General features: G+C 37.8%; 3 protein-coding genes and 1 long non-coding RNA gene across 8 annotated transcripts in view; 2 read left to right on the plus strand and 2 right to left on the minus strand.

The window, feature by feature from the left end:
• Positions 1–13,121, minus strand: part of bmal2 (basic helix-loop-helix ARNT like 2) — a 25,523-nt gene extending 12,402 nt beyond the window's left edge. The window contains exons 1-2 of the mRNA XM_084125226.1: positions 12,994–13,121; positions 708–834 (exon numbers count right to left, since the gene is read on the minus strand). Coding sequence (XP_083981352.1) covers positions 708–834; positions 12,994–13,051 — 185 coding nt within the window. The 5' untranslated portion in view covers positions 13,052–13,121. The remainder of the gene's footprint in view (positions 1–707; positions 835–12,993) is intronic.
• Positions 13,122–20,735: 7,614 nt separating this feature from the next.
• On the plus strand, positions 20,736–36,195 carry slc17a8 (solute carrier family 17 member 8; the record flags this gene model as incomplete). Its single annotated transcript, XM_084124614.1, has 12 exons — positions 20,736–20,833; positions 23,626–23,881; positions 26,426–26,544; positions 29,726–29,840; positions 30,314–30,401; positions 32,068–32,154; positions 32,375–32,517; positions 32,619–32,768; positions 32,883–33,015; positions 34,026–34,136; positions 34,382–34,509; positions 35,722–36,195. 12 exons carry the CDS (start codon positions 20,736–20,738, stop codon positions 36,064–36,066), a joined length of 1,773 nt encoding a protein of 590 aa, XP_083980740.1. The 3' UTR covers positions 36,067–36,195.
• LOC311089715 lies at positions 35,118–45,723 on the minus strand. The gene is made up of 3 exons (XR_014607748.1): positions 45,596–45,723; positions 45,409–45,491; positions 35,118–35,972 (listed from the first exon to the last, which is right to left on the minus strand). It is a non-coding gene; the product is annotated as an uncharacterized lncRNA (long non-coding RNA).
• Positions 41,706–56,596, plus strand: nr1h4 (nuclear receptor subfamily 1, group H, member 4). Of its 5 annotated transcripts, none has more exons than XM_084124610.1 (11): positions 41,761–41,958; positions 42,278–42,399; positions 43,291–43,467; positions 45,616–45,993; positions 48,817–48,957; positions 49,488–49,624; positions 50,422–50,520; positions 50,774–50,873; positions 51,257–51,403; positions 55,059–55,172; positions 56,048–56,596. In XM_084124610.1, the coding sequence occupies exons 3-11, from the start codon at positions 43,371–43,373 to the stop codon at positions 56,284–56,286; spliced, it is 1,452 nt and encodes a 483-aa protein (XP_083980736.1). In that variant the 5' UTR covers positions 41,761–41,958; positions 42,278–42,399; positions 43,291–43,370; the 3' UTR covers positions 56,287–56,596. The 5 variants fall into 5 exon arrangements, with proteins under 5 accessions (XP_083980735.1, XP_083980736.1, XP_083980737.1 ...); XM_084124611.1 differs by having other exon boundaries at positions 41,828–41,958; positions 43,294–43,467; XM_084124609.1 differs by lacking the exon at positions 42,278–42,399 and having other exon boundaries at positions 41,706–41,958.
• Positions 56,597–72,089: the final 15,493 nt, after the last annotated feature.

The raw sequence follows: 72,089 nt of genomic DNA on the forward strand, positions 1-72,089 counted from the left end.
AATAACTATACAAAGGAGATAAATAGTTAAATAATAAATAAATACAAATTTTAGGAATAAATTACACTACCATTCAAAGAAAGAATTCTCTTATGCTCATCAAAGCTGCATTTATTTGATCAAAAATACAGCAAAACAGTAATATTGTGAAATACTATTATACATTCAAATAACTTTTTTAATTAAATACTTAAAATGTAATTTATTCCTGTGATGGCAAAGATAAATGCTCAGCATCATTATTAGTCTTCAGGGTCACATGATCCTTCAGAAATCATGCTAATATGCTGATTTTATTATTACAGCTGAAACTGCTTAATTCTTTTGTGAAAACCGTGATGCATTTTTTTCAGGAATCCTTGATGAATAAAAAGTTTAAAAGAACAGCATTTATGATAAATGTCACATTGATACATTTAAAAAAAATCTGTGCTCCTTGCTGGATAAAAGTATTAATTTCTTTCAAAATAAAACAACTTCTGAAAATTTTTAATTAAATCATTATTATTTTTAACTTAATGTTTTATTATTTAAAAAAGGCAATACCATACTGTTATTTACATTGTTAATATACAAAACATTTCATCTTTAATTTTATTTTACTGTGAAAATAACAATATTGTGATATGCAGTTATAGTCATATTTTTGTTAAAGCACCTGCCTCTACTAGTAAAAACAAATAAAACATATTAAAAAATTTTCTTACGGGATGTCCATGCTGCCTTTCCGTTTCCTGGGCAGCTCCATGCCTGAGGCCATGCCGATGACTGAGCTGGGGGTCATCAAACCAGACAGAGAGACGGAGAGGCCCTGGGGTTCCTCTAATGCATCTCCTGCCATTAGTGGGAGGGACTTATTTTAGTAAAGTGACAAAAAGAAACGTGCCAAAACATTGTGAAGTAGGCAGGACTGCAATGTGAAACCACGTGCCACATATTTGAACCAGGGCACCGTGGAATAGATTTCATAACAGATTTTTATGTGAATTCAGAATGAAACTTTTTGTCTGTGTGGTGACCTAAATAATAAACAAGACATTTTTATCTAGTGAAAGCAGTCACAAGAAAAAAAAAAAGATTTTTAGAGTGTAATCTTAAAACCCAGAAACCCAGTTTATACCTGGTTCTTAGAAACAGAGGAAGTTCAGAGAGAACTACTTGCTGTATTGAGGCAGGCCGACCATAAGCACAATACAGATAACCTACTTCACCACCGCTAGAACTTGCATCACTCCTTCCTTTATGCTCATCTATCGGCCCATTTAGACAACGAAACATCAATTAATATACGGTCTTTGGCTTCCTGTACAAACAAGGCTTCAAAACCAGAAGCCTTTATGGCAGTGTATCTAGGTTTATTTACATTATATCCAGTCTGAGGACAAAACACCAGTCAAACACCATACAGTCATTGAGTTCAAACAGATTTAGCTTCTGGGTTTTGGCAAAAAAAAAAAAAAAAAAAAAGATGATTTTTTTTTTTTCACTCAGCAGTATTTAGTTACTCTTTCAAATGAAGGCAATGGAATCTGATGGAAAAAAATCTCTTAACGTCAATAGATACCACTTCAGTTTTGTTTTCTATTTATCAAAAGAAAAAAATTTCCATGGCTAACTGGCCTAGTGTGATTATTAAAAAGCAGAAAAGTGCAATTTAAACAAATATATTCAAAGTTAAAGGGTAAGTACTCCACACAAACTCTAGCAGGTGATAAGATAATAATCTTTATTGTCATTGCACATCAGGTATACAATGAAATTGCAGTGCATAATAAATATATAAACATTAAAAGGAAAAAAAAAGAGTGGCTTGGTTCACGACATGATTTTGCGGAGTTGAAATGCATTGTGAATGCACCAGCTTCTCTTTACTTTTTCTGAACTTTTTTGCCACATTATCACTAAACAAATCAAATAACACAACTGGGGAACCAAAGGGGATGACAACATTTCACAAGAATGGAAAGCATATTAAAAACAACAAACATAAGCCTAAACATTTTCTACCAAACTCAAAGTAAAGAGATGTAAACAGAAATGTTACTACTATATTATAAAATTCAATAATGATAATAAATTGTAATTATCATTATTATTATTATTATGACAATCAATAATAATTACTTTAATTGAAAAAATATATATATAACAACAACTAGCCTAGTCCATGATGAAGTAAAGTTACGATGAGAAAAAACTCACTTCACATGAGGGCGGTTCATTTCAGTTCATATCGCAATCATAGTATTTGTTCAAATAACTGCAGTGTGACTTTTTAAAAAATCAAACTCTGCAGCACGTCCTGCCACCAAGGGACATAATGAAGCTGTATTGGCCATCTGTTATAGCCATTGACCACCAAAATCCATTCACAAACTCCCTGTGAGCAGAGCAACTTATTCACGAACAGGCTTTCACAGTGCAATCTGTTTTTCCCGCCTGCTTCACCTGTTCCTTTAAGCCTCTAAGACCAACAGACACACTCGTCCTCGGGCATGTGTACACGTGTGTACCGTGTGTGTGTTTTCACAGTGCCATCAGGTTCGGGTGACAATGGCACGGGCCAGGCCAAACACAGCTTGTGGCCCTGGCTCCTATATTTAACAGTCCTCTGCAAGCCTTGTGACCTAAATAAACGTTAACAGATCGGCAACAACCTGATTTTTAATTCTGCGCGCTGGAGTGAAGATCTGCGGTGGGATTATTTGGTTTTATGAGGCCGATAGGAAGGCCGTACCCAACAATGAAGAGCTCCGTCTTTCACTGGCTCATGATATTATCTGGACTCCACTGACCTGCATTTAGATGCTAGCGCTCATGACAACTGTGTGATGTCATGATTTGCACAAGAGAAAGGCCATTTCACTGACTCACTATTCACACTGATGTGAAGATTTTCAAGGACCATTCAAACGTGCATACATATGCATGCATATGCGTAGGAATGGAACAATCATATTCCAAAGTAGTAAGTATTCAACCTCAAAACGAAAACATCACTCAACATATTAACCTTACCTGCTTCGTTCTCAGAACAAATGAATTGTGAGTGTAATTATACTCTTTAATACACAGTACACACCCACACTTTTCAAAAGTGCCTCAGTAGTCAAGTCAGTACTAGATAGTCCAACTAAATTACTTGGAAAAACGGTCACTGTGTGAACACTACTTGTCATCACAAAGAAAAATGATCATGTCATAAGGTGAGCTAATTATTCATAACATAAGCCTATACTTTACGCTGAGCTGCATGAGAAACATGTCTGACCTCAATTTTATTTACTTCAACCATCGTGCAAAGAAATGCGACAAAAGTGCATGAAAGTAGGACAGGGAATCGATTTTAGCACACTTTTGGCACCACACCTTGGTAGTATTTTGCGCTTCATCAACCTGAGTTAAAGGAGAACTCCGGTCAATTTTAACATTGAGCTCATTTTTTTGTACATTTGGAGTGCTGTCAGTACAGAGAACAACGACAAAAATCGTGTTGCCTACACCGTGTTATCCTCTTTTTAAAATTTGCACCCTGTTGACTTCAATGGGGCAAGTTTTAAACCTGCTTTTAGCCTCTTAACATCCTTGATGTGTCATTACATGTGTCACACACAGGTCATGTGAGTGATTCCTTCAGAGTGAACGCGGGTGAATCTGACTGCAGTAGATGTGAAAGATATGAATAAAAATGATGTTTATTCGGCCAGCGCTCATACCTGTATTTACATCCTGTTTTCGGTCGAAGTCCACAGTAGTCGATTGTCGAGTTCACGCGCGTGATCATAGGTAACTAAACCTATGCGCGTGAACTCGACAATCGACTACTGTGGACTTCGACCGAAAACAGGATGTAAATACAGGTACAGTGAGGAAAATAAGTATTTGAACACCCTGCTATTTTGCAAGTTCTCCCACTTCGAAATCATGGAGGGGTCTGAAATTGTCATCGTAGGTGCATGTCCACTGTGAGAGACATAATCTAAAAAAAAAAATCCAGAAATCACAATGTATGATTTTTTAACTATTTATTTGTATGATACAGCTGCAAATAAGTATTTGAACACCTGAGAAAATCAATGTTAATATTTGGTACAGTAGCCTTTGTTTGCAATTACAGAGGTCAAACGTTTCCTGTAGTTTTTCACCAGGTTTGCACACACTGCAGGAGGGATTTTGGCCCACTCCTCCACACAGATCTTCTCTAGATCAGTCAGGTTTCTGGGCTGTCGCTGAGAAACATGGAGTTTGAGCTCCCTCCAAAGATTCTCTATTGGGTTAAGGTCTGGAGACTGGCTAGGCCACGCCAGAACCTTGATATGCTTCTTACAGAGCCACTCCTTGGTTATCCTGGCTGTGTGCTTCGGGTCATTGTCATGTTGGAAGACCCAGCCTCGACCCATCTTCAATGCTCTAACTGAGGGAAGGAGGTTGTTCCCCAGAATCTCGCAATACATGGCCCCGGTCATCCTCTCCTTAATACAGTGCAGTCGCCCTGTCCCATGTGCAGAAAAACACCCCCAAAGCATGATGCTACCACTCATCATTCTTCTTCCTCCAAACACGTTTAGTGGAATTATGACCAAAAAGTTCTATTTTGGTCTCATCTGACCACATGACTTTCTCCCATGACTCCTCTGGATCATCCAAATGGTCATTGGCAAACTTAAGACGGGCCTTGACATGTGCTGGTTTAAGCAGGGGAACCTTCCGTGCCATGCATGATTTCAAACCATGACGTCTTAGTGTATTACCAACAGTAACCTTGGAAACGGTGGTCCCAGCTCTTTTCAGGTCATTGACCAGCTCCTCCCGTGTAGTTCTGGGCTGATTTCTCACCTTTCTTAGGATCATTGAGACCCCACGAGGTGAGATCTTGCATGGAGCCCCAGTCCGAGGGAGATTGAGTCATGTTTAGCTTCTTCCATTTTCTAATGATTGCTCCAACAGTGGACCTTTTTTCACCAAGCTGCTTGGCAATTTCCCCGTAGCCCTTTCCAGCCTTGTGGAGGTGTACAATTTTGTCTCTAGTGTCTTTGGACAGCTCTTTGGTCTTGGCCATGTTAGTAGTTGGATTCTTACTGATTGTATGTATTGTGTCTTTATGCAGCTAACGACCTTAAACAGGTGCATCTAATTTAGGATAATAAATGGAGTGGAGGTGGACATTTTAAAGGCAGACTAACAGGTCTTTGAGCTGATAGACAGGTGTTCAAATACTTATTTGCAGCTGTATCATACAAATAAATAGTTAAAAATCATATATTGTGATTTCTGGATTTTTTTTTTAGATTATGTCTCTCACAGTGGACATGCACCTACGATGACAATTTCAGACCCCTCCATGATTTCCAAGTGGGAGAACTTGCAAAATAGCAGGGTGTTCAAATACTTATTTTCCTCACTGTATGTGCGCTGGCTGAATAAACATCATTTTTATTCATATCTTTCACATCTACTGCAGTCAGATTCACCCGTGTTCACTCCGAAGGAATCACTCACATGACCTGTGCACTTGTAATGACACATCAAGGATGTTAAGAGGCTAAAAGCAGGTTTAAAACTTGCCCCATTGAAGTCAACAGGGTGCAAATTTTAAAAAGAGGATAACACGGTGTAGGCAACACGATTTTTGTCGTTGTTCTCTGTACTGACAGCACTCCAAATGTACAAAAAAATGAGCTCAATGTTAAAATTGACCGGAGTTCTCCTTTAAGCATTTAAGTGACTGTTCAGCTAAATGTTTGACAGGTAAACACATGGTTCAATAATAACTACTGTTGACACATTGTCATTTGTTAGCTGATCATAGTGTTTGTGTCCTGCAAAAACTTTAAATATGTCAACATGGTTAAGTTATCTAGCTGGCTGGCATCTTTGAGGTTTTGCGAGTGAAGAATGATTTTGTGATTCGCGGCATGAGCTTAGACAGGTCATAACATCGTGTTATCAGCTCTCTCATCTTTAAGTTGGGTATCACAATAACTTGCGCTGCCAAATTAGCTTTTCATTTTCAATCAATATATCACTCGTGACACAAAAACTTAAGTAGGGTAAGTGTACCCATTAAGCCCATGTACCCTTTAAGCCCACTTTCAACTCTGAAGTCAAATTAAAAAAAGAGAAAATAATATTTTATGCTGCTTATTATTTTAACCAATCCAGTGATTTGTTACTTCCCTGGCATTTTTAATTGCATACCAATCACATTTGGCAATGTTGAGTTAGCCCCACCCATGTGCATGCTGTCTCAGGGGACCTCAGACAAAGACACCCCAAAACTTTGGTGTTTCGGGACCCTTCAGAAATCAACACATTTCAGCAATTTTCAGCCATTTCTTTGGTAACTACATTGATATTATGTCAAATAAGAGATAAATGTATTGTTTTTTGTGTATGAACAAATAGTATTTTATCATTTTATATCATTTTCCTTTAAATGGAAAGATGAGTTTTATTAGCTTGCGTTCAAAGCTAATCTCTAGGTCAAACCATTAGCCTTTCCGAAAGATAGACTGCCAAAGAATTAAGCATGTGAACTGCAAACAATGAATGTTTTGTGATTCATTTTACATTTATTTACAAATAAATGCATCATAAATTGTTTTGTAGAGAAGATTATTTTTATAAATTAACTTTTTTTTAAGATGGGCTTAAATGGTACAGTGCCACAAAACGCATGCAAACTCGAGCCAACACAAGCTAACCTTGAATGAAAAAAACTTAACATTTCTCAGTGTGGGCACAATGAAAATTACTATGATGCTAGTCCACAGTATATTTAAGCTCCATGCATGTATTTGTAAACATATCTTACATTTTTAAAGGAAAACATTGTCTTTTTTCACGATTACTCACTGTGTACCATTTAAGCCCACCTTATGTATTTCAATGAGGAATCCCTCTAATTGCAAACTTTGCTACAATTTTTGAAAGTGTTTAAAGATAACATGTCTTTGTGTGCTTTTACCTAGTAACCTTTTAACCTTACCTTACTTACACACAAATTACACACATTCATTCAAATGAGATAGAGCCCGGTTTGTCCTAAAGTCCTGTATGTATAACCGGGCATAATTCGGGAGCCAAGCTGAGTTAAGGCTTGAGATTCTGGGCATGGAGAGCTCCCAGAGGCACCCTATATTCCCCACAGTCCTGAGCCCCTGGGACCGTCCGGCTCCGAGATACTGCCACTTCCTGTCCAGCTTTGACCGGGCAAAACTTGGGGCCCAAGCCGAGATGGGGCTCTGGACTCAGGGCATGGAGGGGTCACCCAGTGGGCCGCCTATGCCGGGAGTATTGAGCCCTAACTCGGCTTTCTTCCCGAGGTATGGTCACTTCCAGTGGAACTTTGATTGGGCATAACTCCAGAATCAAGCCGACCTAAGGCTGCATACTCCCGGTGTGACCTGAGAGTCCCCAGAAACCCCAGAGTCTGGAGCCCCAACTCAGCTTCCTTCCTGAGATACAACCGGTTAAACTTCCACCTTTGACCAGGCATAACTTGGGAGCTAAGCCGGCTTAAGGCTCCAGACTCCCGGTGTGGGGGGCCCACTAGGAGCCCCCCTTAAGCCCAGAATATGGAGCCCCAACTCGGCTTGGCTCCCGAGATACACCCGGTCTAACTTCCAGCTTGACTCCAGCTACAACTCCAGTCAAGCCAACTTAAGGCTCCAGACCACCGGCCACTAACACCAACCCATCCCACCCAGGGCTCTAATCAAACATTAGCAAAAGGATTTTTTTTAATTCTTCCCTGTCACTGAATAAATATATTGATGTTTTACTTCTTTAAAATCAATAAAAAAAATTATATTTTGTGAATCAAAGATGATGTGGGCTTATTTGGAACACATAATTGGTGCCAAAAGTACCAATTAAGCCCATGCCAGACTTCTGACTTTATTCCTAAATTATCTTAATTTTATATTCTAAAATGTACATCAACTAATTAATACATTTTCAAATGAGAAATTGATCTTGCATTTTAACAAATTATTTTTCTTATAAACTATGTCAATATCTATGAAAAAAACCTAGATTTAGATTTTGGTGGGCTTAATGGGTACACTTACCCTAATCCCAAAAATAAATCACAACAGGGTGATCAGAACCTCGACATGAAACAGAGGGTATGGAACCTCGTTTCCTCCAATGCATTGTTATTTTTCTTCTCATAATTACATGATATAAACTCGCAATTCTGACTTTTTTTCTCAGAGTTGTGTGATATACTGTAAAGTCGCAATTGCGAGTTATAAAGACAGAATTGCAAGATATTAATTTGCAATTCTGAGCAAAAAAACTAATTATTTTAATCTTCATCTTGCAATTCTGAAGTTATATCAAGCAATTCTGACTTTATAACTCGGAAAAAAACTCACTTCACATGAGGTGATCATAGTATTCGTTAAAAAAAACTTTGGTATGACTTTTTTTTTTTACCTGCCACCAAGGGACATAATGAAGCTGTATTTGGCATCTGTTATAGCCATTGACCACCAAAATCCATTCACAAACTCCCTGTGAGCAGAGCAACTTATTCATGAATAGGCTTTCACGGTGCAATCTGTTTTTCCACCTGCTTCACCTGTTGCGTTAAGCCTCTAAGACCAACAGACACAATTGTGAGAAGAAAAGTCAGAATTGAGAGATTAAAAAGTCACTGTGGCTGAGAGGTCTGCTATCAACCTGAATGGATTTATTTTCCGTCAGTGACTGGCTGAATGTAGATTACTCCACTTATTAAATGGCTACTTGCCAAAAACAACTAAATAAATAAATATACACATGGAATATTGATTAAATAAACAGACATCTTGCAATTATTTGTTGTGTGAGGTTTAAGCTTAAAAAGAAAAGCTATGGTTACTGATAAACTGTGAAATTGACAAATGGTTTAATGCCTTATTAAAATTTAACAACAAATGATTGATTATTTAGATGAAAAACCATGTTAATTCTTTCCATGGCTGAATAAAACACTGACACATTCCTGTCACTAAAGCCAAAATGTCGATTACTAATGTCTCGGTTGTTTAAAACCACAAACCAAGCCAGTTGAAGCATCTTGGCAATAAACAGCAGATTTTCTGTATGACTAAAGCAAAACTCAGAAGGCACTGATGTTTATTTCCAGAGTTTTTCATATTAATGTAGTGAAAATGACTTCAACTTTCCCTAATTTTTACTCTAGAAATCGATCTAAAATGTGAGAATCCATAAACATGACAAATTAGTTTAAAAAAGGTATTCAAGTTTAGACATGACCTAGTTTTTCTAACAAATTACAAAAGTGCCTTGCCTCCACAGCTGACAATTTAGAACACTTTATCATTTTGATAATTGGGCAATCAATACAGGGCTATAACCACCACATACATAAGCTAGAGCACTATTTTAAAAAGCATTTACTAATTAAACTAACTCAAAAATCTAACAATAAAAGTATAAAAGTATTATGTAGCTATATAAAAGTATCATTCTTTTTACAAACCGTACATATTTCTAATGGATCACATGTGTTTCAGTCTCACGCTTTTTCATGTTTACCTTAATGTATAAGAAAAATTGTGACTTTTAAATTTTAATGTATTCATTATTATTGCTTCTAATCCTTTTATCTGCCAATTACACTTTGTATTGCATGTTTTAGTTAAGAAAGTTTGATTATATTTTATTAACACACCTAGTCACAAATTTTTGGATTTGTTATAAACTGGATAAACTTGCTTGATGCTGTTACTCTTTTAACAAAAATAATCATCACTATACAAACATGAATAACCAAGAACGTGAAACTAGGCAAGACAATCAGTTAAAATGCTTAACATCTAAATAGCATAATCAACAATCACATGATTTTCTGATGTCTAGACATGTAGGCAACCGGAAACCATCTCTTTGACAGGAGAGGAAGTCGAGTGCAAGCCATAAAACTGACACAAAGAGTTGCGATGAGATCATCTGAAAGACTGACAGCCAAACAATCACTCCTGACTATGATCTCCAGGATTTAAAAACAATGTTGTAAAGAGGTCCTTGAGAACGAGACCATGAAAAGAACTTTAATCAAACGCATACTCAAAATAGCCTCGTCATTCAAATCAGAGAACCTCTTCAAGACCATGACAAAGTGTATATGCAACACTTACAGGGATGACCCACTAATACAACAATCTTAAATGCTCAGCTTAATAATTCTCATTTTAATTTGTACTAAAATACAGTTCCTTATTCCTTAAAGAGAATAGATTATAAATTGCGATAACATTTCTCAAACAAATTTACTGACTAATACAACAAATACTTGCTCTCCATGACTTTCATGCAATAAGGTCCTCTGAGATGTAAAGTCTTCCCTGTAGCTCAGAATCAGGTGTAGCAAGCCATAGTGCAACACATTTCATCTACATCAGACATCTACAGCTAGACATGCAGTGGTCAAAGTGTTGTTTAAACAGTGCAAAAGCACAGTAATACACCCCTGTTCTTCTGACCTACTTTTATGAATACATAAAGACTGTGAACTTCTATTAAAACATTTGATGTTTTATGTCTGTCTGTCTGTGTATATACTGTATACCTCCCATACATATTTATACAGTGAAGGATTTTTTAATTAATCATAAATGAATCCTAAATGTTTCCAAAAACACTCAGTCAGTGTCTGTGTGTTAGTGAATCATGTCTGAATATAACAGTCTCCAGTCAACTCGACAATACATACATGTACATAAACATATGCGTGTGTGTGTGTGTATACAGTATGTATCAGGGGCGTAGTTTGTGGGGGGGTTAGGGGGGAGATAACCCCCCCAATATTTAAATCTATGCATTACAACCCCCCCAATATTTATACCATGATCACATGAAAAATATGCAGAATAATTTTTCAACCCCCCCAATGTTCAAACCAAATCTACACCCTTGGTATGTATATATACACACATGCACACAGACATATGTATAATATAACACAATTTTTTATGTCAGATGCGATTAATCGATTTGACAGCACTAAATATAAAAAATTAAATATAATAAATAATATATTAAATATAATATTATAAATGTAGGACTCTGAAGAATTCAGCTCATTCAATGTGCATTTTTCTAATTTTTCTAATTATTGTTTTTGCAATGCACTTTTAATTAACATTTTATTCTCTTTATTATCTCCAAATATTAATAAATATTGTCATTGAGGTATACCCCACATTAAATCATTAAGAGATGAAGGTATTGATGTCATGCTGTCTTGTTCCTCCATGAATAATTTCCAGAAAATTTGCCAGGGCAAGTGCATTTATTTGTCAGCTAAGTTATAATTTATCAGACGGGCCAGAAAGTAAATAACTGACCTGAAAAAACGCCTATCAGTGAAATGACTGGAAACTATAACTCAAAAGGCCAGTTACCTAAGAGACACACTTTCCAGATAAGACCCTAAATTCCAGTCACGTTTCTCAGTGTTGGGGAAGGGAGGGGGTGTCTGTCACGAGACCAGACAAACCAAACTGGCAGCAGATTTAGGTTACACGTTTAGCAGGAATTATTAGCGCAATTGTCCTATTACATTAAACAGCTTTGTTTCTGATTGTTTATAGGCTAGTTATGCAAAGGCTCACTGATTGTGTTAGGCTGAAAAGAGAAAGCAACGCCTGAAGAAGAGGAGGGCATCACAGCCCAAGCCTGCACGTGCGCTGTGTAAGTGTTTGACCTACATATTACACAACCGACACGTTACAAGGTCACGTTACAAGAAATCAGACTACATCAGGCAGCACGATGACCTCACAATCCGAATGATTCACATTTACGTCACAACAACATGCAGTTTCACTCATTAAAGAGGACACTGAATTCACTAGGGGAAAGGCAGCTGTGCTAGAGAGAGTTTTTGTGGTCTTTTTTGTTTTTGTGAACTCATTTCACTATCAAAACAGTGAATGAAACAGCATTGCAAGTATGAAACCAGCATTATAGCCTAGTTTTCTATTTGTAAGCTAATGGTTGAGAACCGAGAACATATCAATCTTAAAATAAACCAAAACATTTTTGACTACTTTTTGATTGGTTATGACAACGTTTAGAGATGCATGGGGTTTGTGGTAATCAGTAACATATTATAAAAAATAATTGAAGTAATCACATTTTCTGTTTGTTTACCATTTAACTTACTGTTTTCATTTAAACGCATTTATGTCTCAGTTCATAGTCATAATTTTAAATTTAATTTCTCATTACTTTGTACATTTTGTACAAAGAACAAAACATTACTTATTTCTACAAACATTATTCCTCAAAATTAATATAAAAGAATGGCTAAATTTGTTAGGGAACAGGAATAATTAAAACATGTATCAGAATGGCAAACAGAACAGCTACATTACGATTTCCAACCAAATGTAAACACAGTAAATCGTCGATTTGACGTGTTTTTCCGGATAAGATCCGATTCTTTTTTCTTTTTTTTTGATCCTCGGAGTAGGTTTAGGAAAATATAGCCTGTATATAAAAATAGTTGGCCATATGAACGAAACAAAGTTCAACAAAACAAAAAAGAAAAAGTCGCCAGTATCATGTAAATAAATGTATTAAGACGTTTAAATTAGACCACAACTGAACTGACTGAATGCGACGGCAGCCAATCAGCCAAGGCCTCGCAAAATATCTACAGAAAACCATTCTACATTTAAAATACGTGCCTGTCAGTCACATTAAAACCAGAATATATGATTAAACGCGGCGTTAAAGATCCAAATGTGCCTCTGAGAGCAGCTCCTACGCAGCGCTGCTTGTGTTTGCTAGAGTTCGCTCTACTGAACTACTGACCTAGTTTCGCTCGCTGAGAACGCGAGTGTGCAAACCAATCAGCGGGGAACACCGAGATCTCCCCTCTCCTCCGCCCGGCCGGCACACAGCGCAATTACACCCAACTTCATGCGGACCCGTTGAGGGTGGACTAACTTGCATTGTTTCAGGCGGCGTTACCTGTCTTTTCCCCCGTCGCTCCGTCACCGCCGCCAGCCGCTGTATTCCTCGCCGACATGGCTGGAGCCGGTACGCCGCGGCCCAGGACTCCGATGCTGCATGTGGAGAACCGAAGGCGGTGGTTATTTGCAAAGGGGGGAGAGAGAGAAAAAGGAGGGGGGGACGGCGAGGCCTGTATATTGATTCAATTATTTTTCTTTTCAACTAACTGAATTGGGAGGGTGGGCTGAGCGTAAAAACGTGCAAGGAGAGGACACGATGTAAGCAGGACAGTGGTTGAAATCCCGGGAAACGCGGAAGACGACGGCGCACAATCTCCTCCTACCATCATCACACCGCCTTCTCGTGCTGTCCTTACCCTCACGTTACTAACCTAGTAAGTCACGCGATATGTTACGCAAGCCGAGAAAAATGCGGTCACGGATGCGATGGCGGTATGCGGGTCCTGAACGGAACGGGTGCTGCTGGACACTGTCATCTTTTCGATTGCAGCAATGTGATTCGACCATGTCGCATTCAGCTTCTGCACCATCATATTTATATTTAGACCAGAACTGTTTGTTTTATTAAGGCATTACCTGAAAGTACATAAGTAACATATTTAGGCCTGTTGTTTTGATTATTTGTTGGGGTAAGTTTATCAGTAGCCTAGCCTATAAAAAAAATAAAAAAACATTAGTTAGGCTCCCTATTGTATTTGGTTAAGAGTGTCAACATATTTTAAAGCCTTTTATGTCATAAAAGGAGCGATTGTAAGAATATCTTACATCGCCTGTAAATATTCTCATTTGTTTGCAGCAAATTCATATTTTAGAAATCTACTATTCTACTTCAAGTAGCCTAAAGACTTACAAACCACATTGACATTTTAAAATTGAGCATGAATTCTACTGTTTTGTTTTTATTCATTGTGGCAATCAAATTTACCTGTTCAATTTGAGTAGTCATTTGAGTAATCATTGTGTATAATGCTTTCACCGGGAAATATTATTTAATGAAAAAAACATGTCAATCAAACATTTGCTCTTTCATGCTGTTAACTAAATTAATTAAAACGATGATAGCTATATAGGTAATAATATCTTTGAAATAAAAAAGTGAAATGGCATGTTTTTTTAACATGAAACGCCCCTTTATATAACGTTTTTAAATGTCTATTTACATTTCATACATTTTTTTAGAGGAACTATTGTATATTTGAAAATCGTGTGTGTGTGTGTGGTGGTGGTGGTGGTGGTGGTGGTGGTTGGGGGGGGGGGATTCACGTGAAAAAATAAAGACTGTTCTTAATGCGGCATCTGTTCTTATTTCGATTCTAATCATTGTGATCTGAAGAAACTAAATTTAAATGTATCTTATGGAAGTGTCTTTGCATTTTTTTTTAGCTCAATTACAGACGTACAATGCAAAAAGTAGGCTACAAGGCAAATATAAGACTAATTGTAGTAGGATACAGTTCAGAGTAGCCTATGTGAAACAGAATAACAACATCTAAAACCTAAAATGAACACACACACACATACATACAGTGAGGAAAATAAGTATTTGAACACCCTGCTATTTTGCAAGTTCTTCCACTTAGAAATCATGGAGGGGTCTGAAATTGTCATCGTAGGTGCATGTCCACTGTGAGAGACATAATCTAAAAAAAAAATCCAGAAATCACAATGTATGATTTTTTTAACTATTTATTTGTATGATACAGCTGCAAATAAGTATTTGAACACCTGAGAAAATCAATGTTAATATTTGGTACAGTAGCCTTTGTTTGCAATTACAGAGGTCAAACGTTTCCTGTAGTTTTTCACCAGGTTTGCACACACTGCAGGAGGGATTTTGGCCCACTCCTCCACACAGATCTTCTCTAGATCAGTCAGGTTTCTGGGCTGTCGCTGAGAAACACGGAGTTTGAGCTCCCTCCAAAGATTCTCTATTGGGTTTAGGTCTGGAGACTGGCTAGGCCACGCCAGAACCTTGATATGCTTCTTACAGAGCCACTCCTTGGTTATCCTGGCTGTGTGCTTCGGGTCATTGTCATGTTGGAAGACCCAGCCTCGACCCATCTTCAATGCTCTAACTGAGGGAAGGAGGTTGTTCCCCAAAATCTCGCAATACATGGCCCCGGTCATCCTCTCCTTAATACAGTGCAGTCGCCCTGTCCCATGTGCAGAAAAACACCCCCAAAGCATGATGCTACCACCCCCATGCTTCACAGTAGGGATGGTGTTCTTGGGATGGTACTCATCATTCTTCTTCCTCCAAACACGTTTAGTGGAATTATGACCAAAAAGTTCTATTTTGGTCTCATCTGACCACATGACTTTCTCCCATGACTCCTCTGGATCATCCAAATGGTCATTGGCAAACTTAAGACGGGCCTTGACATGTGCTGGTTTAAGCAGGGGAACCTTCCGTGCCATGCATGATTTCAAACCATGACGTCTTAGTGTATTACCAACAGTAACCTTGGAAACGGTGGTCCCAGCTCTTTTCAGGTCATTGACCAGCTCCTCCCGTGTAGTTCTGGGCTGATTTCTCACCTTTCTTAGGATCATTGAGACCCCACGAGGTGAGATCTTGCATGGAGCCCCAGTCCGAGGGAGATTGACAGTCATGTTTAGCTTCTTCCATTTTCTAATGATTGCTCCAACAGTGGACCTTTTTTCACCAAGCTGCTTGGCAATTTCCCCGTAGCCCTTTCCAGCCTTGTGGAGGTGTACAATTTTGTCTCTAGTGTCTTTGGACAGCTCTTTGGTCTTGGCCATGTTAGTAGTTGGATTCTTACTGATTGTATGGGGTGGACAGGTGTCTTTATGCAGCTAACGACCTCAAACAGGTGCATCTAATTTAGGATAATAAATGGAGTGGAGGTGGACATTTTAAAGGCAGACTAACAGGTCTTTGAGGGTCAGAATTCTAGCTGATAGACAGGTGTTCAAATACTTATTTGCAGCTGTATCATACAAATAAATAGTTAAAAAAATCATACATTGTGATTTCTGGATTTTTTTTTTAGATTATGTCTCTCACAGTGGACATGCACCTACGATGACAATTTCAGACCCCTCCATGATTTCTAAGTGGGAGAACTTGCAAAATAGCAGGGTTTTCAAATACTTATTTTCCTCACTGTATATATAGGCTATGTATATATATATATATAACTTTTTGGTCATAATTCCACTAAACGTGTTTGGAGGAAGAAGAATGATGAGTACCATCCCAAGAACACCATCCCTACTGTGAAGCATGGGGGTGGTAGCATCATGCTTTGGGGGTGTTTTTCTGCATATGGGACAGGGCGACTGCACTGTATTAAGGAGAGGATGACCGGGGCCATGTATTGCGAGATTTTGGGGAACAACCTCCTTCCCTCAGTTAGAGCATTGAAGATGGGTCGAGGCTGGGTCTTCCAACATGACAATGACCCGAAGCACACAGCCAGGATAACCAAGGAGTGGCTCTGTAAGAAGCATATCAAGGTTCTGGCGTGGCCTAGCCAGTCTCCAGACCTAAACCCAATAGAGAATCTTTGGAGGGAGCTCAAACTCCGTGTTTCTCAGCGACAGCCCAGAAACCTGACTGATCTAGAGAAGATCTGTGTGGAGGAGTGGGCCAAAATCCCTCCTGCAGTGTGTGCAAACCTGGTGAAAAACTACAGGAAACGTTTGACCTCTGTAATTGCAAACAAAGGCTACTGTACCAAATATTAACATTGATTTTCTCAGGTGTTCAAATACTTATTTGCAGCTGTATCATACAAATTAATAGTTAAAAAATCATATATTGTGATTTCTGGATTATTTTTTTTTTGATTATGTCTCTCACAGTGGACATGCACCTACGATGACAATTTCAGACCCCTCCATGATTTCTAAGTGGGAGAACTTGCAAAATAGCAGGGTGTTCAAATACTTATTTTCCTCACTGTATATAGGCTATATATATATATATATATATATATATATATATATATATATATATATATATATATAGTACAGACCAAAAGTTTGGAAACATCACTATTTTTAATGTTTTTGAAAGAAGTTTCTTCTGCTCATCAAGCCTGCATTTATTTGATCAAAAATACAGAAAAAAAAAATAAGATTGTGATATATTATTACAATTTAAAATAATTGGTTTTCAATTTATTATACTTTAAATTATAATTTATTTCTGTGATGCAAAGCTGAATTTTCAGGATCATTACTCCAGTCTATCACATGATCCTTTAACATGCATTATCAAAGTTGGAAACAGTTCTGCTGCTTAATATTTTTTCATAACCTGTGATACTTTTTTAGGATACTTTGATGAATAAAAAGTAAAAAAAAGAAGAAAATCTTTTGTAACAACAATATACACTACTGGTCAGTAATTTGGGGTCAGTCATTTTTTTTCTTTTTTTGAAATAAATCAATACTTTTATTCTGCAAGGATGTGTTAAATTGATAAAAAGTGATAGTAAAGAAGATTTATATTATTAGAAAATATTTTTTTATTTTGAATAAATGCAGTTCTTTTTAACCTTTTATTCATCAAATATATTAGGTAGCAGAACTGTTTCCAACACTCATAATAAATCAGAATATTAGAATGATTTCTAAAGGATCATGTGATAGACTGGATGTCATGTGACACTGAAGACTGGAGTAATGATCCTGAAAATTCAGCTTTGCATCACAGAAATAAATGATCATTTAAAGTATAATAAATTGAAAACCAATTATTTTAAATTGTACATCTGTTTGTTTGATCAAATAAATGCAGGCTTGATGAGCAGAAGAAACTTCTTTCAAAAACATTAGCAATAGTAATGTTTCCAAACTTTTGGCCTGTACTGTATATATATATATATATATATAAGACACAAATATATTGGGATAATAAGTGCTAATATTAGGGCAGTAACATTCATTTGAAAAGCTTTAACATGTTTATGCTTTTTGTTTTGTGATCTCACGTTTGTAAGGGTTTCAAAGTATATTGTGAGATCAGCAATAATATATATATATATGAGGGTTTATTTTGAGTTATTTTTGTCTTATGATTAAAAAACTGCCAAAACCGTACTACCCTCCCTATTTGCATCTACACGGTTGATTAAGCATATCACCAAATCTGAATGGAAAAATGAACACTAGCGCCAACTAGTGGACAAGAGTTGCACATCTTAATCATTTTTATTTTACTTTGTTGATCTCATAGATGAAGCTGCAACTAAAACTGACACTGCTGTTTTATAGCCACAAACAACACAAATACCCAAGCCTAAGTAAAGAATTTCTGTAGTTTAGTAAATTTGCTCAGCTCTATATATGTATGTTTCACCAGGTAATTGCACGTTTTTTCTCTATAAATATGTTTTTTAAAAGCCCTTATAATAATGACGAAGAGCTTGGAGAATAAATGAGTCACAGGAAAAGCATAGGCTACATAAAGATAGCATGCTTTGTGATATTTGCATATAGTTCAAAATTATTATTTTATTTTTATTTGTTGCATCTAATGCTTTAAACTGGCCATAAACTATGATGTATGATGCAAGACAAATGCTTCATGAATTTCTTTTTAAAACCCTGATAGTCTCCAGCACAGTAAAGCTCAAATATAATTGAACACTTATAGGGACAGTTCACCCTAAAAATGACTCTTTTATGACTCATTAACTCACCCTCAAGTTTTTCCAAACCTGAATGAGTTTCTTTTTTCTGCTGAACACAAAAGAAGATATTTGAAAGAATATGGGTAACCAAACAGTTAATGGGCCCCATTGACTTCCATGGGGGAAAAATTCTATGGAAGTCAATGGGGCCCATCAATGTTTGAACTCCTGTGAACCACTAGATGTCACTCTGTTATTTAAAAACAGAAAGTGTCATGGACAATAGTATCACTATATGCAAATATTAATATAGAACGTACTAAATAATAAATAATTTTTAGTAAAAGTATATGGGTCACTGACATGGAACCTTTTTGCCATGTTATTCAAAAAAACATAAAAATTCAACAAATTAAAAAAAAAATTGTAACATTTTACAATTAGGTCTCATTAGTTAATGTATTAATTAACATAACAATGAACAAAACATTTGTTATGCTATGTATTAATCTTTGTTAATGTTAGTTAATAAAAATACAGCTGTTCATTGTCCATGTTGGTTCACAATGCATTAACTAATGTTAACAAATACAACTTTTGATTTTAATAATGTATTAGTAAATGTTGAAATTAATTTTAATTTTAGAATAATAAACGCTTTAGAAGAATTGTTCATTATTAATTCATGTTAACTAATGTTAACAAATGAAACCTTATTACAAAGTGTTACCAAAAAAGTAAAAATGTTGAGTAATTGTCCAGCAAAACATTGGAGCAATATTATTAAAATTCAAAATTATTTTCTCTGCCAAATCATTGTCAGTATTGCGCAACCAACAGGAACCTTGTTGTTTGAAAAAAAAAAAAAAAAACCTTCATGACAGTGTTTTCAGGTCAGTATAGGTACTGATTATGAATTGATGGTTTGTTAAAAAATAAGCATGTGCAGTATACTGTAAGTGGCAGGTTCTTTCTATTATAAGTCACTGTATATATTAAAATTGCAGATGTTAAACCAACACCGTGGACAGTTCATTCCTCCAGAGTCCAGACCAACACTTTAACATTGATGATTTTTATTCACATTGTGTGTAAAAAATCTTCATTTGCAATTTTTGAACACCTGTTGATTTTGATTGTATATGAAAATAGTAGCCTAAATCCCGATTTCTGCAGTTATTCATGACTTCAGGGGTCTTGCACTGAATGGCAGACCTTCAGTGAGACAGATTTTATTTATGGCATACAAGCATCGGTGAAACAGAGCCTGGGAGTCCAGCGCAACACCATACAGACTACCAATGAATTTTTTAGACCTCAATATATGAATTTTTAAAGCACACTGCGTTTTTGATGATTATTGCGTAAAAGAGGCTTTCGCAGGAAAAAGGTGCAGTGCTTCACTCACAAAAGCAATAGAATTCCATTGCGAATGTGAGATTTGAACATTGACACTCACAGTTTGAACCTTTATGTCAGTGTTTGGTTGTTGACGTTGATACGTTTGACCCGTGAACCCCTGGAACGGTTCCTCGGGATAAGGGTTAGACTGGGGACTGTAGGACGCAGTGTCTTGTTACACCTGCTCATATCATACAACCTTGAGCCTGCGATCCTTGACTTCGCTATCAATATTTGATGAGTTCTGCTAGTCACTCTTTTTGGCCTGCTGTTGTATAGCCAAGAAGACCGAAAAGGGAGGGGTTGGAGAAGAGGCAGGTGTTCGGCATCTTCTGTCACTGTCTGTGAGGGGACCGAGGAGAACGTTGGAGTTTCCATTATTGATGCATGCCAGCATAACTTTCGCAATGCTGATACACTGAACCGAAGACACCTGGATTCGTCCCGTTTCTCTCCTTGTGCCTCTGGATGTTCTGTGGCCAAACCGCATGAAGGATTGTACCCAGACCATCAAAAACCAAAGTCCCTCCTCTTCTTTCTCTCCGTGTGTCTTCTTGTCGTCCGTGGCTCGGCATCTCTCCTCCTCCTCCTCCCCTCCAGCACACCTAGAGCATCTCAGTCCAGCTCAGGAGAGGATGCGCACCAGCGCCTAGTGGATATCCTGCTGGTTTTTTCTGCAAGAGCAGAAGAGTGAGAAGACAAGTGTTTGAGGGACAGAAGTGCAAGGGAAGGAGAGATGCCACTGGGGGGGTTTGCGGGTCTAAAGGAGAAGCTCAACCCGGGGAAGGAGGAGTTGAAGAACAATGTGGGCGACTCTCTGGGGAACCTACAGAAGTAAGTGTGATGGCAGTTGAATTGGAAACTAAGCGCTGAAAGGAAGATGTGAGAAGATTGCTTGTGCACATATACTGCATCATGCTTTACATATACTGTATCATGCTTTTGGTATATTGAATGAAATTGGAAGGTATATAGAATTCAGAAATCAACTCAAAATTTATTGAGCAGCTGATTTTTGAGAGAAATAGCCTAATAATGATTATATGATTTATATATATATATATAAAATGGTAAAATAAATAAAGTACAGGATGTATAGTACATAGATAGACATGATGTTTATAATATAGGTATTTGGATTTTGGTATAATTTTGCTAAATATATATATTTTCAATAATTTGTTTTCAATATGCCATAATGTTTAAAAAACTGTTACAAATTCTTTCTCAAAGAAAGTAATGAATAAGAAAACCTTTCATTATAAATGTAAGATTCAAGCTTTTAAATATCTCTTCATCATCTTGCACAAACCTAATAAATTCACTTTGAACCTTGGCCAGTAATTCAAAAACATTATATAGTGTTATAGGTGTGTATCCATACATATTTAATATCTAGTTCATCTGAAGAGATTAAAAAACTGAAGATTCCATGTAAGAGCGAGATGTATGTCTCTTAAATTGCATGCACATTAGACAGCTTAATATGTGAGATAATGTAAATAATTTCCTGTGTCTGAGTAATATTGCCAGGGCATCTAGCTAGTGTGATTGGCAAAACTGAATATATGAGCACACTAAATAATTTAACAAGTCATGCAATATTTATTTTCATTCTTACTTAAAATTTGCTTAATTCTTCCATGTTTAAACTGTACAGTACATTTAGATTTGTGTATTAACTAAGCAAATGCACCATATTTGAATGAATAAGTCAAAGTAGAGTTGTGTAACAGTTGCTCTAGACCAGTGGTTCCCAAACCTGTCCTGAAGGACCCCCAACACTGCACGTTTTCTTTGTCTCCCTAATCAAACACACCTGATTCAACTCATCAGCTCATTATCACATGGGTTAATGAGCTGATGAGTTGAATCAGGTGTGTTTGATTAGGGAGACAAAGAAAATGTGCAGTGTTGGGGGTCCTTCAGGACAGGTTTGGGAACCACTGCTCTAGACCACTGAAATTTCCAAAAACAATATTTTATATATTAATATAATTAATTATATGTATTAATATAATCATTATAATTAATTATAATTATGTCCATAATAGAAAATAAGTGTAGTGACAGTTTACCACAGGTATTATTTGAGAGAATGCAATGCTCAGATAGAATGGTATCATGGCATCTTATTTTTACTTTTTTGTGGTGAAATGAGAATAATGTATTATCTTGGCTAAATCTTTCTAATATATAAGCTGCTATTGTCTGTTGTAGCAACAGCGATGCACATTGAGCAGTTATATAGCCTACAACATGACATTATGATTTAAGAGGTGATATACAGTTTTTTAACTCTCCACATCTGTGTTATTGATTATTTTTGACTTTACTTTTTTTATTATTTTTTTTTATCTTATGGCAATTCTAATAAAAAAATAAATAAAAATCTATATTCATTCATACTAAAAAAAATGATAAGAAGTGTCTGGAGAGTTTTCATTTAAAACCAAAAAACAGAGACGAAAAATAAAGTTTTTCTGATCTGAATAAGTGTGTGCATTGTTCACAATAGAAAAAAAAATTGTGTGAGGTCCGTTTCGAGTGTGCACCAGACCAGGACTTCATCTTAAAGTGGCTTTTGTACAATAACAGCGTTAACAAACATACGGCTCTTAAAATGATTCCTCTTGATCTTCCATTCACAATCTCCCAGTATCCAGCTTTTAGTGAGCTCCTTCTTCAGTACATGGAAGAACTCAGGTGTGCATTTCAAAATAGACAGATGAAAGTAATTCCTGTGAGGTGGGGGATGAGAGGAAAGATGCAGGTTCAGTAATGGAACAGGTGCGTGCCGGCGAGAGGGGGGAGCACCAAACGCAATGTGACCTTTTCTACTCCACACTCTGGAAACCAAAATTTACTTACCAAAATGTCCATCCAGTACATCATAATATGGGTAAAGCTAAAGATAAATCTGCAATCCAAAAAGCAGTCCAGTTCAAATTGTTGCCACGGCATCTAGCACGCTATCACTACATCATCATGCACAAACCTAATACATTCACTTTGAACCTTGGCCAGAAATTCAAAAATCTTAAATAGCTTTCTTGGTGTCCATACATACTGTATTTAATATCTAGGACATAAGAAGAGATTAAAAACCTAATATCTCTTATATATTTCTTGAACATTAATACAAAGTTTTGTCATGAAACTCTAGATGGCGAAAGCTGATAGTTCCGTAACTCATTCTGTTTGCAATCACATCATTCTCTATAGGGCACAGCTGATTGGTTCCTGCTGTATCAGTAGCCAATGAGCTTGCTGCTCAAACTTCAAATACTTGGTCAGCATTTGCTGTAACGGTTGCAGCGCACTTTCATAAACCCTCCACCTTCCCCAGCTCCACCTGTATATATCTGCTATGGGTAATTCATGTATGCTATTGTACAGCAGCAGCATCTTACTTGCTCACAGCAGGGTGTCAGATGTGTATTGGCAGTAGCAAGTCCTGTACTTGCTCTTTAGCAGCAATAACCTACAGCAGCAGCAGCAGTGACCAAACATATCGGCACTGTCATATCCATTACCATATGCCAAACACTCCGAGAGTTGTCATGACAGAACTCAATTGTCTGTGAACTCAAGCCATTTCTAAACCATTTGATATCCCATGGTAGGAAGATTGATGGCACTAATGTGGATGAAGAGGACAACATTGAGCTGACAGAAGATGGCCGGCCAGTGGCAGCCCCTAATCGTAGCCCACCCCTTTTGGATTGTGGCTGCTTTGGCCTTCCCAAACGTTACATCATCGCCATGCTCAGCGGACTTGGCTTTTGCATCTCGTTTGGCATCCGCTGCAACCTCGGTGTGGCCATTGTAGAAATGGTTAACAACAACACTGTCTACATCAACGGGACTGCCGTCATGCAGGTGAAACCAGGGAAATATTATATATATATATACATACATACACAGATTCACACAAACACATCTGATTAGAAAATAGATACACTATATAATTTTCTTTCACAAACTGTTAAAAATTGTCATTCCCATACATCCCTCATCTTATTTTTAGTACAATCAAATTTATCTTAATAATTTACCACATTTACTTAATTCAACATATTTTTTTTATTTATTCTGATTTAAAAAAAACTGGCTGGAAATTAAATAAATGTAGAAATTGTTATATTGACAGCTCCAATTTTTAACAGTTTGTGAAAGAAAATGATATATAGTGTATCTATTTTCTAATTAGATGTGTTTGTGTGAATCTGTGTAGAGAGAGAGAGAGAGAGAGAGAGAGAGAGAGAGAGAGAGAGAGAGAGAGAGAGAGAATATATATAGAGAGAGAGAATCACACACACACATATATTTCCAATCACACACACACATATATATATACAGTGAGGAAAATAAGTATTTGAACACCCTGCTATTTTGCAAGTTCTCCCACTTAGAAATCATGGAGGGGTCTGAAATTGTCATTGTAGGTGCATGTCCACTGTGAGAGACATAATCTAAAAAAAAAAATCCAGAAATCACAATGTATGATTTTTTAACTATTTATTTGTATGATACAGCTGCAAATAAGTATTTGAACACCTGTCTATCAGCTAGAATTCTGACCCTCAAAGACCTGTTAGTCTGCCTTTAAAATGTCCACCTCCACTCCATTTATTATCCTAAATTAGATGCACCTGTTTCAGGTCGTTAGCTGCATAAAGACACCTGTCCACCCCATACAATCAGTAAGAATCCAACTACTAACATGGCCAAGACCAAAGAGCTGTCCAAAGACACTAGAGACAAAATTGTACACCTCCACAAGGCTGGAAAGGGCTACGGGGAAATTGCCAAGCAGCTTGGTGAAAAAAGGTCCACTGTTGGAGCAATCATTAGAAAATGGAAGAAGCTAAACATGACTGTCAATCTCCCTCGGACTGGGGCTCCATGCAAGATCTCACCTCGTGGGGTCTCAATGATCCTAAGAAAGGTGAGAAATCAGCCCAGAACTACACGGGAGGAGCTGGTCAATGACCTGAAAAGAGCTGGGACCACCGTTTCCAAGGTTACTGTTGGTAATACACTAAGACGTCATGGTTTGAAATCATGCATGGCACGGAAGGTTCCCCTGCTTAAACCAGCACATGTCAAGGCCCGTCTTAAGTTTGCCAATGACCATTGGGATGATCCAGAGGAGTCATGGGAGAAAGACATGTGGTCAGATGAGACCAAAATAGAACTTTTTGGTCATAATTCCACTAAACGTGTTTGGAGGAAGAAGAATGATGAGTACCATCCCAAGAACACCATCCCTACTGTGAAGCATGGGGGTGGTAGCATCATGCTTTGGGGGTGTTTTTCTGCACATGGGACAGGGCGACTGCACTGTATTAAGGAGAGGATGACCGGGGCCATGTATTGCGAGATTTTGGGGAACAACCTCCTTCCCTCAGTTAGAGCATTGAAGATGGGTCGAGGCTGGGTCTTCCAACATGACAATGACCCGAAGCACACAGCCAGGATAACCAAGGAGTGGCTCTGTAAGAAGCATATCAAGGTTCTGGCGTGGCCTAGCCAGTCTCCAGACCTAAACCCAATAGAGAATCTTTGGAGGGAGCTCAAACTCTGTGTTTCTCAGCTACAGCCCAGAAACCTGACTGATCTAGAGAAGATCTGTGTGGAGGAGTGGGCCAAAATCCCTCCTGCAGTGTGTGCAAACCTGGTGAAAAACTACAGGAAATGTTTGACCTCTGAAATTGCAAACAAAGGCTACTGTACCAAATATTAACATTGATTTTCTCAGGTGTTCAAATACTTATTTGCAGCTGTATCATACAAATAAATAGTTAAAAAATCATACATTGTGATTTCTGGATTTTTTTTTTAGACTATGTCTCTCACAGTGGACATGCACCTACGATGACAATTTCAGACCCCTCCATGATTTCTAAGTGGGAGAACTTGCAAAATAGCAGGGTGTTCAAATACTTATTTTCCTCACTGTATATTGGAAAATAATTGCTTAATTTGATCACGGTAAATATTTTTCTCACATAGTCAGTTGGTCTTAATACATGAAAATATACAGCTTTAATATATTTTTTTACATAGTGAGTCCCTATAATCAGTTCCTTGGCATGAAAAGTTTAGACAGTTAAGGCAATACATTTTACTTCTTCAGCTATCAAGTTCAAAGGACAGATTCTTTATTCTCATCAATGATTTGTTTGGTAGTTAGCGGACACAATTTCCTGTAATTTCCTGTCATAAGAGATATTGGGAAGACGACATGACTCACACACACATATTAACAAGGTCATTTTACTATGTATGTCTTGTGATAAATCAACCTGAATTTTCCCTATTATACACAAAAATGTGCAACAAGTTTGTATTTTTTATTCTTCTTCTTTTTTAATATATTTTCAAGCTAATATGGTCTTCTCTGATGTTTGTGTCCTTTAGCCAGCTCAGTTTAACTGGGATCCAGAGACAGTGGGATTGATACATGGCTCTTTTTTCTGGGGCTACATTGTCACTCAGATCCCTGGAGGATTCATCTCCAATAAGCTAGCAGCTAACAGGTGAGCCTCATCTTGATGCACGGGCCTCCACGCCACGTTTGGAAGGAAAAACGCATGTTATAGTATAACTCTCATATTACATTCAATGTTCAGAGGTGTTTCAAGACCCAAGGGACCACAGTGGTCAGGGCCGCGAGGGTTAAATTTGTGCCGTGTGTTGATTAGAGGGGCGATAGCGGTCTTGTAATAAAAGCCTCACAGGAAAAGAGGACACGTGGCTGACAGAGTTAATAATGAAAGATCCAGCAGCAGATCTCTCGCTGAAACACCAGCCACTAGAATATTACAAGTGTCACTTACACAGTGTTTTGGAAAAAAAAAAGAGGCAGATGGATGGATTAAATGGAGATAAAGGATAAATGAATGAACCAAAATGACTCTCATTTTGTGTGCAGGGCCTCTAAAATCATTAGAATCACAACACAAGCATCATGCCCATTCAAACTAATGGGATTTTGAGCAAAGTGGATTTTGAATGCAAAAATAGGTCTGTGATAATTAAATTGCATGAATATTCAAGGTACACTGAGAAAAACAATAAGTAGAATTTACTCAATTTTTATAAGGCAAGTTTTTGCACAAATTTTTTTCAAGTAAATTTCACATTGATGGAAATTAAGTAAATCTACTTAACTAAGCCGAGTAAAATTCACAAAGTGAATAAGTACATATAACTTGGCCTGTTAAATTATATTGAGTAATTTTTACTTACAAATCTGATATAATTAATATAATTAAGTAAAACCACTTGATATTTTAAATACATTTTACTTGTTTTATGCAGTGCTGGTAATTATTTTAAATTAAATTAAATGTTACTCTTATAATGTGACAAAATAATACTGTGACAATGTGCAGTTAAGAGTAATTTATTAAGAAATAAGCATATACAGAAACCTATAATGACCAATAATAACAATTCAGTGTGTTCGGTCTCTCTCTTTGTCCCTCTCAACCGGTTTACAGCAACGGAGGCACAAAGGGCTGAATGCATTTGAGAAATATCCTGAAATTAAGAAAAGAGAGAGAGAAAAAAACAATAATCAGTAAACAGCTAATACTTTTAAATTAAAAGTTAATTAATTTGCATTCACATTATTCATTTCATTTAAACCAAATCATTAAAAACATCCTGCATGACCTTACTCTCATAGTCAATTTACACACATTAATGCTAACATGTGACACACAGCAGATATCAAGGCTACGAATTAGGAATTTGGGAGTACGAATTATTGTCATTTACAACGTGGTTACGATTTAGTAAAAGCAGGGACCATTTAATAGATAGTATGCACGATTTAGCAAATGAATGAGGAAATGAATTATATTGTGCACGATGAGGGAACGAGAACCTTCTCACTTAGGCCTATTGTTAATTCGTGGCCAATATTTGTCATCTATAAAGAAAATTGCACACAAAATAAATATTAAACAAAAAGATCATGATTTAAGTGACATATTCATGGTTTTTAGGCGTAATTACTGATAAATCGTGTAAAACGTAAAGTTTAAAACTGAGAAAAAAATATGGCTAACCGTACGTCTACAAAGTTAACTCGTCATTAACCCTCTTGAGTCGGCAAAAGCGCCCGCGCGTAGCAGCAAATTAGACTTATACTCCGTCATTTTTGGTCATAAAGATTACAGACTTAAGAAATATGAAAAAATAAACTGTTAAATGTCTACTTTTTCCACTTTCAATCGAAATAAAACATTGTGCTTTTGTAAAATAAAGAAAATAAACAGGGTGCTTTCTGCCTCTGCCTCTCCCTTAACTTTTTTCTGGAGCACGTCTCTAAACTTGAACACTAAACTTTTCAAATGTATAGCATGAAGTGATGACAAGACAATCGTTGAATTAATCAAAAAATCATTATAAATCCGTAATATAATGCAGTTTTTTACTGTTGCTTACCTGTCGAGAGCCGTTGGAGTGGAGATTCAAAATCCCTCAATCATCGCGTGTTTTCTTCTTTCTGCGCATGCGCAGATTCCTTTCTTCAAGGACTACATTTTACTTGATTTTTTTAAATTTGCTTCAAGTACTTAATTAATGCATGTAAATATGCCAGAGAGTCAGAAGTCAATTTCACTTGTCTGTTGGATGTCTAATATTTACAAGTAAAAAATTAGTATATAATTAGGATTTACTTAATATACTAAAGTTTTCATTTTTACAAAATTATTCTTAGCAAAAGATACATGATTTTTCCTGTTTTATTTACTTTGACATAAAATCATTTTTTACAGTGTATTTTTTGGTCAGTCCAGTCAAATTGCACTGTCCACAGGTCATTTGCATAATATGCATATATGATCAATCAGGATTTGAACCTGTGCATGCTAAATAAAAGCTGTACCACTAGACTAAATAGTTCAAAAATGTTTACCTCTGGTCATGTCTTATTAAAATACATAAAGTTCCTGAATAAAACAAAATATATTCAACTGTAACTCCAATATTCATTTAAAATGATGGTTGCACTGACGCTTCAAACTATTCAGTGAAATTCTAATGCATTTTGATATTGTCTTATGATATTGAAGTTGCCATGAAATGGAAGTTGTGATAGTCTTTTGATGTATGTCCGAGTGAAACAGCTTCTTGAACAATATATATATATATATATGGCGGAACTTGGTTTTGTCCGTCAGGAATTGATTGGATCATTGTAGTTTTTTTTTTGCCAGATCTATGATCTCATTTGAGTGGCAGGTTGTCCCGCCCTTGTGCCAGTAAACCCATCATCAGAGAAGATATGTTGTTGCAAGTGCAATATATTTTGATTAAAGATTACGAGGCACATGAATTTGTTAAGAAAAAATAATGAAGTGAATGGATAAATCATAAATAATAAATATTGCAATATTGAAAAGCAAGACTTTAAGACTTTAAAGGTTCTGTCACAGGGTTCAAGTTACAAAAATTACTCTTTGGTGTCACTAACTCACTAATGATTAATGTCTTTCAGAATTCCAGAACTGTTGTTAGATTTATTAAATTCAGTTATTCAGATACCATTATGGAATTACCTGTCCTGACTGTGCATGTTTTTCCACAACAATCCTATTTAATTCTATATTATTTATGGCTTCATTGATTTTACATTGCTTCATTTTAATTCAGTCCATACCTGAATTAACTAACATTACCAAACGTCTCTGAATTGTTTCTCAGGGTGTTCGGAGCAGCCATTTTCTTGACGTCATTGCTAAACATGTTTATTCCGTCAGCTGCCAGGGTTCACTACGGCTGTGTCTTGTTTGTGCGAATCTTACAAGGTCTGGTGGAGGTGAGTGGTCATCAGTGACCTCATCTTCAAATATGTCACGTCATAAAATATTAACTTTTTTAAAATTAATTTACATAACGTAACTTTGTATATACTCGTTGTAAATGGTACGTTATTTATTGATCAGTAAAAATGTACATTCTGTCATTCTCAATTCATTTTTTTCTTTTCACACAAGATCAGAAGAGAATATTTACATAGTCTTTTTCCATGTGCTTATTTTTTTAAGCTCTACAAATAGCTTTAGGCACCATAAAAGTAGTCATGCACTATATTTTAAGTCATTTGAAGCCATACGATACAGTAGCTTTTGCGTGATGAAGGTTTATTATTCATTAAGTCATTAAGTCTAATTCATATCATATATATGGGTGAACTGTTTCTTTAAGTATTAATTTAAATGGTCATTAGAATCAGCCATTTTGGTTTAAAAATTAATAATAAAACATACTAACAGTGCATGATGTTAACAGGGTGTCACATATCCAGCCTGCCATGGGATGTGGAGCAAATGGGCTCCTCCGTTGGAGAGAAGTCGTCTGGCTACTACCTCATTCTGTGGTGAGTAGGTTTGTGAAAGAGGCCTATTATTTATAGAAATGGACTCAGGAGACGTTTAATGTTTTAGAAATTACAAGAAAACACAAACTATTTATCAATATATTTATTATCATTACCAACGAAAAATGGTTTCAAACGAAGCCAAAGAAGAACAACCATTACGTCTCTGATCAACACAGTAGTGGAGTTTGCTAAAGGCTCAAACAGCGACCCCTAGAGTCGCTGTGGAGTACTTGTAATTAATGTTACTGTTGCAGCTTACTTTAATGTAGCTGTCTCTGCATTCTTCCGACCGTGCTTTCTTCGTTTTCTTCGTCGACTCTGCAATGATTCACGTCTGAAATGCGTGCTAGTGTCTTCCATAGAGGCTGCTTCATATGTTGTTGATGTATGTGACGTCGTGCCGTAAAGCAAGTCGTGATTCTCGCGAGATTTGTTCAAAAGGGATGTGTTTGTACCTGTTTCTGCATTAGAAGTAAACACTCAAGACTGCTCACAGTCCAGTTGATCATTATCAGAGCCAACTGAGAGTCTATATTCCAATGCTCATTGCCCCTTAAAATGCATTCAAATAGCCATCTTCCACAATAAACAGGTGCCATGACAACCTCTGCTTCAAACTGCTCTTGACATGACAACTAAATTAAGATCCGTACACAGCTTCACCTTCTGTATGTTTAAGAGGCTTTCTCCTGATGACACAGATTAAGCAGCGCCCTCTTCTGTGTTCAAAAGCTCACTCGAGAATCCTCTCCTGCACCAAACAGGAAGGTTTACAAGTGCATCCCAGTAATAAAATAGACATTAAGGCACCTTTTCATTAAAATCTCATTTCCTGCAGCTGTGCTGCTTCAGGCAGAGGCACGTGTTGGACGGAGGTGTGAAGTTGTTGCACATGCAGATCTGTTCCTCCTAAGGACTTGAATGCTTTCAGCATTTATCGCTACAAAGTTTCCTCAAATTTATGAGAATCTGAAGCTAAAAGTAAAATTTTTTACGGTAAAAATTAGGGATGAACGATATATCGGCCACCATATGGGTATCGGTCAATATATGTTTGTTTTTAATGTTACTGTTACAGACCTAAGAAAATCTGGCCGACATATTAAAGCCGATAAATAATAGATTTCCTTTAGCTAAGACACTTCAGATGCGCACTGTTCACCATGATGGTTTTGAATTGCTTGAAATATGATTGAAATCACTTTAAAAAAGGAAAATACAGTTAAGTGCAGCGCAAGTCTTTCATATAGGCTACTGAAAATTATAATGAGAACATTATAATTGTGTGCTTGAGACATGGCTTTTAATGGTGAGACTTTTGTTTTTGTAATCAGGCTCTCAAATATTATATAATAATTTGGATTTAAATTTATCGGCCAATGTATCGGTTATCGGCTTTCAAATATAAATAATTATTGGTTATCAGTATTATAATAACAAAATAGTATCGGTGCATCCCTAGTATAAATTTACAAAACCAAATCTGCTTTCTCAAAGCTGAACCACTCGGTTTTCCTCTGTCATCTAAAAGGAAACCCCCGCAATGGCTTTAAATGATTGAACTGTCATGCGAGGTGAATATTACAGGTTGATTAATGTCCTCCATTTTAATTGAACTTTCTTAATTACACTTGTGTGTGTGTGTGTGTGTTCTGGTTGACAGGATCTTATGCAGGAGCTGTGATAGCCATGCCACTGGCTGGAATATTAGTGCAGTATGTGGGCTGGCCCTCTGTCTTCTATATATATGGTGAGTTAGGATTAGCCTTTGAAATGTATTGGTAAAGAATGATTTATACACCAAAAATAAGCGATGACTCCAATGATTTAGATTGATTTCCCAGTCAGCTGTATAGCTCACCATTCCAAATATGTACATTTACTACATTTAGTGGACAGTGTGACAATGTGACATTCAAAGATCAAGTGTGTGATACATAAGTGATATGTGGTTATGTGCTCATATCCAGGTGTGTTTGGCATTATATGGTATATCTTCTGGCTCCTGCTGGCTTATAATAGTCCAGCGATACATCCCACCATCAGTGAAGAAGAAAGAACATATATAGAAGCCTCTATTGGGGAAGGAGCCAATTTAATGAGTTCTACTGAGGTAGTTCTAAGTCTTCTGTCATGCATTTGGTACAACAAGCACATTGTTATACAGAGAAGGAGATTTTTCCCCATATATTTATTCAAATATTCTCTTTGTAGAAATTTAAAACTCCTTGGCGTAAATTTTTTACATCTATGCCTGTCTACGCCATCATCGTGGCAAACTTCTGCCGCAGCTGGACCTTCTACCTCCTGCTTATTAGTCAGCCAGCGTACTTTGAAGAGGTCTTTGGGTTCCCCATTAGCAAAGTGAGCTGTTATGTGATTTATACGTACAGAAATATCAGTGATTTAAATGAACAGTCCTTTGCAGTACAGTTCCCTCTAGAAATAGGCTAACTATTTGATGTTGGACTGTTTCAGGTGGGCCTTTTGTCAGCGGTGCCGCACATGGTGATGACGATCATTGTGCCCATAGGAGGTCAGCTGGCTGACTTACTGAGGAGTCGGAAAATCCTCTCTACTACAAACGTGCGAAAAATCATGAACTGTGGAGGTATGCTAAGCTCTCCGTGAAGCCCCGCCCCAAACTCACACCATTGGCTGAGAATTTACTTGCACATACACTTATGGTTCCATGAAGAACCTTTAACATCCATGGAACTTTTCCATTACAAAGTTCTTTACAGTGGAAAAATGTTTGATTACAAACAGGGTCCCTTTTAGATATTCTCTTGACTGTACATAACGTTCCACCTTGAGTATTAGTAGACTTTTAGGGGTAGGATTAGAGTTAGTAGAATAAGGGGTTAAGGGTTAGAAGAATAAATTGGCATGTACTTGCAAAGTTACTTAGTCAGTAGAATGTCTAAAGGGGACCATCAAAATAGTGTTACCAAATGTTCTTCACACTAAGAAAAAATGGTTCTTTTAAGAATTGTTTACTGAAAGGTTCTTTGGGATAACCAAAATGGTTTGTTCTTCTATGGCATTACTGTGAAGTCCACCTTTTGGAACCTTTATTTTTAAGAGTGTATGCATATTTTATTGGGATAAGAGAAAGTATAAAAATACACATATTTACATGTAAACCCCCCCCCCCCCCCCCCCCCCCAAAAAAAAAAACAGTTAGGAGCAGTTCACACGTAACGCGTTATTGCTTTTAAAGTCTCGTTTTAAAGGTTAAACTTCATAGTGTTTAGGGTCACCCAAAAAATTTAACTTCAGTCGTAATTTACTCACCCTTAAGTAGTTCCAAACCTGTATGAAGTTCTTTCTTCTGTTGAACACAAAAGTATGGGAAAAAAATACAATGGAAGTCAATGGGGCCCATCAACTGTCTGGTTATCGTATTCAAAATATCTTCTTCAGAAGAAAGAAATTCATACAGGTTTGGAACAAATTGAGGGTGAGTAAATTACAACAGAATTTTCATTTTTGGGCGAACTATCCCTGAGGCTATTCACACAGAATGCATTTTTGCGATTAAAACGTGAGAAGCACGCAGGGCAAGGAACGAGAACAGGTATAAAGACACACTGATCTGACTTCTGCCATCATCCATAGGTTTTGGCATGGAGGCCACGTTGCTGCTGGTGGTCGGGTTCTCACACACACGTGCAGTGGCCATCTCATTCCTCATCCTGGCAGTGGGCTTCAGTGGATTTGCGATATCAGGTGACTCATGAGACGGGTGTCAGTCACCAGAGTGTCAATCAACATCACCCTTTGCCGTTTTGCTTTGTTTGATTCTAACCTTTCCTTCAAAATATGGTAACATATTTTTTTTCTTGAATGTTTCTTTGTTGCTCAGTTATAGGAGAAGAACAACAAAGTATAGAGTGCATGAAGATGCAACCTGCAATATTAGTTTCTGAAATAACATCTAAATATGTTAAATGTATTTCTGTTTTACAACACAGGATTCAATGTAAACCATCTGGACATTGCTCCTCGCTATGCCAGTATTCTTATGGGCATCTCTAATGGAGTAGGCACCCTGTCTGGCATGGTTTGCCCCCTCATCGTCGGAGCACTTACTAAACACAAGGTACTAAATCAGATTATCCTTGTGCATAGAGAACCATATGTATTATTTTTCTAACCTAAGAGATACAAGCTCACGCAACATGTATTTTTCCTTATATTAGATAAAGGGCATTTTTGAGTGTGTGAATATTCCTGGGTATTTAAATACATGACATGAATATTTATAGCAGTGTTGCTCAACTCGTCGGCTGGGGCCCACTAGGGGGCCTCAGTAAACTTCCAAGGGTGCCTCAAGTAAAAAAGTATTTAATTTAATAATTGTTATTAATATATTAAAATAATTGATCTCTAATCTAAAATAAAATATGTAAATTGAAATGTATTTCTTATAAAGTATTAGGTAACACTTTATTTTACAGTGTCATCGTTACATGTTACACGCAGTTACTATAGTAATAATTGTAAATTCTGCATAATTACATGGAACTAACCCCAAACCAAACCCTAATCTTAACCCTATAGTAAGTACATGCAGTTACTTAATATAACTTAAATAATTAGTGTAACAAAGACACCTTAAAATAAAGTGTAACCTAGTATTATAATATAATGAAAACAATAAATAAAAAAAATCCCAATAAATGTTTTTGTAATAATTGTTTTTTTATTGAAGAACACGGTTCTTGAAAATTCTCAAAATGAATCGTGGTTATTTAAATTGAAATACATAATAATTTGTTAATAAAAAAAGCTGCCATAATTTATGGCAGAAATACCAGAAATAGCCTATATCAGGTAGCCTTTAAATATTATGTTAGATAACAAGGGGCATTTGAGTCAAAAAGGTTGAGAACCACTGATCTATAGTGTACTGCAACTGTAAAAATGTTTTCACAGGTAACCGAAAATATATTGGTTTCATTAAATTCCTTAATGTAAGAAAAGAAAAAAAGGAATATAATAAAATCAACCTGACTACATTAGGTTACACCAGCAAAAAAACATTTTATTGGTAGAAATTATACTTTAAGGTAACAACCGCACATTTTCACTTTTCTACAGTGTAGTGAAGTTATTATTATAAAAACTCAGAAAGTAACCAGAAGGTTTTAGGTTCAATCCCCAAAAGTTGTGATTCATAAACTACAGAGCTAACAAGTACACCATCAGCTTTATTTTACTTTGAAACAAAGCACTCCTTGGATAATAAATAAGCATATTGCACGTGTATATAATATATTGCATATCCTCATTACATTTCTGTCTTCAACAGACTCGCCTGGAGTGGCAGCACGTGTTTATGATCGCGTCCATGGTGCATTACACTGGCGTGATCTTCTATGCCATCTTTGCCTCTGGTGAGAAGCAGGACTGGGCTGATCCTGAGAGCACTAGTGATGAGAAATGCGGCATCATCGGGGAAGATGAGCTGGCTGATGAGACCGAACCCAGCAGCGACAGTGTCCTGGTGACCAAGCAGAAGACCTACGGAACAACAGAGAACTCTGCAGGCCGCAGGCAAGGCTGGAAGAAGAAGAGAGGCGTGACCATGCAAGCTGATGAAGAAGATCACGGATCAAATCATTATGAAAATGGGGAATATCAGAACCAGCAATGACATTTTGGTTATCGGACGCCCAAGACTGAATGGTGAGGTGTAGGAGTATTTATTTAAGCAACTGCAGAAATAACCCCAACCAGGGGCTACAGCATTTCACTTGACGTTCGACACAACAGTAGATTTGAGTTGTGAAGAAATATTTTGGATGGCTTCCTTATTTATTTCACCCCGCTGTAGAACCTGAAGGAAGAGTCACATGAGACAGATCTGAGTAGATAATTAGACATGATGGAGATTTGTAGCCGTGAAGAAAGTTGCAACTGGAGCCTACGCTATCATTCTAAAGTTTGTCTTTTTTTGAAAGAAATTAATATTTATCCAGCAAGGATGCATTAAATCGATCAAAAGTGACAGTAAAGACATTTATAATCCTGAATCCTGAAAAACGTATTACGGTTTCCACAAGGAATGAAGGAACATGTTTTAAGAATGATTTCTGAAGGATTAGAATGATTAAAATGAAATTAGAAGGATTTCTGAAGGATCATGTGACACTGAAGACTGGAGTAATGGCTGCATTGAATGAATAAATTACATTTTAAAATATATAAAAATAGAAAACAGATATTTAAAATGTAGTCTATATATAGTGGTCCCAAAAGGTGGATATTAAAGTGACACTTAAAAATGTCTGAATGCCTTTGCATTAGATAATAAATATCAAACCGTGGCATCTGCTATCAAATCATTCTAGAACTTTCTCAAAACGGATTTCACTGTTATTTGCAGATAGTCCTAATTGTATTTATATAACTTTTTGTGAATCGTTTGTTTAAAAAGTGTGCTTGTGCTATATTTCTAAAATAAGTGCCACTAGATTTGATATTTTTTGTACCTATGCAATGACATTCATACATTAAGTCTGGCTTAAGTGTCCAAATACTTTTGAGGATACTGTAATTTAGTCTGGAAACAGAACAAAGAACAAACACATGCATTGAAAAGCTTTACAGTAAAATAGACCATGCCAGAATAAATGAAACTTAATTTTACAGTAAATCTTAATTTTGTTCCAAAAGCTTTTTATATCTACCGTATTATAAGGCTGACAGCAAAAGAAATGCATCAGTTCTTTTTTATTTGTCAGCTATGCAAACAAAGCAGACGTATAGTTCATAAGCAGGTTAAACATTTTCCCATGGCTTTTCTTGCATGCAGTTGTGCAGCCTCCACAAACCTTTTTGCTGGTTTTGATTAACACTTCTCAGAAAATATCGTTCCTTGTATTATCCTGAAAGTTAATAATGGTCTGAAAAGGGATGTGTATTTAGTGGAATGCCTTTGAAAAATGACCACCATTAATATCTCATTGTTCAGTTTATCGTTTACATATGTTTAGGTGGGAGAGCATGGATGAAGTGGTTGAATATGTAGAAATTAACCATTTTAGTACTGAAGAACTTATTAAATTGAATATGGATTTCATAAAAAAAAAAAAAAAAAATCCGCAATGTGCCTGATTTTCCCCCACCTTTTGTTTTTGCATAATACCGGTTATGAAAAGACATTTCAACGCTTACATGGATGTTAAGATGATTGTTTGAAATGTGCACTTTACCATTGCATCATTGTAACTGATGTCTCTTTAAGTGTTTATTTGGAGGAGAATAAAAAAATGCTTTCAATTGATCTTTTACTTTAATTCAATTATATGTGATAGAAAATAATGCCATTTATGGCTCAGATTACATGCATAATTCATTCTGTTTGGCACATTACATTGCAGCAGCGGTTGCTCTTCTTTAAACAGCATCTTACTCTATTAATGAGCTGAGTGTGGAACAAAAGAAATAGAAGTACACGTAACCGAGACTTCTAACTCACGCCATGTTCTTTCTCAGAGAAAACAGCTTGTTTACACTGGGATTCTTAAATTAGCTCACTTTGTCTTTGTTGGGAGCTAACAGAACTTTCCTGGTTTCTGTCATGTGGGAGTAAACATCCTTCGCATTATCGCTATTCTTAAACACATGTTCACACTCACAGCAGCATTTTACAGTGTACACAACAAATTAGTCTGACCACCCAAAGCTTTGTGAACTACTTGGCAACAAATATTATTTTTTAATAATCTCTTTACTGGGGCGTTAAAATGACACTTTGGCTACGTTCACACTGTCGTCCAAATCTGCTTATTTGGGTATCCAATCTAAATCATTGACTCTCCACATTGTGTATCGCAACTGTTTAGATCCGATTTGTGTGTCCATGCTGCTCTTCCGTTTTCCGGAATATCTGCATTGGTTTCTATGGCAATGACGTTGCGTTGGTAGGTTACGCCAAAGACAACAACAGCAACATAAAGGGGTTTGCAATAGATGTTGTCTTATTAACGACATGACAATAGCTGGACTACTGCGTCTTATGAGGCGGCAGCAGCAGAACAGGAGGTTGGTTTATTCTGTGCTGTCGTCTCCACCGGTTTCAAAACAGGTCTCCATTATATTGTCGTTTTCTGCTTGTCTGGCACTTTGCAACGACACAACCTTGTTTCTGCAGCAACTTTCAGCATGTTTCCTATAACAACGTCTGACGTTTACGTTTTACTTGGCGTGAGAAAGTCACCTAAACAATGCAAAATTCGATCAGAGATAGAAATTTGAATGCATTTCACGCATTTCATGTGATTTTTGGCCATTCACACTTGCTACAGTAAATCTGATCTGATTTCAATCGGATATGCACAAAAGTAGGATTTGTACTGACATTCTGAACGTAACGTCACAGAAAACTGCCGAGCGTAAAAAAAAAAAAAGTATATATACAGTATACATTTCATAATTGGTCCAAAAGATTAAATAAATATAAAAAAATTATTAAAAAAAGTTTACTCTCAATTAATACAAGTAAAATAAATAAATAAATAAACAAATGTAGTCTACTGAAGAGAGTGTTCTCCCTTGATGGGTTTATTTTAGTATATTATTTATAGTTTTTATTAATATTGAATTATAATTGTAAAAGGTTTATTTAGGTTTAATTTATTTAATTTCAGTTTCAGTCTTACCTTAGTTTTATTTTTATTTAGTTAGTAAAAAATTTGTCTATTAAAAACATTTTTGTCTATTTAAATTTTTTTATTTAAATATTTTTATTTTTATTTAATTTCAGCTTCATTTCACTAAATAAAAATGTTTTTGTATGGATACACTAAATAACCCTGATGGGTTGCCATGTTTTATAAAAAGAAAATTCAATGAAATCCCTAATGCAAATTTTATTTTATCCAGTTTAAGAACATTAAAGAAAAACTTTTAATGTAACTGCCACCATAAAATGTGCAAATAACAGTGCCACCATAATCAAACATAAACCGTATGTGGAAACTTTGTTATTCAGCCCTCAAGATTCAGCTTCTTGAATCTCTAGTTCCAGCACAGCCTAAAGAATAGATCAGAGTAAAGTGACACTTCAGAAATGTGTGTTTGCAGTAATTCAATGCACCATCATTTGATGTGCTTGGTTGACTATTACTACTACATGATAACAGGTCTTTTTTGGGTAAATCTTGGGAAAGTTCAAGGTTGTGGACCTTGTTATGGTGTGTAATGGCATTTTTTGCACCACAGTCCTTGACAGCTCATGTTTAACATGCTGATATGCAGCCTCTCACTGGTTTGTAGTACTGTTTGATGGTCTTATCTCTACATCTACCTTTTATGATTTGATGTGCGGTTCTAAAACAGTAAGCACTTTTTATTTGAGATTAACTATCAGATGTCAAACATAAAGGGGCTTTAGGTGATATAGCTACTCTCCATTATTGTACCATAGCTGTAATTACTCAGAATGTATTAGAGATAGCACATTCTTGCATTTCAGATCTTTTAGTTTGCTTTGGCTTAGGTTTATCAAACTACATACATAGAGAATTAGATTAAGCGCTCGCTACATTCACTTGGACACCTCAATACGATAGCAAAAAGTATTTTTGATGTGAAATTTCATTTAAAAAAGTGCATTTAAATCTGTTAAAATGGACTGTTGTGTGTGCCGCGTGACTCACAAAATAGTGTTTGATGATAGCGTTAAAAGATATTTAAATGGTGCCATGAGCGTGTCCTTCACACAAGGCCATCCATACCTCCCCCACCCTCTATGCTCAGAACGACTGCCAGCCTATGGCAAAGGTTTTGTTTATTTCAGAGTGCTGTCTGTTGACTCAGAAGGGCCCTCTCTGGATGGAGCAACAGCCGGTAAATGATTAAGAGCTTGTTTTTAGATACATTTGCAATTATACTGAGATGCAGAACTTCATCACGTTTTGGTAAAATTACACCTCACAATTGGGGTGTGAGTCACCTAAATGTCACGGCATAGAGAAGAAATTATACACTCTTGGTTTTATATAGAACCTTATAGGGTTTCTGTCAGGTGCTTCATATATAGAGCCTTTTAAGGGTTTCCATCATTTTATGGACTTACTTTTAATGAATTCATTTTTAACCGTAATAATATTTTATGACTTAAACAGCGTGTAAACATGCTTTATCAGATAAAATTTAAATAACAACATGAAAGTATTATGCAGTTTTTGGCATAAAGTGTTCTTTAAAATTGAGTCAAGATCCCTTGGGTTTTACCACATTAAAACTTTTTTTTCGAAGAGTACACCATCTATGCATTTATACACAAAAAAACTGATGAAGGATTTAATGTGAAACTATTTGAACAGCTAGTATTAGTATTAAATTGCTAGTAAAATAACGGCAAATAACACATTGAATTTAACGTGACATTTTAAGTAGTATTTTCTTGCAAAACGTACTTTAATAGTTTTATTTACAACGTCTTTTTACAGTGTATTGTGGTGATTGTCTCAATTTTTTTTATTTAAAATATTTTTATTTATTTCGAGAAATATATTGCAAACAGTTTTTAAATTTTGTTGCATTCAAGTAGCAAAGTATTTATTTTTTTGTCAAATCAATTATTTTTATTCATTTATTTAGAGGACCCAACATAATACAAAAAATGCAAAACATTTTAGAAATGTAATCCAATTTAATGTTTTCGAAAATTATAGTTTAATAAGCATAATATTACATTTTTTTAATGAATTTTGATTAATGAAGTATATGGAGTATTTCTAAAAATTCCTTGGAAGATTGAAAACATTCTAATAATCTCAAAGTTAGGAACACAAATGATGCAAACGTTTCTAGTAAATGTGCACTTCAGTGTATCGTATGGAACGGTCTTTGAGAAGCGCAGTGAAACAGATCGTCTAAAGTTTATTTCCAGCAACTGACACTAGTGTCAGCCTGCCATGTGTTACCAAATGTGTCATCATGAATATCATGAGCCAAGTTGCAGTATAATTGGTCATTGAGCAATTCATCAGACCCTGAAGTAGTCTTCTGTTCTCTTCATGTAATATGTAATGTGACCAAATTCAAATGCATAATTTTGACCCAAACCATCAAAGATCAAGCTTATAATTTGAAGACAAGTATCGGATATCAAAGTTTTCAGTCATGAGCCAAAATAGAGCTGATGTGCTTCTATCCAAATGCTTTGAATTGCATGAGAGACTGGCGTTATTCAGTAATAATTGTGTTTACATGAGCGGTATGTGGGGGTGCATCACTGGGGAATGTGTTGGGAAGAAGGGTGTGCTGGACGGGTTATCTCTCACTATTAAGGAGGTAATGCTGCGTTTGTAGGCCTGTCAGCCAAAGTTTGGAGCACATGGGAGAGGGAGGGACTGCTACTACTCATGAGGAGAAACAGAGAGATCGTTTAATTAATAACCACTGTCCCTTTTCCCCATGACCCCATCCGAGAATTGTCTAGTTACACACAAAGCTTGATGCCTCTTCCCAAATACTGATGGCTTTGAATATCAAAACGGGACCACAGAGCACACAGCGTCTGTTAAAGCAATAGGTAAGAAAATAACATTTCTGATATTTGTTACTAAAATAAATCAGCTTTGATAGCTTATATGACTTTTGGCGAGGGTGGGTGAAGAGATTTACTGATTTGAAATTGCACTATGTTATGAGACCCTCCGTGTGTATGAGCATGTAAGCTCATGGGAAATTATAAATTATGGATTAATTGCATATAAAAATGGGAAACTGGTTGTTGTGACTGATGTATTAATCAATATCGCTAATGGTTGAGGCCTGGTCTAATAGTAGCTTGTGACACTGTGGCCTTGTCCACATATCCTAAATCACAACACTGTTACTTTTCTTAAAAGAACCAGTGTTTCATCTTGTATTATTTACAAGAAAGGCGTGAACATCATAAAATGGCACTGTTGATGGAAAAAGAGCATTGCTGCCGGGCGTAGATGGTGTGTTACCTCCAAAGTTTTCAAAGGTATGGCGCTAGAATTGCTTTATACGGTTTCAAAAGAACATAAGCAGACATGCTAATATTGACACTTTTAAGCACACATAACATTTTCCTTCCTGGACAAGTTTGTTCAGTTTATGGTTTCTTAAAGTAATAGCACTGTGAAGTAAAGTAATTAAAACCTAATTTCATAGTGCTGAAAGTTAAAGTAATTAAAACCTCATTTAAAGTCCCAATGTAGTAAAACTTCTGAACATTCATCTAATATAGATTTCATTTCAGCCACATAAGGTAGGCGAACACTAAATGATCCCTCTCTACCTGTCAAGATTATAAACGGTTTTTATAAACACTATGTTTTTATAAAAATGATATAGTTGCCTGGTCTAACCTGGCCTATAGAGAAGAATCTGAGATTACTGGATGAAATATTGTGCTGTGCTATCAAAACATAGAGTGAATAATTCAAAAGACGACGATAGGTAATTCAGCTATTGAAAAACATGGAAAAAGCAGACATCATGAAATTTAGTGCCAGACTGTTCAGGTGTGCTAAATAACATGACCAGAGCTGGAACTGGTGCAAAGGTCACTGCAATTATTTCTAACATTTCCCATTGAAAAAAAAACCCACGATAATTATGTCCTGCATATCTGAAATGACTTCTAACAGTTACGACCATAAGATTAACAGGACATTGTCCTCCTGAATGGTTTCACAAGGGAACCTGAATGAAATCTGAATGATATTGCTGTAGTATAAAAGGTTAATCAGTTTTTTGTCCTGAATATTGCACCTAAACCAAAGTGTAACAATTTATGTAAAGTGTTTTTCTAGATTGCGTAAATACCTTAATTTGCAATAAAACCTTCCTCCATATGCAAGTAAAGAAATCACTTCCTCCATTTGTCTAGAAGAAACAGGATTAACCCCATCATTTCCATTCTGAACTGAGGGATCTTTGGACGCCAAGACTCAACACACAGGCTTCTGAATGAATGAGTGGGTGGGCCATGACGTCAATGTGGTGGGACCTTTACAGATCCCAACCAGCGATGCATTCCCTCTATCAGAGGGCTCACACTTTTTTGGTGAGTAGGCTATATTGGAAATTCACACTGATTTCTTTCTTATGTTTTGCTAATCCTATATATTTTGCCATGGGTGATGTAATAAAACTGAGTCAGAAACTATGAAACTAACTGAAGCAAATTTCTGTTATTAGCAGAAGCAAAAAAGTGAAACTGTCACCTTTAATTTTACCACCACGTGTCAGCATGTTTTGTCCTATGACATTTATAAAACTAGATCGATCCTACCTGTTATGAGACCGGGAACTGTGACTGTCAGGTTAATGAGCAACTATAGCAACCTTTGTTCACACTAGCACTTCTGAGGATTTCGAGTGTTCAGGAACAGTAATACTTTGTGAAAAGAGACACAAAGACACATGCTGAGGAGTTGAAGGAATATAGTTGGATGGTTAGGAATCGATACAGCTAATGATCATCAGTACCCTTACTGGGTCGCACTGAAATGGCCATGGTTCAGGAGAAGGGCTCAGGTCGGTACCACTCATGATACTGACACAGTGCTCATAATATATTGTGTTATGAATATAGTACAAACGTTTTAGATGGCTTTTTACTTGAAAGTTATTGAATTGCCATGCAGGTTGGAAGGAGTTTGTTGTGAAAAAATGTTAGAAACTGAACTACATTTGGGCATAAATGTTTTTTTCATATTTGTTAATAATGAATATAAAAAAGGAAAAGAGCAGATGACCTGATGACTGTAAGAGCTAGTCTTGAAACATACTTAATTCAAGCAACATTTTTAGACACTATTCTAACTTTATTTCCAGCATCATTGTGTTCTGAAACTGTTCAGACCACAATTTATAGCGCAATACGTAAAATACAGTGCTTGTAAAATTCTCAATGCTGCCACATGAGGCGCTGTAGCAGTTATTAGCATATAGTGTCTTCTTTTATGGTCAATGTGAAGAAAATCTTGCTAAGCAAGTTAATTAAAGTCAACATGTTTACAGCAACTAACCTAAATAATAACAAATGCGGTTTAAAGCCGCAATGTAACAGAAGTAGCAACAAATCTGTTCTTATGTGTTAATTATCGAAAATGAAATAAACGTAGGCTGGGGACTAGGTTGTATCCATCGGTTCGGTTGTTGATTGGATGGAGGCAGATCTGTATGCGAGCTTGTAGTTGATTGTAAGAAAGGGGCGGGGCTTATACGAAATAATTGGAGAAGTACGGCATACGACATCAGAGAAGTCTGTCGTTTCAATGGAAAAATGAACAATTACAAGCTCAAATTAAAAAGAAAAATTAAACATATGCAATGATGAATCGATCAGAATAAGATCTCTAAACTTAATTTAGAAAATGGATAGGGTGAGTTTTCAATTTATGCTGACTAGATATTTGAAATGAATATATTATATAATATATAAGATATTCCCTTGGAGTGGAAGCTAATGCATTGGCTCAGCGCTTTTGTATCCGTTTGTGTACATGCATAAAGTGTTACTTGTCTTTAAGGATGCACCAATATGAAAATTGTGGCCTATACCGATAAACGATATCTTGGCCGATAAATCTAAATCCAAATTTGTATATAAATTTTGGTCTCAAGCACACAATTATAATGTTCTCATTGCAATTTTATGTAGCCTATATGACAGATTTGCGCTGCATACTTGTCCCTACTTGTCTTGTTTATTAATAGAGCCGAAAAAGTCTGCAAGTGAATGCTTTTAAACCTACTACCCACAAAAGTGACAATTATCAATTATCAAATATCGACAAACCAAAATTATCATCAAAAATATATAAAAAATCTATAACCAAAACCCTCAGACAGTGATCTTGTGTATTTAAAAAAAAAGATCTTGGTTAATGATTTCTTGTTTTATTTCTGGGTGTGTTCGACTTCTGTATTATGTACAGTACGTGTCACAAAATCTCCTGCTACTATTTAGATAGAGACTGGTTATGTTTTTAATACTCACTTATCAGTAGTGGAGATTTTAATGGCTCTGAGGGTGTCTGCAAGGTAACAGTACCTCAGTGTGTTGTAGTTTCACTAATCGTCCTGTTGGCATAAGAACTATTAGCACTTTGTGCTGGGCTAAATCAGTAAGGTTAACCTGATCTTTGCTTCCCCATGGCACATGTAAACTGACAAGCACTACTCACTCTTGCCATCTTCTCCTCAGATATTCTGGCAGAGCAGAACAGTCCTTTGCTACATGACCAGGAGGTCATGCCCTTCACCAGCTATCCCAGCATGCAGTACACCTCGGTGGAGCCCTCCATGTCATCACCATCATACTACTCCAATCAGCATTGCTACTCACAGTACAGTGGGGAGGAGTGGTACTCTACATCCAATGTGTTTGAGATGAGGAAAGGGCCGTTGGAAGGCAGCTTTGATAATGAGCTTGACGAGTCTTGCCCTGTAGTCCCGACTGCGTGTAAAAGGTCCAGACACGCAGCCCACTCCGGAAGGAGCAAAGGCGAAGAACTGTGTGTTGTCTGTGGAGATACAGCATCAGGGTATCACTACAATGCACTCACATGTGAAGGATGTAAAGGTGAATCCCATTTTACTTTTACTGTGCAGCTGTTATTTGGCACGCTCAAGCTTTTCACAGGGCTGGGAACCGTTCTTAGTTCTTATTCGGTTCGGTTTCTGTTAATGGTTCTCCCACGTCCACGGAACACTGCTACTGAATGAATCAGACAGCTTGATTGCCAAACTAATGAATCTTTTATGCTGGTTCTTTTTTAAGTGAATCAAACTACAGGTATGTGTGTTGGAGCAAGGTTGGAACTAAACTATTAAGGACTGTGGCTCTCCAGGAACTGAGTTTGACACCCCTGTGTAAGCCGTTTGTGTTTGATTCACTAAAAATAACCGATTCATTAGATTATTATTATCAGGAATCGGACTACACTAGTTTTTGATTCTCCAAAATATGCTTAGTCATTAGTTCGGGAACCTGACAAGACTGGTTGCAGTGTATGGTTTTGCTTGACTAGAAGCAGCATATGAATTATAGGCTACTTTCGGGAATCGGATCGTTTTTTGATTCATTTTTTTAAATGCGCCTGAAGGACTTGATTAGCTGGATCAGGTGTGTTTAATTGAGGTTTAAGCTAAACTCTGCAGGGCTGTGACCCTCCATGGACTGAGTTTGACACCCAGGCTGAACTATAAAGGCTATACTGAGATCAGCATAGTTACAGGTTGTTCATATGACAACATGTAGATAAAGATACGAAATGTAAATCAAGTTATGATTTTCTCAGTAGGCTAATAGTTTTTATATAAATATGAATCATTTAAATATGTTGAAATGTTAATATAGTTTTAGTGTTGCTGTATAGCTATTAGCCTATTATTGGATTGCATCTTTTTTTTTCATTTACACTATGTAACTTTTGGCCCTCTAGCGGTTAAAAAACAAAACTGTATTTTGCGAAAGAACTGTGTGACTGTACAGATGGTTCTTTCTCATAACTATAAGAGATAAAGAGTATCCTACAGCTCATAAAACATTCACTACTAAGCTTAACCAGTTTAGAAATAGACACGGTAACTTACTTCCTTGAAAATAAATTCCAGCACATTGCTACAGCAACCCATAATGAAATGACGCTTCACAGATAATGCTCCACAATCTGTTACATATGGCAATTTATCTGTTCCATAAAATTCCTATACTCGCCTGTTGAGTAATAAAAACACAATCTCTCGCTTTTACAACATTTCAAATTCCTCAGTTCTCGCCATTTCCGAAAAGCCGACACACACACACACAGGTTCCTGACCGACGACGAAGACTTAACAGAGCAGCCATCAAGTGTTTGTTGCTCGTTTTATTACGAGCTCTGACTCATTCTCTTTTTGCCAGCAGGCTCTGTTCGGAGGTCGTTGTTGTTTTAAACGGGTGATTCCCCGGAGGTTTAATATTTAGCTACTCCATGTCAACCTTTTTGGGTTGGTTAGATGGTTGTGATAACTAACCTAGAAAGTAGCTGGGACACCGGATAGGACAAACGCACACTCGAGTGACGAAGGCCTACGCAATTTCCCGCAAAAACCATCCCGACTGGTAAAAAAAAAACAACAAGAAAACAAAAAACTTATAATAGGTTCACCATAGTAAATCAGGTTAAAACATGTTTTGCAATAAAAAATGTATGATGTTTTGTTCATTTTGAACAAAGAAAGTTCTCATCATTTGGCAATTTTTTTATATAGCCTATATATATTTATCCAACCAGCCTGACATAGTTGGCTCAACCAATGGTGTGAGTTTGGAGCGGGACTATCTGCCTCCCTCAAAGAAGACATAGGCTAATGGAAAGCTGTTTTGAAAACAATTATTTTCGCTATATTATTTCATGCAAGAGACATAGAAATTACACATAACTTTTAAGGTCAAACATAGCTTTGCCATTTTTTTTATTTTTTATATATATAACGTGCAGTTGCACCCTTTGTTCTGTGACCTCTTTAAACCTTCATATTGCAGTGTGCCTAGTCTTAAAGTGCAGCCATGGCTACATAACTTATGAAGGACGTAATAAATGACATGTATACCCCATGCATGCGCCAATTTTAGCTCTTTGGAAAAATCATTGGCTGAATGACTGCAAGTGTAATTCCACCTGTGCATGGACAATGCCCAAAGGGCAGATTCTGGGCTATGTGTCCCGAGTCCCATAGGGTTGGCTGGGTTTGCACCTTCACGTTCAGTTTGGATTGGGTTCCCTCTCAGCTTTCTGCTGAATAATGATGTAGGCAACCAGAGCCACACGCCGCCATGCAAAGTTAATGTGTGTCATTGTGCTCATGGGCTCATGCTGGAATAATTACCTGTTCCAAAAACAACTGCACATGTTTGTCTGCTGCCTAGAACTGGAAATCAAGCATCCAGGAGTATCGGTATTACAGTACTGAACGTAATGTCTTAAACATTACACCATATACGTTACATGTACTGGGCTGCAATGAACCTATTCCTTGATCTGTGTTTACAAATTGACCTTCTTGTCTCTGCTAATAGTCTAGGCTTGTAGCCACTTTTGCTTCTAGTATTTTTACTATAGTTTTCAGAATAAGAGAATGGTTATAGAGCAAATTATTTAGCAATGAATTTTGCACCTGAATGCTTTTGTATATTCTTGCCATCTGTGTGTCAGACAGGGTGAAAAAAGACCTAAAAATACATATTTACTAAAACAGTGGATTTTAGGGGGTAAATTGTGTGATTTTTTCTAAATAATAACTTCGTAACAATAGTAATATTAGTAATAATAATAAAATAAGCAAAAAGAAGACATCAAACAATTATTGAAAAGGAAGACGTCCATAACTATGTTATTGATGCAATGGTATTTCTTCTAAGGTTTCTTCAGAAGGAGTATCACAAAGAATGCTGTATATAAGTGTAAGAGTGGAGGAAACTGTGAGATGGACATGTACATGCGCAGGAAATGCCAAGAGTGTCGACTCAGGAAGTGCAAAGAGATGGGCATGCTCGCAGAATGTGAGTAAAAGCACTGCAAACTTTGTAAACTTTGTTCCTCGTCAGCCTGAAAGTCACGCAATAATGTGAAATCAGATGATTTCTGATTTCGTAGGCCTTTTTGATCTGTTAAACAGCCATTTTCAATAAATACAAAGTTCTGTCTTGAAACTCTAGATGACACAGGCTAATAGGTCCTAACTCAACCTGCTCATAATCACATAATTTTTTGTAGGGCACAGGTGATTGGTTCCTGCTGTATCAGTAGCCAATGAGCTCACATGCTGAACCTTCAAATATATGGCATTTGCTGTAGCAGTTGCAGTGTGCTTTCAGAAACCCTCCACATTCCCCAGCTCCACCTGTATAGAAAAGTTTCACATGAATAGGATGGATGAAAATATTGAATTGTTACCTAGAATCATTATTTTTAATTAGCATAAAACAGAGTCTGTCGTTCAAAAGATATTGTACATAAACCTTGATAAGAAACAGATTGCTTGTATCCAGCATGTCAATCTAATTTATCTCTTTTGTATTTGCATCCTCAGGCTTGTTAACTGAAATCCAGTGCAAATCCAAAAGACTGAGGAAAAACACAAAAGCCTCATCTGACGAAAGTATAGGGGATGATGTTGGTGATAGTAGAGATGCTAAACAGGTTGTATCTACCACAAAACCCTCCCAGGTAAGAGCGCAGGTACTGATCGGGTTGTTATTATAATCAGTTGTGAGTTTCTAGAAAAACAAATGATGCAGAAATGTCACTTTTTGATTCGTTCAACTTTAGTTTTTGAGATACAGGGTGTTTCTCAATATGCGTTCTTCAGCGATCTTGCGTCCTTGTGTTCTCGTTTTACGTCATCATTAACCGTCGAAGTTCAGACCCAATTCTCAAGAACGCAAGTACAGAGGACGCATGAAAGAACCCGGATGTGTTCTTGATACCGAGGATGCATCGAATGCAGACTTGAGCTAGTACTCGCCTGGTGTCCCAGAAGTCATTGCGGCCGGTTCCGAGTTCGTTCTTCCAAGGAAGCTTGGCAAGACCGGTCTCCACAAGAACACAAGTCCGTTCTCTGCGTTCTTGGAATTGAGAAACAGCCACAGTTTCCTTGATGCTATGCTTGTTATAATATAACTTTTCAGGTATAATTGCAAACTAAAGTTAAGGGTGTTCTATGGCAACTTTTATTGAAGTGCTATAAAAGGTAAAAGGTCAACCTCAATGATTCTCTTGACTATGGTGACAAAATATCATTCTTCTCACTTTTGCCCACATACGGTTACTCCTGAAAGATTATATGATGAAGGGTTGTAAAATGGCTGTGCAGAATCAAACGTTGATTAGTTGACAGTGACACCACCAAAAAATTGACACCACCAACCGTTATTCTTTAGTCCACGTATCTGAATTCCCCTGATCCAAATGCAGAAAAAAAAGGTTTATACATTTTGACTTTTTGCCACATTTTCTCATTTCAGGAAAATATAGAACTGAGCCAAGACCAGCAGGCTTTGATAAGTTATATAGTTGATGCTCACAACAAACATCGCATCCCCCAGGATATGGCAAAAAAACTGGTATGTCTTCTGGAAATAAAAAAAAAAACCATCAACCTTACGCCCTTACTTATCTTATTTTAGATCACATTCTTTTATCTTTTATGATTCATCAATGTACAAAGCATTCAAATGCTACTGTTAAAATCAGTAAACAACTTTGCCTTTTCTTATCTCTGTTAAATCATTATATAACCAAGGTTATTGCCACCCCAATGTCACAAAAGTGGCTCATTTGCATGCTGATATTTTTTCCCCCTTCTAATGTCCATAGCTACAAGAGCAATTTAACACAGAAGAAAACTTCCTTCTACTGACCGAAATGGCAACTAGTCACGTCCAGGTGCTGGTTGAGTTCACAAAAAACATACCAGGTACTGTTATTTCTAATTGTAGAATTCTAGAGTTGCTGCCTTAAAGTTGCCTTTTTAAGTACAATCAACTTGGATGTTTAAGTAATTTCAACTTCAATATTACATTAAACTGACTTTTAGAAAAACGAGTTGAATCTTGTATAACTTATAATTTTTTTTAAAGCAATGTAAAAACACATGTTGTCATAACTTATTGATCATATAATTTCTTTACAGTGTATAGTAGTTTCTGTAAAATTGTTTGAAAAAAACAAAAACAAGATCACATGGTTCAAGATAAGGTCATGTGACACTTTTTATATTACACTGATGTCCTATGAAGAGGTTGCAATAAACTCCACCAGTTCTAAGCAAACATACTCAGGTTCTTGTTTTCTGAGCAGGTTTTCAGTCTCTGGATCACGAAGATCAGATCGCTTTATTGAAAGGTTCCGCCGTAGAGGCGATGTTCCTGCGTTCGGCCCAGGTTTTCACAAAGAAACTGCCCAACGGACACACAGAGGTGCTGGAGGACAGGATCAGAAGGAGCGGTAAGCTCATTATTTGGATTGCAGCATAATTTACAGCATGATTCATGAACTGCTTCTATGGAGTGTTCAAAGGAATCATGACTCTGGGATTGGGTTTCAAACTGAGCCCCTTAAAGCCCAGAACAAAGTTCATAAAGTTCAATGGGCAAGTTATATTAATAATGTATCTGTCCGCCCTAAATAACGTCAGGAAATTTGCCATTGATAATCGCGTGGTGCATGTTACACATGTAAAAGGACACTAAAAGTCCAACTGGTTTCGGTTTCACAGAAGTCTAAGCACTGGATGACTGCCAGGAACAGCATAAAGAGGAAAGCCCTCATACAGCATGTTGCTAGTGAATATCATATCTTCTGCTTTATATCACATCAAATTGTGTAGAACACTTGGTTGTGTTATAGTAGGATGCACAATCAATTCTCTCTCTTAAAAGCATCATAAAGAGATAGTTCAGCCAAAAATACAAATTCTGTCATTGTTTACGCACCCTCAAACACTTTAAAACCTGTATGCATGTCTTTGTTCTGCTGGACACAAAGGAAGATATTTAGAAGAATGTTTGTAACCAAGCAGATTTCATGCCCCATTGACTACCATAGTATTTTTGTTCCTACTATGGAAGTCAGTGGGGTTCATCAACTGTTTGGTTACCCATATTCTTCAAAATATTTTTTTGTGTGTGTGTTCAGCAGAATAAAGAAACTCATACTGGTTTGGAATAACTTGAAGGTGACAGAATGTTCATTTTTGGGTGAACTATCTTTTTGTTGTTGCTCCACGTTTACTCCACGCTGAATCACCTTTATTTCAAAGACGGTTGCTTTCAGCCTCTCAGTATTTGAAAAGCTGTAACGATCCGTCCAGTTAGTGATATTTCTGAACAGACAGATGAATGCAGAGTGGTGTACACCGTTTTGAGTCCTCCAGCATGGGCTTGGGAATATTCACGCAAAAGGCCAGCGGGGGAAAAATAGATGCACTGTCTAAAGAGACTATTGTTCTCTATCTAAACATCGAGAGGCCTATTGTCCCACTCTCTGGCTCTCAGCGCCTCTGACATTTCTCTAGCGTGAAGTGCGTCAGTGTCAGTGTTTTTTTTTTTGCTCTCTTTTTTTGGAAAGTTATGACAAAGGTTATCCTTTCATCTGAAGGGAAATGAATGAAACTGAGAAAGGAGTCTGCGTGCTGCGATCATTTCATCTCTCGAGGCGGGTGGCGACTGTTTTGTTTATACTGAGTTTTTGAAAAGTTCGTTACACTCCAGCACTGTTTTTCTTTAATATTAACATTTTGGTAAGCTGAATTGTTAAGTCATGTTTTTAATGTCCCAGCTGCATCAGTGCGTCTTCGGTGTGTCGGGTTTCCCTGATTGGTCGGTCTGTAAACCAAACCCTTACGGCTCTTCACACTGAATGCTTTACATCAGAAAAGAGCTCTCGGCTTGCATAGCCAGCAAAGTATGATAATTATATCAATGATAATGATAAAGACAAAGACCTCGCACAAAACACAGGAAAGCCCTTCAAATACAGGCTTCAAATGAACTGCTGTTACCGAGAATCCCACTGAATGTGGAAACGCACAGCTGTGGGGATCCGAGGCCAGATTCAGATCAGCTCGGACCTAACAGACAACACAAAGCAACAAGGTCACGACCCCTGATGATCTTATTTCTCGTTTTTGTCAAATTGTATACATTTCTTACAAAAGATACTAAATATTATTTTAAGAATGGATTTTAAATTTATTTTATTTTTCTTATGCCTCACTGACAAATTGTTTTTAAATGTCATTTAAATAATACATCTAACCAAACAGCTTAAAATTAGAGATATAATCTTTTAACTTACTATCACAAGATATGAATATTTCTTTTAAAGGGTTAGTTCACCCAAAAATGAAAATTCTGTCATTAATTACTCAGCCTAATGTCGTTCCAAACCCATAAAACTTTCGTTCCTCTTCGGAACACATAGACCGTCAATGGAGGGACAGAAAGCTCTCAGATTTCATTAAAAATATCTTCATTTGTGTTACGAAGATGAACGAAAGTCTTACGGGTTTGGAACGACATGAGGGTAATGACAGAATTTTCATTTTTGGGTGAACTAACCCTTTAAAAATGCCTTATCTCACAGGTAAATAGTATATCTCATTTAAAGTATAATTCAAACCAAACTTGAGTGAAATTTATGCTGAAAATTCAAGATGTAATATCTGAAAACAATTAAGTCTTATTATCTTACACAGTTTAAAGAATATTACATGTTTTAAAGAGAAAACAAGAAAATGTAATTAAAAAGTGCATAAGATGAAATGTAGCCATGAATGTTTATTAATGATGGATGGGTGGATTCTGGATTCTGAAATTGTGCGATTGAATAAATCCATAGGACACTCACTGTTGCTTTTAAATATAGGCAACACTGCCACCCTGAGGCCCCAGAATGAAACAGGCCATTTCTAAAACAAATACATTTTGTACATTCAACAAAGACAGTTTTACAACTGAATTCTTAAAAGTGTGACTCAGATTTATCTATCTATAAATTACGGGAACGTCTTTCTGTCTGTGTGTGTATGTGTGTGTTATTCGCATATCTCTCGAACCGTTAGTCTGATGGATTTCAAACTTGACAGGTGTCTCGCTACGGGCATGAGTTTGACATTGTTTGGATTAGAAATGCAAAAAATATCGGTAAATATATATCGGTAAAAGAAGCACACACTGGCTTTTGCCGCTCTAGCCACTCTGGCTTTTGACCCTCACAGAGAGGGTCGAAGAAAGCAGTGGAGCTTAAGTAGCTTGGAGTTCACTGTGTAGCCTGCTCCCTGAATTGTGTAGTTCAGTGTTCCACATTTATTGTATGTCATTATGTCAATATCAGTATTTGCTTTCTACCATGCACAAATAAAAATGTCACTGAACCTTTGCTGTGTAATTGTAACAATGAGCACTCAAACACACCAAACCAACAATTACTAAAAACACTCACAAAAACTGATTTTGCACGGGCACTTTGCACTGCTCACTGAATCGACGCGCTTATTCATTTGTGGATGTTAACTGAATCTATAAGTCAGCTATGCTGTTTACTTTTGAATATTATATTTCATTCTGGTGTGCTTAATGTTATCGCTGCTGTGTAGTAGCCTATGCTATTCACCAACTAAACACATCCTATTCAATGCGTTCAGTCTCTTTCACAGCCATCATTTGTAGTTGCCTATTCGCAAACTGTTTGCTCAAGCATAGCGTTTTCTCAGAGTTCACTGTGTGCTACCATGCACAAATAAATAGTCACTGAACTTTTGCTGTGCAATTGTAACAATGAGCACTCAAACACACCAAACCAACAATTACTAAAAACACACAAAAGACTGATTTTGCACGGGCATTTTGCACTAGTTAATTAAACTTTATGGAGGTATGATTAGTGCCACGTGAAAGAATGCATGCTTCATTTAACTTTAGTAATAGCCAGTATGTAAATATGCGCATTGGGCTCAGCAGGTTATTTTTAAATGTAATCATAGCTGAGGTAATAAATGACTGCTGTTTTCATGTTGTCATTACTGGACTTTCAATAGAGTGATTTAGAAAATAATTTCAAAGCTTGGTGTGTATCTTCATGAATCGCTTTATTTCCTCAGGAATATCTGAAGAGTTTATGACACCCATGTTTAACTTCTATAAAAGCATTGGGGAGCTGCAGATGATGCAAGAGGAACATGCTTTACTTACTGCCATCACAATCCTCTCACCAGGTGAGCAGATATCTGTCACTTAATGTTCTAAATAAAAAGTTGCAGAATGCTGATTAATTAGTTTAGTTTGGTTTATTTCTTATTTGAGCAAAATAAAAGAACACAATCATGCAAAAGTTTGGGTACGGTAAGATTTTTTAATGTTTTTGAAAAAAAATTATCTTATGCTCAACAAGGTTGTGATTATTTGATCAAAAATACAGTTAAAACAGTAATATTATGAAATATTAATCCAATTTCAAATAAAAGTTTTCTATTTTAATATATTTTAAAAATGTAATTTATTCCTGTGATGGCAAAGCTGAATTTTCAGCAGTCTTCAGTCACATTATCCTTCAGAAATCATTCTGATATGTTGATTTTGAACCGAGATGCTATTTTTGTAATGTGAGCTATAGTTACAGGACAGTTTTTAGTGTCATTGTTTGTCTGGAGCTGGTGTGCTTCTGCCGAATAACAACAAATTATTTTTTGTATATACTCGTGTATGTTCATTTTTTGTTCATCCTTGTCTTTCGTTTGTCATCTTCGCTTTATTTTTCGCAAAGCATTATTTTGCTTCTCTTCAGCTATAATAAAGAGACATCCACTCTTGCAATGCATGTTCGTGCATTTTGGGGGGCGGAGCAAGACGAGAGGGGTGTGTTTCAAATATCAACAATGTTTCAAAGAAATTGCTTACTGTACCTTTAAACCCACTTTTGGTTCTTATGTAATTAATCAACTATGCAGTTTGTTCTGTTCTAATAATAAGTTAAATGGTTAATGATTAATAAGTTCACAATAGAGAAGCTACCACATTTTTGTCATTGTTTTAAGCTTTAGAAGGCCACAAAAAAATGTGTTCCATTTGACTGAAACTGTTCTAACCACAGACAGGCCATATGTAAAAGACCAGCAGGCAGTGGAGCGTCTGCAGGATCCCATGTTGGAGGTGCTGAGGAAGGTCTGTAAGCTACAGCACCCTCAGGAGCCCCAGCACTTTGCAAGGCTTCTCGGTCGTCTAACTGAGCTTCGCACCCTCAACCACCACCACGCCGAAATGCTAGAGTCATGGCGCATGAGTGACCACAAGTTCACCCCCCTCCTCTGTGAGATCTGGGACGTTCAGTGACTTTGTGACACAAAATGCAGGGGGGGGGAAATGGGTGGATGAAGGACTTTTACTAAGCTGCCAAATAAAGGAGTTTACACACTTTTGAGAGAATTTGACTGTTAAAGTATAAAATGTAAACGGTATACATTGCCAAATGTCAAGTAAAGCAGGAAGTAAAAATTATTTTAAGACACCATCAACTCTTCAAGAAAAGATTGAGGGACACATTTTGATATTGTAATACCTTTGTAAATGTTTACCTGGCCTTTGCTACTTGATTTTTTTAAAATCTGCATAATCTGAGGATTACATGGCTTTTTACACTTTATGTCTGTTTGTGTATTGTGTAATTCATCTAAATATTTTAAGATTCTCAAAATCTGTACTTCTTGACCTGTGGTCAATCTTTTCACATTTTGAAAATCATGTGAATTTCCAGTCTTCTTTTGTGCATAAATGTGTGTTTATCTGGAAGTTGGTGTTTACCACTGTATACTGTATAAACAGCATTATGAGTACATTCATACATACAGATTCAGTGATACACTATATGGCCAAATATATGAGGACACATCAACAGACCCATGTGCAGAGCACAAAACCATGAAAATTCACCCAAAAATGAAAATTCTGTCATTACTCACCCACCCTCATGTTGTTCCAAACCCGTAAGACTTTCGTTCATCTTCGAAACACAAATGAAGATCTTTTTGGTGAAATCTGAGAGCTTTAGTTTCGGTCCCTCAATAGACAGATACGTAAATACCACTTTGACACTACAAAAAGTTCATAAAGGGATCGTAAAACGAATCCATATGAGCGGTTTAGCCAAAATTTTCTGAAGAGACATGATCGCTTAATATGACCAACAGATTTAATTTAGGCTTTTATTCACATATAAACATTGACCAACAAACAAACAAAAGCTCAACCAAACCTGCTTGACGCGCGAGAACAAACCTCTTGCGGTAACACACGAAGGATGAACCTCATTGGTTGTCGCACATCAAGAGAACATTCTTGAGCTTCTGTTTACCACAACTGATGTGTGATTTGATCATTGTTTATATGTGAATAAAAGCCTAAATTCAATCTGTTCATCATATAAAGCGATTGTTTCTCTTCAGAAAATTTGACTAAATCACTCATATGGATTAGTTTTACGATTTCAACTCTTTAAGAACTTTTTGTAGAGTCAAAGTGGTATTTACGTAGCTGCCAATTGAAGGACAGAAAGCTCTCAGATTTCATCAAAAATATCTTAATTTGTGTTCCGAAGATGAACGAAAGTCTTACGGGTTTAGAACAACATGAGGGTGAGTAATTAATGAAAGAATTCCATCCAATATGTTTTCATCAAATTCATGAGCAAGTGAAAAAAGTGAAGGGAAAGTGTTGATGTGATGGTATAGGCCTAACGTTACATAGCCAAAAAAGCAGATGTTAAATACATTATGGCCAAAACATACATGGACACTTGAATGCACCCATGTGTGCTTTTTTGAACGGTATTTCAAAACTTTATTAATATTGGATTAGTCCTCCATTACAATTTCATTCTTCTGGGAAGGCTTTCGGTCCCACTAAGCACGTTTTCACACCTGGCTCGTTTCGAGCGTTTGTCTCGGAACCTGGTGCGTTGTTTGCCTTTAGTTTGGTTCGTTTAGGCCTAAACACGGCATTCACGCTCAATTGAAAACAAACTCTGGGGCGGTTCGGTTGAGGTGAGAAAGCAATCCCACCCAACGGACCAACAAACCAAGGGGAATAGGGGGAATTGGGGGGATGTAGGCCTAAAAAAATGTATTGCATCACAATAAGTGTATTGTGATTGTCAAAACAATTTAGTAACTAAACTGAATTTTAAAGGGTCATGAAACCCTAAACCAAAATTTCTGAGATTTTAACAGAGGTATGTGTGTTGAACACCATTGAAGACAATGTTAGCATCTGTTAGATTTAATAGTAGGGGGAAAATGGTTAAATTTTAGTTTTTATATGCTATTTTCGTCTTCCGGGTTTAAAAGGCTTGTTCGACTTCATGCAGCTCTGCGCAGACCGATCGGCGGCTGACTTGAAGCAGTGCATGCCGGTTAGAAATTTTGTCCGACTTGATACAGCGCCGACGCCACGTGACTGCGTCCATCAAAGTACCGCGAGAGCAATTCGAGAGTATCCGGAGAACTTCTCAAGAGCGGCTGCACCATAGACAGTAAAAGAAATGGACACAGCGACCCCATTGGATTCAACGGAGACAAAAGGTGTGTTCGACATCGGCTGCGGCTGGATGCACCCGATCGGCGAGAGTAGCCGCGTGCAGGCGGGGAGGAGCTGCAAACGGAGACGTGAAGTCGGACACTTTCTGGTTCCCGTAGTGACCGCTCACGTGGTGTTTGCATACTTTACCACAGCTGCAGTGAAATAAATGCAATATTTGCCAAATAATACACAGATGTTTCAGAGACATTTTCATTCAATACTTTATGCACAGCTTTATACAGCGTTTGAACAAGAATAAAGTTCAACATACTATCAATGAAGTGGAGTCAACGTTTTTTAAGCAGTTTTAATTTGATAAACATGACACAATATAATATGACAACGACATGAAAAGAGTGTTCACTGTTATAATAAACTGATTTGAGAGCTTTAGAGGAACTAAAGGTGTTCGAAATAAACACGAAACACACGTGATCGTTGTCATGCGTTGAATCCGGCCAATCGTGGAACAGCTGTGTCGTCATCAGCCCACGTGCAGCCCAGTGCAGCCGCTCTTGAGAAGCTGCGCTGGCTGAGTTCTCCGGCTACTCTCGAATTGCTCGCGCAGTACTTTGATGGCATACGTCACAGTCACGTGGCGTCGGGGCTGTATCAAGTCGGACAAAATTTCTAACCGGCATGCACTGCTTCAAGTCAGCCGCCGATCGGTCTGCGCAGAGCTGCATGAAGTCGAACAAGCCTAAAAGGTGTGTTCGACATCGGCTGCGGCTGGATGCAACCGATCGGCGAGAGTAGCCGCGTGCAGGCGGGGAGGAGCTGCAAACGGAGACGTGAAGTCGGACACTTTCTGGTTCCCGTAGTGACCGCTCACGTGGTGTTTGCATACTTTACCACAGCTGAAGTGAAATAAATGCAATATTTGCCAAATAATACACAGATGTTTCTGAGACATTTTCATTCAATACTTTAGGCAGACTGCTTCATACAGCGTCTGTTTGAACAAGAATAAAGTTCAACATAAGCTATACTATCAATGAAGTGGAGTCTACGTTTTTTAAGCAGTTTTAATTTGATAAACATGACACAATATAACATGACAACGACATGAAAAGAGTGTTTACTGTTATAAAAAAAAACTGATTTGTGAACTTTAGAGGAACTAAGGTGTTCGAATAAACACGAAACACACGTGATCGTTATCATGCGGTGAATCCGGCCAATCGTGGAACAGCTGTGTCGTCATCAGCCCACGTGCAGCCCAGTGCAGCCGCTCTTGAGAAGCTGCGCTGGCTGAGTTCTCCGGCTACTCTCGAATTGCTCTCGCGGTACTTTGATGGCATACGTCACAGTCACGTGGCGTCGGCGCTGTATCAAGTCGGACAAAATTTCTAACCGGCATGCACTGCTTCAAGTCAGCCGCCGATCGGTCTGCGCAGAACTGCATGAAGTCGAACAAGCCTAAAGTGAAGCCCATTAGAAACTCTTACTTCCTGGGGGTCCAGCGTACTGCGCAGACTCAAGCTGAGCTTGACGACGTAGATGTGACGTGAGCAAACCGTCTGTCTTCTAGTAGCTGTGCCAAGAGAAATCTGAATCATTCCCTTCCGAAAGTTGCAGAGACGGAGAGCGTGAGTAGGAGCTGTCCATGAGCGAGGAGCAGGAAAAACTTTTAGTTGTAAACATCTTCCGTTGTAAACCAACTTCCGGTTTAGCGGACCCTCATTCAATTTCGAGGAGAACTGCAGAGAAGTCTTACTGATAAAATGTCACATAAGATAAGCTAGTAATTTTCCCACACAGGACAGCAACACTACAAAATTGTTATTTTACAATATGATGCATTGTTTTACATTAAACTACACAAAAGTATATAGTTTAAATGTATCAACCTTGAAAATATTCATAAGTAAAATGCAACATATGCAGTAATATAAAAGCAGAACCATCATAAAAACCCCGACAAGGTTTTTTTCCTGCAGAATTCCTTTACTTTTACTCTTGATGCCTTAAGTACATTAGAGTATGCAAGATAATTTTGCTTAACTAAGGTTTGAAATATATGACTAGTAGTTTTTCCCCAATGTGGTATTAGTGGTTATTAAAAGTATTTTAGTGTAATAAAGTATCTCAATATTTATTCCATGAGTCAGCCCTGCAAACCTGTTGGTAGACAACTTAGTGGATAGTGAAAATATGCAGTCAAACACTCTGGAGACCATCCCAGATGATGTCCCACCAGCAGGAGGCCTTACCAGGGTCTCTATTGTGGAGCCCATCCCGATCCAGCAGCACACCAGGGTCTCCCACTCAGCTGAATAAAAGTCTACATCATTTTTTCTTATTTTATGTACTGTAAATTTAAATGTTTATGTTGAATTTGAGATGTTTAACGCATGTTGTAAATAGTTGGGGGGAAAAAGGTATCGAAGAATTTGTTTCATGTAGAAATTATGACTGTCATTACAAAAATAAACAATGTCCAGAGCAATGAATTCTCTTTTATTTACACATTTAAAGTTGCATAATTTTTTTTTCCTTTTAAAAAATATAAGTGAAAAAAGTTAAAGAATATATATATATATATATATATATATATATATATATATACACATATTTCTCAATCATTCTTTCAAGAAGAGAAAACAGCCTGTCCATTCTCTCCAGTGCTCTCCTCGCCTCTGCAGTCCCATGTCATCTCTAATCAAGTCCAAAAACTCAACCTCTCTGTCTCGCCTTCTTCGTGGTGCTGGTGCTGATGCTGTTGCGGGTGCTAGTGCGGGTACTCATGCTGCTGCTGCCCCTGGCTCCTCCTCTTCTTGGTCACACACTGCTGAACTCGGCCCTGGTGTGTCCTCAGGGATTGAGGCAATGAGGGTGCAATGCCTCTGTCCCAACACCTCATCCATGAGGACAAACCAGGGCCAAGTTGCAGCAGTGAGTTTCCCACTCACACCATCACCTGTCCCAGGACACGTGCAATCCTAAGGCAGAGCAAATTAACCATGGCTTGTTAACAACAACAGCACAATACATTTCGGCAAAGATGTGATCTCAACTTTCTTACTTTGTATTTTTAAAATCATATTCATATTCAGAAATCATATTCATTAATACTCAAATTTGGTTAAAACCTTTGTAGACATAGCTTGCATGACAGCACTACAAAAACACATAAAAGTGAAACCCCATTGCCTTATCTACTGCTTTTCCTATTGTTGTGGGCTTTATAGGGTGAGTGATATTTCGTATTTACACAAGTTAGACAGACTAGTGCAAATATTACAATAAAATTTAATTTAATTTATTTAGTTTATTTTTTATTTTTTTAATTGCAGTTTAATAAATTGAGCTGTCTGCTCCTTGCTCCCTGAAAACAATTATTAAACTAATATTAGCACAAGTTTTGCCTCAGACCACCTGACAAATGAAACCACGCAATGGTGACGAATGAGTTAAGATGAAGTTTAAAAGCAAGAAAAACTTGTGGCTTTTAACTCTGGTTTCGCTAGCTATTTGAGTAAATGAAAACATAATACTTACATTTAAATGTAAATTTGCCGTCCACCAGCGAACTCTCGGCCGTCATTTTTTTTAATTTTTTTTTATAAAAATGCTGTCGTCACCGCCGCGCGATGACTTATGGGGTAGGATAGTCCGCAAAGTGTCCATTTATGTATCCTCAGAGAATGTCTAATAGGAAGAGAATTGGCACTCTCTGCTTACTTCCGGTTTCTGGACTGGCTGTAGTAACACGTCTCTGTCCATGCGGGGGCGCTCGCAGGCGAGTGCAGAATGAATGGAGGTCTATGGCGAAAAACCCTCAAAATCCACTTTTCTCAGGATATAATTTTTTGTCTAGTAATTTGAATGTTGTATTCGAAAGGAGATGCAAAGAAATTACACATTGCTGGGTGTTAGATTTTTTAGAGTCACTTATTTTGTTTAAAAAGTCTTTTAAAATGTCAATGACGTTAGCAGAATGCTAGCGTGTTATGGGCAACAACAACTCAACCTGTAAGAAATCGAAAAGAAATAAGTACTCGTTCATTCAACTTTCGACCTATAACACATGTTGAACTTGCAAAACCTACAATAAAATCTGAGATTTCTCAACGGCAATCGGGTGAAAGAGACACATTTAGCCGTCTAGCCCCATAGACTCCCATTCAGTCTGCACTCGCCCGCGATCACCTCCAGTGGAATTCTAATGGAACTGCAACCAAGATCGATACAATGGGGCTAATAGGAAGTGCCAAGGCTCTCCGTAGACGGGCTCTGGTATCCTTCCTTTCCAGGCGGGAAGGAAGTCGACCGGAAGTTGAAGCCGGCCGCGTGCCACCATCTTGTAGCAGAACTTCACCTGCAGTTAGCATCCCATTGACTCCCATTCATTTTGGCGTCACTTTGACAGCGAATAACTTTACATCTGAGGCGTTTGAAGACTCCATTTGTCCATTATTTATTTCTAAAGAAACACGACAATGTATAAAATGCTCCATTACCTTGTAGCTTATGTTATGGCCCCGTAGAAGCAGTTTTTGTAAAAGTAGGCTAACGATTGCGTCATAACCACGCGACTCTCTGTCGCACAGTAGAGAGATTACCGTATGGACGGGAGTAGAAGCTCGCGGGCAATCGGGGGGACGTGGAGGCAAAATGACAATATAATTAATCAGAATACCTAGCAAAAGTTGCTCCTGATCCAAGCTCATGTTACATGTACAGCTCCTACTCACACTCTCCGTCTCTGCAAGATTCGGAAGGGAATGATTCAGATTTCTCTTGGCACAGCTACTAGAAGACAGACGGGTTGCTCACGTGGTCCGTGTAACGCTTTGCTCGGTTTGAGTCTGCGCGTCAGGAAAGGAAGTGCTAAGAAATCGCTAAAAATGGGCTTCACTTGTCTCAATTGAGATCCAATGAGATGGCTCTGTCCACTTCTTATACTGTCTATGTTCCTTTCACGGGGAAACGAAGGGTGCATTTGGCGTCGCTTTAAGGCTTGTTCGACTTCATGCAGCTCTGCGCAGACCGATCGGCGGCTGACTTAAAGCAGTGCATGCCGGTTAGAAATTTTGTCCGACTTGATACAGCGCCGACGCCACGTGACTGTGACGTATGCCATCAAAGTACCGCGAGAGCAATTCGAGAGTAGCCGGAGAACTCAGCCAGCGCAGCTTCTCAAGAGCGGCTGCACTGGGCTGCACGTGGGCTGATGACGACACAGCTGTTCCACGATTGGCCGGATTCACCGCATGACAACGATCACGTGTGTTTCGTGTTTATTCGAAAACCTTTAGTTCCTCTAAAGCTCTCAAATCAGTTTATTATAACAGTGAACACTCTTTTCATGTCGTTGTCATGTTATATTGTGTCATGTTTATCAAATTAAAACTGCTTAAAAAACGTAGACTCCACTTCATTGATAGTACCTTATGTTGAACTTTATTCTTGTTCAAACAGACGCTGTATAAAGCTGTGCATAAAGTATTGAATGAAAATGTCTCTGAAACATCTGTGTATTATTTGGCAAATATTGCATTTATTTCACTGCAGCTGTGGTAAAGTATGCAAACACCACGTGAGCGGTCACTACGGGAACCAGAAAGTGTCCGACTTCACGTCTCCGTTTGCAGCTCCTCCCCGCCTGCACGCGGCTACTCTCGCCGATCGGTTGCATCCAGCCGCAGCCGATGTCGAACACACCTAGTAGGTGCAGCCGCTCTTGAGAAGCTGCGCTGGCTGAGTTCTCCGGCTACTCTCAAATCGCTCTCGCGGTACTTTGATGGCACACGTCACAGTCACGTAGTGTCAGCGCTGCATCAAGTCGGACAAAATTTCTAACCGGCATGCACTGCTTCAAGTCAGCCGCCGATCGGTCTGCGCAGAGCTGCATGAAGTCGAACAAGCCTCTAAACTATAGTACTTTGATGACTCATCGGTGTCTCATAATTATTAATGAGACTGAATTTTTTATCCAATGAGAATACACTTTTTCTTAATTATTCATGACACCACGTGGAACTTTCCAATGACAGACATGTCAAACTATAGGTGTGTTCGACATCGGCTGCGGCTGGATGCAACCGATCGGCGAGAGTAGCCGCGTGCAGGCGGGGAGGAGCTGCAAACGGAGACGTGAAGTCGGACACTTTCTGGTTCCCGTAGTGACCGCTCACGTGGTGTTTGCATACTTTACCACAGCTGCAGTGAAATAAATGCAATATTTGCCAAATAATACACAGATGTTTCAGAGACATTTTCATTCAATACTTTATGCACAGCTTTATACAGCGTCTGTTTGAACAAGAATAAAGTTCAACATAAGGTACTATCAATGAAGTGGAGTCTACGTTTTTTAAGCAGTTTTAATTTGATAAACATGACACAATATAACATGACAACGACATGAAAAGAGTGTTCACTGTTATAATAAACTGATTTGAGAGCTTTAGAGGAACTAAATGTGTTCGAAATAAACACGAAACACACGTGATCGTTGTCATGCGGTGAATCCGGCCAATCGTGGAACAGCTGTGTCGTCATCAGCCCACGTGCAGCCCAGTGCAGCCGCTCTTGAGAAGCTGCGCTGGCTGAGTTCTCCGGCTACTCTCGAATTGCTCGCGCGGTACTTTGATGGCATACGTCACAGTCACGTGGCGTCGGCGCTGTATCAAGTCGGACAAAATTTCTAACCGGCATGCACTGCTTCAAGTCAGCCGCCGATCGGTCTGCGCAGAGCTGCATGAAGTCGAACAAGCCTTATGATATCGCGTAATAGATGAGAGAGGTAATGATGGGATGCGCGTTTGTTTTCGTGGTGCAAAAGTTCCAGTGCATCTTTCCCCACGATGCTGCCCGGGATGGACTCTGACTGCGGGCGGCTGGTTGGCCATCAACAACGGACACATCTAAACTATGTGTGTGTGTAGCAACCATTCAACGGGAGAAGAATGGTGGACTTCGGCCTTGTACACCAATGCAGGTTTCGTCTTGCGAGTGATGCGGTCCCGAGGACTTTTCTATCGCTTCAGAGGTGTGTGTGTGTGTGTGTGTGTGTGTCTAAAATGTAACCCTGACCGTTTTACTTGCCTTCTGTTAAATCACTCGTTATTAAAATTTAGATATTTCGATAATACCTCAATTGTATGGAACGTATGCTTAATTTGTGCAAATTTCTATGTCACTGTGTACATCTTTATTATGTGGGTTTAGGGGGCGCGTAGATCTAGGATATGTAGGCTACTGAACGTTTTTTTTTTTAAAAACCCTTTATCGGGCGAAGAACTATATTTGGTATCTTAATCGACCGTTCATAATGGCGTTTGCATGTCTCTCCGTGAGCTCGTAAAAGCACATGGATTTCTCCCATGTCTCTCCCAGTCTACGTCACCGATAGTAACGCCATGGCATCTGACCAATCAGGAGTCGCCCGCGCCATTACAGACTTCAGTGTCATCCGGATTTTCTGAAAGACGGATCTACGCTCCAATCTACTCAGACACAAAAATTAATACCAGCAAAACGAACAATGGTAAGTTAATGAAACTCACACATTATGTGGTTGAATAGTTGTGTTAAATGCTGAGATCGATGTTGTTTGTGTAGGATGTCTAGAAATTAGTGAACGTTGGACATGAAAAATGGTGTGATCATATTTGATCATACGCCCCGTTCAGGTAAAACTAGCGCAAGCTACAGTGTGTCCATAAATAGACATACGCCCGATGCGTCTAGCAAACCACACTTGTGGTATTTTTTTTTTAATAATGCATTATAACGTAGGACAATACTATTTAACAGTGCACTGAATGTTGCCACAGATTTGTATAACACTATGCAGTGATCCAATGCGAAACTTAAACCATTTATTGAAATGATCAAGCCATAAATAGGGAAATATGTGTAATTTTGTTCAGTTTTATGACCTTATAACAGTTTTTATTATACTTAAATGGCATATATTGGTGTTTATTTTTACTGTGAGCCTCATTACTGCTAAAATAAGTGGTACCACCAGTACTTATAGTGCTATTTTTCACTTAAATGCATTATAATGTAGGGCAATACTACTCATGAGTGTATTGCCCTACACTTATACAAACCTGTGGATGTTGCCACAGGTTTGTATAACATTATGCAGTGATACAATGCAAAACATAAACCATTTATTGAAATGATCAAGCCATAAATAGGGAATTATGTGTAATTTTGTTCAGTTTATGGCCTTATAACAGTTTTTATTATACTTAAATGGCATATATTGGTGTTTATTTTTACTGTGAGCCTTATTACTGCTCACAAAAATAAGTGGTACCACCAGTACTTAGTGCTATTTTTCATTTCTTATTATATATTTACAATTTACATGTCAATATTCTTTGTTTTCAGTAGATTTGCACTTCACTGTTACAGTTTTCCTTCACAAATAACTCAAAGTGGGCTTGATATTGACTCGAAACGTACTTTTCTTTTGCAGCTGTCTACTCGGCTCTTTTATGGAAAGAGGGTGACTGCTGTTGTGCCAGCTGACCCCGCCATCAGTGATGATGAGGGCTCTGATGAGGAAGATAATGACGTGGCAGACCCCGACTTCATCCCACTTACCTACGAGTGCCGGAGTGACATGGGCCCCTCTGCCAAGAGGAAGTGTGTGCAGACTGCAGTGGAGGAGCTTGAGGACGAAGATGACGACAGTGACGAGGAGGAGGATGAAGACCAGCCAGCACCACAAGCCAAGGGCCCCACAAAGAAGGGGAAGCCAGCATCCAGGCTAACCACCTGGAAGAAGGTTGACCTGGATAACCAAGCCCTGCCTGAGTACCAGCACGTTCCCCCTGACTTCACTGAGACTCTGTATACTTACTTCAGTAAGTACTTCAGCCCCCATGTCATCAAGCATATCGTATACCAAACCAACTTGTATGCAACTCAGAAGGATGTTAACACCACCTTCACCACCACTGAAGATGAGGTGAGGAGCTTTGTGGCCATCTTGCTCTACATGGGGATTTCTGAGCTGCCCTCCATTGATGACTACTGGGCAATGGAGACCAGGGTCCCTCAAGTTGCAAACCTCATGTCATCTAAGAGGTTCAGGCTGATGAGAAGGCTTGTCCACTTTAATGACAACACCCAGATCCCTGGCACCATCGACAGATTCTTCAAAGTCCGGCCACTGTTCAACCTCCTGGTTACTGTCTTCAGGAGTGAGCCACAGACCCCCAAGCAGTCTGTGGATGAAGTTATGGTTGCCTACAAAGGCAAGACAGCTGGTGACCTGAGGCAATACATCAAGAGCAAGCCGGACAAATGGGGATTTAAGTTGTTTGCCAGGGCTTCTGAGGATGGCTTCATTCATGACCTGGTGTTATACCAGGGCAAAACTACACTGAAGGCCCACGGTGTCCCCATGATGTCTGAACAACAAGCCATGGGTGTCACCAGCCAGATAGTCTCCGTCCTGGCCAGCACCATGTCCTCTTCCACCACCACAGCCATCTTTGCGGACAACTTCTTCACCAGCCTGGAGATAGTGCGGTACCTCAAAGACAAGAACTGCAGGTACACTGGGACAGCCAGGGACACCAGAATAGGCAAGCCTCCATTGAAGTCCATCAAAGACATGGAGAAAAAGGCTGTCCCTCGTGGTGTGCATGACTACGTCACCAGTGATGATGGGATCCTAGCCCTTAGGTGGAAGGACAACAGGGTCGTCACTCTGCTGTCAACAGACATGGGGGTGGAGCCCATGTCCTCAGTCTACCGGTACTGCAGTGACACCAAGAAGAAGGAACCGGTAAGCTGCCCTGCTGTCATCAAGAGCTACAATGCCAACATGGGGGGCATTGACAAGAGTGACATGCTGGTCCACCTCTACTGCACCCCCATGAAATCCAAGAGGTGGTACATGCGGATGTTTGCGTATGCAATAGATGTCAGCCTCACGAATGCCTGGATCGTGTACAGGCGGGACATCAAGGCTCTTGCTGTGGATGGCCTGTCGTTGAAGAACTTCCGGATCCAGGTGTTTAGGAGTTGCAGCAGCCAGAGGCCAGTTATGTCTCGCCCCCGAAGGAGCTCATCATTTCCATGTGCACCCAGCACCTCTGTTGATGTCCCCATGCCTATCCGGGGACACCGCAGCCACACCCCAGATGCTTCTTTGCGGTTTGACATGTCCCTGTTCCATGCCCCTGTCTACACCAACTGCCAGACCTGCAAGTACTGTAGCAGGAAGGGGAACATTTTGAGGTCAAATGTGGTCTGCAGGGTCTGTAAGGTCCACCTGTGCCTCAATGCTGAACGCAACTGCTTCAAGTAGTACCATGAAGCCGTTGCCTAAGTAAATGGACACGTTATGACACATGAAAAAAAAAAGTTCCTAAATAAAAGAAAAAAATGTTCCTAAATAAAAATTCCATGAAATTTATATAGGTTTCATGTATTTATTTATATTTTATATATGTTTCTGATATTTTAAATGTATATGCTTTTTGGAAAAAAAATGACCATAGACTGGCGAGGAACCATATATGGTAACTTCATTGACCTTGATTTTCAACATAAAAATGATTTTTTTTTTTTTAAGTCACAAAAGTTTAAAAGTCTTTTAATAACCTCCAATAACACTCCAGGGTTGAAATTTTGAATTTCCAAGTATTTCAATGAGTGCCCTATAAAGGGTTAAACGATTTTTTTAATTTATTTTCAAATATATGCATTTATAGTGTGTATAAACAAATATATATTTTATAATGACATAATTATACATATACATGTGCATTTATATGTTTTAAATACAATTAAGGTGTCAGTGTATTTCATTAGACTATAACTTTGCCAGCTATAAAAAAATCTAGCATTTCCTCACGTTTTACCACTGATTTTTAGTGACAGTCGATGACAGTTTCCCCCCTCTCCCCTGCCGTGCCATACCACACCCTCTCCCCTCCCTTCTTCTCACAGCCACCACGCCCAATTAAGTTGCATTTTTCAAAAAGATTGTGAGCTAGTGGTTCTCAACTCCAGTCCTCGGGACCCACTGCTCTGCACATTTTGTATGTCTCCCTTATTTAACACACCTGAACCAGATCATCAGCTCATTAGGAGAGACTCCATGAACTGAACTGAGTGTGTCAGATAAGAGAGACATACAAAATGTGCAGAGCAGTGGGTCCCAAGGACTGGAGTTGAGAACCACTGAGACTTGAGCTGAAAGAGGGGGGTGTCGTGACCCTTTAACATGTTACAATGTTTATATGGTACAATTTCTGGTAAGCTACGCTTTTTTATTATTTCAATTCAATTCAATTATTGTGATTTGATTTAATATCGACTCATTTGGATAAATATTAGGTAGGCTACACCAGTGGCGTAGCCACGAGGGGGCCTGGGTGGGCCTAGGCCCCCTCATTTACATGTCCGGCCCCCTCAGATTTCTGATTGCTTAAAATAAAATAATAAAAATAAGTAATTGTTGATGTGTTAGTCTAATTGATAGATTGACCAATCAAAATACTGCGCGGTAAAATGCGTCTGTTTTCAAACTTGATTTGACGTGTTGTGCGTATGCTGTCATCTTCGCGTGAGAGTTCATGCGGTGAATGGCAGCGTTGTGCAAAGTACAATATTACACACGAAAAGATGAGCGAGAAGGAGAAAAAAAGCCATCTACATCTGAGTTTGCTTCAGCTTACTACAAGACGACAGCGAGTGAAGCGGCTAGGAGACAGAAACGCACATAATTTCATCACAGGAATAGCGGTGAGACTTCGACTCAAATCGGCACAATGCGCAATGACTTGTTTGCAATTGATGAACCGCCTTTACAACCAGTGATGACCACATTTCCTGTATAGCCTATATCTGTTGTAGGCTATATGAAGAGTTTGGTTTCAAAACGCGATAAATTGTGATTATTTTGAGTAATAGGCTAATGTGTTTTCTTTACCAAGAGAGTGGAAAGATGAAAACCACTATTTTCTTTCACACATAGGCTATTTAGGTTATAACATATAATTTAAAATCCATATTTTGTTTTCAAATATTATAAAATATAATAAAGGATTAGTTTCCCCTCAAAATGCAATAAATTCATGACACTTTTTTCCCCAAAATGAAATAAAAATTATTTTTCATATTTTAACTGTTGAAATACACAACAAAGTAAGTTGATCCACATATGACAGCCTCTGAATTTGGTCAATACTAATCTTATATAGGAACTTACAGGCACTGGACTAAAAATAGCCGACATTAAATCACCATCGCTAAGAAATAGCCTACCTCCTGAACTTTTTTTTTTTTTTTTTTACGGCGATCAGCTGTAAAATGGCTTGGTCCTGCTTGGTTTTCGTTGACTTTGAGTAAAACAATTGAAAGTTTTTCAAAAGATCCCCTGGGGTCAAAGTGTCAGCGTGACAGAAGTTTGATGCTGTCGTGTGAGAACAAGCAACAGTCGAGATTTTTCCTCCTCCCGCGTGCCTCATCTTCTTAATCTCCTCAAATAGCCTAAATTATTAGATTTCGATGGCTTTTTCTTCCCCACCGCAGAAACCACCATAGGGTCACCAGTGCCGTCAAAATTATTATTATTTATTTATTTTATTTAATTTTTTGTGGATCACAAAGTAGAAGGAAAACTAGGATGCCGGGTTTATTCTAAGCGCCGCCGTTACGGTTTACGTAATATCGGATATCGCATTTTACGTAAAATTAAAAATGGACTTTTCAACACCGACCAGATAGCCTACAATACAGATTTTTGCGGGAACTAAATATATATATATATAGACCTATAAATATATACAGGGCTATATATTTAACGTTTATCGCGTTTTGGAACCAAACTGTTCATATATTTGCTGAGTAAGATGACATGATTGACAGTTTATAATCGCCCTTGTAGGCTACTTCATGTTAAAGATAATAATCGCCGAGCTATAGGCTATATATATATATATATATATATATATATATATATATATATATATATATATATATATATATATATATATAAGTTGCCCCCTCATTTTAAGATTGGCCCCCCCAAAAATAAAATTCTGGCTACGCCCCTGGGCTACACAAGATAGGCATTAATTTTTCTCAAGAAAAAAACAACTCACCAAATGCTGTAAACATACAGTGTCACATCCACCGTCTGTCTTCCTCATCTGTCTCTGCACTACACTCCCCAGAATCCTCCTTGGCGCACACCTGCACTCACTCTCCACCAAGTAGTAATCACCGTCACCTGGATCCCATCACCAGCTCACCTTTATATTCAGCACTCAGTCACTCACTCTTTGTCTGGTCTCGTCAAATACGTCAATACGTCTACTCTTGACACAGACTTTCTGCCATACTTACCTACCTTCGATCCTGATCTTCTCAGCCAGTCATCATTCCGTCTTCTAAGGAACTCCTTCATCATCATCTGCAAGTAGTGATGGCCAGATCGAGGCCTCGTGAAGCAATGAAACAGTTGAACCAAATGTGCCATATTGTTTCGAGGCTTCGAATCAATCCGACACCCGTCTCAACGGTGACACCTAGTGGTCGCTTGCAGGTGTTGATCTGAAACAACCGTGACGAGCCAT

Source organism: Abramis brama, assembly GCF_963993115.1.
Source record: "Abramis brama genome assembly, chromosome: 9".
NCBI lineage: Eukaryota > Metazoa > Chordata > Actinopteri > Cypriniformes > Leuciscidae > Abramis > Abramis brama.

Bases quoted from the DNA above. Each gene is read 5' to 3' on its own strand.
- nr1h4 (XM_084124609.1), top strand. From the start codon at position 43,371: ATGAATGAGTGGGTGGGCCATGACGTCAATGTGGTGGGACCTTTACAG. The intron at 43,468-45,615 runs GTGAGTAGGCTA...TCTTCTCCTCAG, and splicing joins AGAGGGCTCACACTTTTTTG to ATATTCTGGCAGAGCAGAAC. The intron at 45,994-48,816 runs GTGAATCCCATT...ATTTCTTCTAAG, and splicing joins CACATGTGAAGGATGTAAAG to GTTTCTTCAGAAGGAGTATC.